Raw genomic sequence first — 72,089 nt, 5'->3', positions numbered from 1 at the left:
GTGGTGGACAGTCAGCAGCGGTAGAGCAGTAGGTGGCTCAGCAAGCGCTTGTGGCGAGTGGGACATGTATTGGATCCAGAGTCTTGGCATCCTGGATAGCAGAGGATTGAGGTTGTATAAGGGTGTGGGGCTTGTGGCACATCAGCTATTGGCAGCTAGGGGTGTTGATAGAGTAAACTATATGTCATTAAATATCTAATATCTAACCAAACCAAATGATTTTCTCATATTAAACTGATCATTTAATATGGGATAATAAACGGGAACAAGGGTTAGAATATAGACATGTGCTTACGAATCTATCTCAACACGGGGCCAATGGTAAAGGGGCCCCAATGAGAGATGGTCTGTCAAAGAGCAAGGTTAACTAATGAAGCTTAAAAGACCTTAGGGTTAGCTTCATTAAAGACCTCCAATGGTTAGTGTTAAAAGTCCTTTGACCTTAAGCAAGCTAGGGCTGTGAGCTTGAGGTGAGAACCCGACCTAAACTTAAGCAAGCTAGGGTTGTGCTTGAGGTGGGAACCCGACCTAAACTTAAGCAAGCTAGGGTTGTGCTTGAGGTGGGAACTCCACCTAAGGTGCTTGTGCTTGAATGCTATTGGTTGGGCTAAAGAGGGGTCCAATGAGCTTCTACTTCCATCTAACAAATATCTAGATATTTTCAAGCTCTCTCTCTCTAAGGGGTAAGGAGGACACTTGTCAAAAGACTACCCATGTGCTTGACTGCATGCGGCATGTGATTGGCTAAGGGAGAGGGGTCCAATGAGCTTGCAACATGAACAAATTGCGCCCAAAGCAAGGAAGGGGGATGCTAGGGGGTATACTCCAAACACAACTCATTTGGAAGGCCATTCTCACTTGGTGAAAGTTGAGGAACACCACCTCCTTCTCCAAGCTTGTGAGAGTGAAAGCCTACACCAACACTCTTAGCTATGGAATGCAAATCCAACCAAGAGCCATGCTTCAATGCTTAAGCTTGCCATCTTCTCCATCTCCATTACTATGTTATTATGTATGCTAGCAAGAAGAATAATGATAAGTGAAGAACTACTTATTTCTCCTATGGAATGTTTCTTCTTCCTCTTCCCTATCCTCATTCCCCGCTAGCTCTCTCCACCTTCGAAGGTGTTTGAGGCCTTGGGACTAAGTCTTGGGATAGTTAATGCTTTCTACAAGTTTATGTTATGCTTGTGATGCATGAAGCTTTCCATCTTCATTGCATCATGTAGGTCACAAGGAACACAAAGCTTGTATTGTACCAAGTCTCTCTTGATAGGAGAAACTATAATACAAGTGCCTACAAGTTTATGTTATGATTGTGATGCATGAAGCTTTGGATCTTCATTGCATCACATAGGTCACAAGGAACACAAAGATTGTATTGTACCAAGTCTCTCTTGATGGGAGAAAATATAATACAAATGCCTATTGAAGGGGGGACCGGCTCCATATGAATCCGGTCCTCAACTATTGTCATGTTCTTTAAACTCTCTCTCTTGCAAAAGTATTGTTCATGCCAAGTTAACGAAGTACCATGTTTATGTTGCTACCATCAATTAAGTTCACCCGCTATGCTCACAAAGTAATCTCTCAAAAGTGCTCCACCTAATTTCCTAATTCCGCTACTCTCAAAGTTCATAGGCCATTTCCATTACATTGGTATCAGAGCATTAGGTTTCTCTTTTCTTGCTTAAGAAGAGAGGTCCTTAAGTATCCTATTAATGGTTGATTTTGTTAATTATATTAGGGTAAGTGGGAGTGGGATCTATTATCGGTTTTGTTGAGCCCACTATGTGGGATATGGTGCACACCTCGGGAGCTTTGGTCTTAATAATGGAGTCTTTTTAGACTTGCCTACGGATTTACCATTATTGAGCCATAAGAAGTTCAAAAGGAGCTATCCCTCGGCAACTTCGCTATGTTAGACTCACTCCACTACTCTCTATAATTAACCAATTCGAGCCATGGGTGTAAATACTTAAGTGCCTATTTTCAAAGGCTAAGAGGAGTAGCAACTAAGGTTTTGAATGGCCAAAGCATACACTAAGTAAACACCTAAGTTTAATTAACATGGCTCACAATAACCAAGAGAGTACAATGAACATTGATAACTTTGATTTTGCACATGAAGGTGTTAATGATGATGCCCCCATGTTTGTTAATTATCTTGGTACTAGGTTGCAACAAGCTATGGGCAACCCCTCTTTGCTAGCCGAAGTTACTCAACAACTTCGTGCTTATGGGATTTTGTTTCCTCTCAAAGAGGAGAGAGAGCTTAGGAGACCTCTTGGTGAGACCCCCAAAGGAAGACTCTCTCCCAAACGAGAGGAGGAATCCAAAGAACAAGAAAGTAATGATTCCCTAGGTTCCTCAAAAGATGTGGCTCCATGAAGATGGCGGTCTAGACGATCGCCAACTCCTCCCAAGAGGAAACGGTTAACGCATAGTCCTTCTCCTCGTCACTCCAAAAGGGAAGAGAGGAAACAAAGGAAGAAAAGGGCAAGAAAGAGGTCACCCTCTTGTCCTTCTTCTTCACCTTCCTCCTCTACGGATGAAAGTTATGGCTATTCTCCTAGAGAATATAAGAGGGGAGGACATCAGAAATCTTACCCTGCATGGTGAAGGTCACAAAAGCTAAAGAAGTTCAAAGAGGGAGGAAAGAGTATCTCTTTTCTCACCTATGATGGCACCTTTAGTGCTATCGACAAAGTATTGACCTTCATCCAACAATTTGATGGGCCTTTGAAGACGAGGGCTTCACGGAGTCCTCCAAGCTACACCATGTAGCTATGCACTTCCAAAATTGGCTTATCAATGGTGGGCTAGCCTTCGTGGCAACAGCGAAGCCCCAAAGACATGGAAAACTCTACAAGTTTCCATCATGAAGCAATTCCTTGCAAGTGATGCAAAGGAAAAAGTGCTTACTAAATGGTGAAGTTTAAAGCTTCTCTCTCATGAGTCTATCTACAAATATGTGGACAAGTTTTGGGATTTACATCTCAAGGCTACTATCTTTTAAAAGATAGACTTTGTCGAGCAAAAGTAACAATTCTGTGCGGGATTACCCAAAGAGATGGCCGAGTATGTCAACTCTCAACGGCCTGGTTCTATCACCAAAGTAATCCACCACACCATGGTTGCTTCGCGCATCAATTTCCAACAAGGGGCTAGACGGAATGTCAAGCCCATGGAAAATAAAGACAAAAAATGATGCCAAGGGGAAAACCAATGCCCAAAATTCTTACAAGGCTATTCCAACAACAACAACAATTGGTCCAACGAGAAGGGAGTTTACAAAGGTAAATATAAACTCTCTCCTAAAGAGCTAGAAGCTTCTAGTAAGGACCACAAATGTTTTAAGTGTAGGGAGCAAGGCCATGGTTATCGCCCTTGTTCTCTTGGAGAAAGATGCAAGAGCATGATGCCTTTATTTTGTTTGACCCTAGTTCAACTCACAACTTCATTTCCATAGAGTTGACCACTAAGCTAGGCATACAATCCCACAAGATGGGAGATGCATTGAAAGCCAATGGAGCTATCAAGGGGCAAGAAGTCTCAGTTGCTTATTTCATTGGAAAATTAAGGCTTCATGTCCAAAGTTATTTTCTCAAACATGAGAATGTTATCGTTGGGGCACCATGGTTTAAGCACATGGCTTCCAACATGAAGTTCCTTGAAAGGAGAATCTACTTCACCTACATGGAAAAGAGCATGTACATATATGCTAATGAGTTGGGAAACACCATATCCCTGCAATAAAGGGAATCAAGAGGAATTAGAGTTGTCTAATTTTCTAAAAGGATTCCAAGATGTTTTCATTGATGACAACCTAGTGAGCTATCTCTAAAATGAGGGATGATGACCATGCAAGAGCTCCTATCAAGAAGCTCACCGCCTAACAAGCCTCCTTATCGAGTTTCACAAGCTCAACAAGAGGAGATCATGAGCAAGTGCATGAATTTGTTTTTTTTTTTTTTAAGGGAATGGTGAGGTCTAGCTCCTCCCCATTTTGTTCACAATTGCTTCTAGTGCAAAAGAAAGACGACACATATCACATGTGTGTCGACTATAAAGCATCACTATCAAAAATAGATTTCCTGTGCCACAGGTTAAAAAAATCTATTTGATAATTTACAAGTTTTGGCCTGACAAATGCTCCAGACGCATTTAAACTCATGATGGACAAAAATCTTCAGGCCATCCAAAATCTCTTGAAGAGTACAAGCAACACCTCCAGGTAACCTTTCAAGTTGTGAGAGAGAACAAGCTTTTCATTAATCAAAAGAAAAGTGATTTTTTTTCTACAAGAGATTCAATACTTAGGTCACATTATCTCTAATGATGGCACCCATATGGATGCAACAAAGTTAGAGGTAATAAAAAGATGGCCTAATCCAAGGAATCTACAAGAGGTACAAAGATTTGTAGGTATGTGTGCCCATTACATGACTTAACAAAAAAAGAACGTTAAGTATTCATGGACTGCAAAAGTGCAAGAAGCTTTTGAGAAACTTATCTCTCAACGTGTGTTCACACTACTAAATCTCTCAAAGCCATTTGAGGTCCAATTTGATGCTTGTGGTGATTGCCTTTGAGCTATTTTGCTTCAAGAAGGGCATGCCATAGCATATGAGAGTCAAAGACTCAACTTCAATAAGTGAGTATTGGGCAAATACAAAAAAAAGCTATTAGCTATTCTATATGCCCTAAACACGTGGAAACACTATCTCTTGGGGACTCCATTCATCTTACGAATGGATCACAAAGCCTCAAGAACTTCATGACGCAAACCAAGCTCCCCGACAAAAAAATGAGGTAGGCAAAATTTCTTTTGCAATTTAAATTTCATATTGCTCACATTGTTGGCAAGCACAATCAAGTGGTCGATGCACTTTCACAACGACCATGGGTCAATGTGGTGTCTATGGAAACTCACAATGATCTATCTTTTATGATAGATGAGTCTGCTATTGATCGAGACTTTAAGTACGTAATTACAGCCTTTGCAATAGGGAAGTAACAAGAACCATTCACCTTGAAGGATGGTTATCTTCCAAATGGCAATAGACTATGTGTTAATCACCCATTCAATAAGAACGTCATGTATGAATCCCATCCATCTCCTTATGCGGGGCAAAGAGAAAATCCATAATCTACTCTTCAAGGAGTAGAAATGTATTTCTGTTGGTCTACCATGAAAAGTAAACATACAAGAGTATGTTTCAAAATGCGTGGTATACAAAAAGTTGAAATTTGATCGAGGGAAGCAACTTGGATTGTTTAAGTCGACAAGCTTAACAAGAAAACACAGTCTATGCCTGTCAAAAAGACTATTGAGGCACATCAAATGGCAACCCTCTTCAGATCTCAAATTTTCAAGCATCATGGATTTCCAACACCCATAGTGTCGGACAAAGATCCTAGAATGACCAGTAATTTCTAGAAGGGTCTCTTTGAGAATCTAGGAAGTAGATTAAATTTCTCTTTCGGCCTATCATCCACAAAGGGATGACCAAAGTGAAATAACTAATCTAACGATTCTTGATCTACTAAAAGCCTATGTCATGGAAGTAAATCAATGTTCTCAAGATAGAAGTACCTACCTCTTATAGAGTATGCGTACAATGATATTGTACATACTTCTATGGGGAAGTACCTTTTGAAGTTAAAGAAGGAAGATCCAAAAGTCCCTTACTACTTAAAGTACATGGGAAGATCTTCGCTGCTCATGAATATAGCCGAGACCTACAAGAATCTTTTTCCAAAGATTAAAGGGGCTATATCCATCTCACAGGAAAGGCAAAAAGGGTTGCTGCTAATAAGCACAGAAGAGTCTTAGACTTTAAGGAAAATGATTGGGTCTTGCTAAAGTTCCTCAAGGCTCATCAGAGGCATACTACAGGCAAGAGTCCTATGGACCACCAAGGATATGATACTAAACTAGCAAAAAGATATTATTGTCCTTTTTAAATTCTTAAGCTAATCAAGGAGATAGCTTATCAATTAAAGTTGCCCAACCATTGGCTCATGCACCATGTTTTCTATGAGAGCCTACGTAAGCCTTACAAAGGAGCGCCATCAAAAGAAGCAAAAGTTGTTGCAAACCCTCCAAAAATCGAAGATCAAGAAGAAGTACATCAATCTAAGTCCATCCTATGACATGAAGACAAGGTATTAAGAAACGGTAAGATTATCTGACGATATCTTATTAAGTTACAGAATTATCCTTTTTAAGATGCTAAATGGTTGCAAGGAACCTAGCTTAAGGATAATATAAACCCCTTGAATGCTTATAATGTTGCACTAGAGTAAGCATATGAAAATGTATTTTGGGTAAGATGCAGCGTTCTAAGTTTCCAAAGGATGGTTCAATTCGGGCCACATACAGGTTGCAGCTTGTGCATAGTGATGTTTGTGGGCCCATGCAAACTCCGTCCTTGGGAAATTACCTGTACTTCGTGACTTTCATTGATGATTACTCCAGGCATGCATGGGTATTTCCGCTTAAAGCGAAGTCCGAAGTCTTTATGTGCTTCAAACAATTTCTGGCTATGGCTAAAAATGTCTCGAAATGTACTATGGTCACCCTCCGTTCAGATCGAGGGGGGGAGTATATGTCTCATGAATTTAATGCATTTCTAGCTTGTCGTGGGATAAAACACCAATGTACAGTGCCTTATACACCTCAGAAAAATGGTGTTGCTGAGAGGAAAAACAGGTCACTGACGGAAATGGCACGATGTATGGTCAAAATTCAAGCTTTACCGCATTCTTTTTGGCTTGAGGCCATCATGTGTGCCACTTATGTACTTAACAGGTGTCCTACGAAAGCTTTGCAGTCTATTTACTTCATATGAAGCATGGCATGATAGAAAACCTTCTATTGAGCACATGCGTGTTTTTGGATGTTTGGCATATGCTTTGGTACCACAAGTGCAGCGCAGAAAATTAAATGATAAGGCTGTCAAATGTATTTTTGTTGGTTATAGTGCTGAAAGCAAAGGTTACAGGTTGTATCATCCGCAAACAAAACGTATTTTGGTTTCTCGGGATGTAGTGTTTGTGGAAGATTCTGTTCAGCCCTTGCTGTCATGTACTAGAGACAGTAATGTAAGCTCACAGGACATTTATGACACTTTGTTGCCTCTTTTCAGTGGTGGAAATACGAATGTAAGTTCCCATGAGGCAAATGTACAGCCTATGGGGGTTTCTAAAAATGTTTTAGATCAGCCTATTACTGATGCAGATATACATGATGTACTTGATGAGGAAAGGGCTGAAAATGAGCAGGCTAGAGGTATGCCAAAATGGCTGGTGCACACTTTGCGTGACAGTACATTGGATGCACCTTTTTCTAGTCGTACTCGTTCAGGCTCTCGCCATGCATCTTATGCATCAGATTGTTATGCTTTGGCTGTGTCTAGTTTACATGATGTTGAGGAGCCTCTGTCTTTTGATGAAGCACAAAATTCAAAAAATTGGATGGCTGCCATGCAATCAGAATATGATGTACTTATAGAAAATGACACGTGGACTTTATGTGATTTGCCTCCTGGCAAAAAGGCCACTGGTACAAAGTGGGTTTACAAGTTGAAACGCAAATCGGATGGTCAGATCGATCGCCATAAGGCTCGACTTGTTGCAAAGGGTTATGCACAGCAAAAAGGCATAGATTATGAAGAGACTTTTGCTCCCACTTGTCGTATGACTACTGTGCGTTTTCTATGTGCATTGGCAGCTCATTTTGGTTGGGATGTACATCAATCAGACATTGTTACTGCTTTCTTGAATGGTGACATATTTGAGGAAGTTTATTAAATGCAGCCTCGCGGTTTTGTCATAAAAGGACAAGAGGACAAAGTGTGCAACTGTAACAAGGCTTTGTATGGGTTGAAGCAATCTCCTCGTGCTTGGTATGAGAAAGCTGACACTCATTTGGTCAAACAAGGCTTTCGTAATAGTCCAACAGAAAGCACATTGTATGTAAAGCGTGAGGGTGATGTATTTCTCATCGCGGTTCTTTATGTTGATGATTTGTTGATCACTGGACCAAATGAGAGACATATTGCTGAATTTAAGGCTGATTTGAATGCTACTTTCAAGATGAAAGATTTGGGCCTGTTGCATCATTATTTGGGTATACAGTTTAAGCAGTGTGATGGTGGTATTGCCTTGTGTCAGAAAAGTTACATAGAGACATTGCTATGTAAGTTTGGACTTGAAGATTGCAAACCTATTGCCACTTCCATGGAAACAGGTTTGAAGTTGAGTCTACATGATGCTGGTGATCCTGCTGATGTCACTCTTTACCAAACTGCTGTTGGCTGCCTCATTTATGTATGCAACACGAGGCCAGATATTCAGTTTGCAGTCTCACAGGTCAGCAGATTTATGCATAGCCCAGGGTCTAAGCATTGGCAGGCTGTCAAGAGGATTTTCCGCTACCTTAGTGGCACTTTACATCTTGGCTTGTTTTATCCCAAGGGGGGATCATTGCCGCCAGACTTACATGCTTTTTCGGACTCAGATTGGGCTGGTTGTTTTGACACGAGAGTGTCCACAAGTGGTTTTTGTTAATGCTTGGCAGTTCATGTATATCATGGTTGAGCAAGAAGCAACCTACCGTGGCCACTTTGAGTTGTGAGGCTGAGTACAGGGCAGTCTTCACAGCTACGGTTGAGTGTGTATGGCTCAGACGCCTTATGGCTGATTTGGGTGTTGGACAAGAAACTGCCAACACTATCTACACTGACAGTCAGAGCACATTGGCAGTTGCGAGGAACCCAGTTTTTCATGCTCACACAAAGAAAACTGAGGTGCATTACCATTATGTCAGGGAGAGGCTCTCAGTAGGAGAGATCAGCTTGGCTCATGTGCCAACATAGGACAACCTTGCAGATCTTTTCACAAAGCCATTGTCTCGTGAGAAGCCTGAAGCTTTCCGCAAAGCTTTGGGCTTACTCCCCTTTGTGGACTGATCAGGTCCTCAGGGCATGGCACTTCCCTTTACTCATGTGCCAGCTCTCGTTCACCGCATCACTCCAGGGGGGATTTGTTACCATATACATGTGGTAGTGATGTGTGTGAACACACTAGGAGCGCCGGGGCATTTTTTCCCTCTTTAGGAGGTTTTTTTCCCCGTGCATTGTATATACGCCCATCACTCTAGGGCTATCTATCTTTCCATTGCACACTAAGTTATACACTCTCTATTGTGTGCCTTGAGCTTCCTTCGTCTTCTCCAAGCTGTGTGTGTTTCTCTGCAATGCTAATTCCAACACTTGGAATGATGTCGTAGGGTTAAAAGGGATCCTCTACCCACTAAGACAAATTGACTAATGACTATGACTTTATCTCTTTTACCTCATAGTCGAGGATGACTATGATTTCAAGAGAGAGGTAATGTCATCAAATATCTAATATCTAACCAACCCAAATGATTTTCTTATATTAAACTGATCATTTAATATGGGATAATAAACGGGAACAAGGGTTATAATATAGACATGTGCTTACGGATCTATCTCAACACGGGGCCAATGGTAAAGGGGCCCAAATGAGAGATGGTTTGTCAAAGAGCAAGGTTAACTAATGAAGCTTAAAAGACCTTAGGGTTAGCTTCATTAAAGACCTCCAATGGTTAGTGTTAAAAGTCTTTTGACCTTAAGCAAGCTATGGCTGAGCTTGAGGTGGGAACCTGACCTAAACTTAAGCAAGCTAGGGTTGTGCTTGAGGTGGGAACCCGACCTAAACTTAAGCAAGCTAGGGTTGTGCTTGAGGTGGGAACTCCATCTAAGGTGCTTGTCATGCTTGATGACTAAGGTACTTGTCACATTTAATGAGGAAGTTTCTTGAGAAGCTTCCTATGCATGGGGGGTAAAATGCGGGTTAATTTTATTTGCGAGTTAATCAATTCATGTTTTTTTGCTACAGGTGATGCTTTTTCGAGTTTATAGAAGCATGGATTTCAGTCATATGTATGCTCTCTAAGGTGGCGTTGTGGTATGTTAAATAAGTACCGAGGGAAGGAGAGAGAAGAAGGATTAGACGGAGAGAGAAAAACATACTTGTGAAATAGAGATAGGATCGGGGTGTGAGAGTACCGACAACGAGAGAGAGAGAGAGAGAGAGAGAGAGAGAGAGAGAGAGAGAGAGAGAGAGCCTGAGAGTGGGAGATGAGGGGGAGAGAGGAAAGATAGGTTCAAAATGAAAAAAGTACGGCTAAAGTTTGGGCAAGAAGGTTCTCAAGCCGGTTCAAATTATTTCATTTAGTAACTTGGTATAGAATTGTTTATGTGTTGGTTTAATGTATATATTTTATAAATATCCTACATTTTAATTGAGATGAAAGTGGAGTTAAGTAAAAGTGGAGTTTTGTTGTGAAGAAGGAGGTTGTGTGCACGTTTTCTACTCACATGTGTGTGTGTGTGTGTGTGTGTGTGTGTGTGTGTGAGAGAGAGAGAGAGAGAGAGAGAGAGAGTGGGAGATGAGGGGGAGAGAGGAAAGATAGGTTCAAAATGAAAAAAGTCCGGCTCAAGTTTGGGCAAGAAGGTTCTCAAGCCGGTTCAAATTATTTTCATTTAGTATCTTGGTATAGAATTGTTTATGTGTTGGTTTAATTTATATATTTTATAAATATCCCACATTTTAAATTGAGATGAAAGTGGAGTTTTGTTGTGAAGAAGGAGGTTGTGTGCACGTTTTCTACTCACGTGTGTGTGTGTGTGTGTGTGTGTGTGTGTGTGTGTGTGAGAGAGAGAGAGAGAGAGAGAGAGAGAGAGTTTTCCTGTTCATATGCGTGTGAAAAGGTTCCAAATCCGGGTCCACAAATAATGTTTTCCGAGCCCTTAGAGAGGCAGTTTGTGGTGGTTACTCATTGCACTATTATATGCCTATAGTATTCATAGAAGAATAATAATCATAGTGTTTTCCGAGCCCTTAGAGAGGCAGTTAGTGTTGTCTACTCATTGCACTTTTAAATGCTTATAAATCTTATAGGGGAATAATAATCGTAGTGACAAATCATGCATATTTTATTGCACACCCCACTTTAAAAGTTAGTGGTGGAGTAGTAGACGGTTATAATATTCATATTGACAAATCATGCATATATTATTGCACGTTCCAATTTAGTAGTTAGCATATGCTGCGTGGAACCCCTCATGTCACTAACACATGCCACTCTTCCATCACTATCAATGCTTTTTGAGAGCATGGTGCTTTAGCCTATATATAAATGTTACAAGGCAAGCACCATATGCTGCACAAGTGAATCGGAGGTGCTAATCAAGAGAGATTTTTTCATTTTCCCTGTACTTATACAATGCCTATAGGATATGCTAGTACTGGTAATGAGGTAGTTGCAAAAATCCATGAAGAGCTTCACAAACTCCCCCCAAACACCCCTTGAAGAAAAAAAGACGTTTACACAAAGAGAGCGTGACACAAACAAGGCGATCCGGATGTTCAACCACCTTAATCGCGCTCGCAGCACCGGAGACCAGGAACTCAATGATGGCTTTGAGACAATGCGAGAAGCTCTGGGCAAGTGGGAGACATGGGGGTACATAGATAGCTCTCGAAGGGCCGTTTTACAGGCGGAGATTGACCATTTGCTTGTCTGCAAACGCACAATCAACCTGGTCGACATCTCTGGCTCTAATGTGGTAGAAGATTGAGGCAAGATTTAAATAATTATGCACTAAATAATATAGTTAAATAAATATGCACTAGCACATGATAAATTGTACTAGTGTGATGCAAGTTGTACTGTGTGTGTGTGTGTGTGCAGGTTTGATTCCCTACGTAATCATGTAAACAACTTATTTTAATTATATGATGCTTATTTTAACTATATGATGGTGTTCCACTCTTCAGTGCCTTGGCGAGAATAATTCATATGTCTCTGTCTGACTTATTATTATTGAAGTAGCTGTGATACTTTTAATCAGCCTGGTCTACTAACACATCTTCAAGATCTGTCATAATTTAGGGTATTGTTGATATCTTGTAGCTAAACTAAATCGTCAAATGTAACTACAAGCTGTTTGAAAGCCAAAAATGTAAAGAAAATCTATGTGAGTTTTTTATATAATGCAAGAAAAAGATGAGCATGTCTTTAGTATTTACCCTACTTTTAGTAGAATATACTTTCCTGTCCATGTAGGTGTTGTTGCAAACAAGGATGAATGCCTAATAAGCCAATTTGAAACTAGGAATCTAAAAAATATTGATGGTTGTACTTGTTTGGGCGAAGACCTCAAAGTAATGAAACACGCATAGACTTTTGCATATAAAATAGTAATTAAGAACACTTTACTGAGTTGAAGATCTGCATACATACATAAACACACACGTATAAATAACTATATATATTGTATAAACAAGTACTTAAAAACACTTTACCGAGTTGAAGATCTCCTTACGTACATAAACACACACATAAAATAAATAAATAAAAAGATATTATATATATAATATAAATATATATATAAAACTATATATATTCTTAGAACCGACAGTGTAAAGAAATACTGACAAGCAAATGAAATTTTGACAGCATAACAATGTGAAAAATAAAAATAAAACCATTCCATACTTGCTTCTGTGAAAGCTTGCTTAACTTTTGTTAAGCTTTCCTATTCTATACTTGCTTCCGTGAAGCTTGCCTAACTTTTGTGTATACATGAAACCATGATTATGTTCTAAACATGAACAAAAAGCATGATTATATTCACAAGCAATCAAAATTTCGACAGCATAACGGCGCGAAAATACAAACAACAAAATTTTCCATTCCATACTTGCTTCCGTGAAGCTTGACTAACTTTTCTGTATACGTGAAATCATGATTATGTTTTCAAACATGAACAAAAAGCATGATGATATTGATAAGCAATCAAAATTTCGGTAGCATAATGGTATGAAAATTCAAACTAAAAAAATTCCCATTCCATACTTGCTTCCGTACAGCAACGAATGCTCACGGGAAGAAGAAATAACATAAGCAAAAAAGCATATGTTGGTATATTACTTTGGTAAATCCAAAGCTCTCAACAAACTTCTATCTAGTATAATAAATATGAAATCATGGCTGAATTGATAAGGACGATCAACACCAACAACATGTCTTCAGTAATACCAAAAAAGTGGCACCCAAACACCATGGTCACACGTCGTTCCATAAAAATCACAAACTAGAAAAAATGATAGATAATACCAATGTTGATGTCAATCAAGGGCAATGTGATCCGGGCTCATATTGTTGCCAATCAGTCTCCTCATCGCTATCTGCATCAACTGCTGAAATAGCACGTACACATGGAGCCTTGAAGCGTGAAAGATGTTGATGGAAGACCTCTGGATCACTATCTATGCAGAGACAGTGTCTAGACAACTCAACGCAAACATTGCCAAACAAGCCCAAGCCACCACATCCAGAAAACATATCAACAATGTAGGTGTGCTCCCGCAGTAAATGTCCGCACAAGCCAGCTAAAAAAACAAAAAATATGCGTATTTTTACTTTATGTAACATAGTCCAATAACGCATAGTAGGAAGCATATATTCTTACCGAAAGAAGTCAAGGCTACGCTCGGGCGGCACCTCTAAGAGAGTGTCCTCCAATGTACTCTCCGTCGACGCGCTCCACCAGTATTCCGGACTTGGCATCGAAAGAGTTGTTGTCCACGCTCTCTCCATCTCGTCGATCGTAGATAGGACGTTGACCCTTACGATAAAACAATCCTAGCAATAGTGTTTCCACCTACAAATTACAACTAGAATGTGATCTAATTGAAGAAAACTACAAGCATGCTTTTCAATCAACAAATAAATTTACTTACTCTCTCAATCTCAATGGTCTTTCGCACATAACCATCGGGGATCAAAATAAGGATGGTGTGCATCATTTTGAATCCCATCTCGATGGCATGGCTAAACACAATGCCAAAGTGATCAGTGGAGCTTAGGGTGATGTACCACCCATTGTCTGCCACATACTTTGAAGCTATTACGGCCACTTTCTTACTTAATTTTCGAGAGAATTGATTCCATGGAGGGACCTGCATAATACGCATTGTTAATTTAATTAAAGTTCCAAAACTATCATAGACTGTCCATTGTGGTTTTGAAGGATGCATACCTCGTTCTCTGAAAAATTTTCAACTTTAAAGTTTGTTGGAAAATCCGCAAACAAAAGAGAGGCCACTTCATTGCTCTTTTCCTATCAACATGGCTGAATGAAGAAAAATCCAAGATCCTGCATACGATCAAATAAATGTATTTCAAACATTCACAACACACACACCACACATAGTTAGTCTTTCTTTCACATGTGTTTACCATTTCTCATCATCGAGAGAAATTTTGTAAAACATCTAGCATGTTCCCAATAACGTTCACATCACAATCTATGGAAGGCACTGCATAATCAAAAAATAAAATATTTTCATCAAGAATTGTTGAGTAGAAAGAAAGTGACAGCTAGATATCTATACAAGCAAGTTTACCTGTGGAGCCTTGAGCACCTTTTGGTTCTTTTTGGGAGACTTATTGGGGCTTCTTGGATCTAACAAAATCCAATCGTTTCTTTATAGAGGAATTGTACTATTGTTTACTCTTTTCGAAGAGGTGGCTTTCTTGGAAGCTGAGCTAATCTCCTCAATACCATTTTCATTTCTTCCAAGAACGTGCTCTAAAGCAACAAAAAATATATTTCTCACCAACATAATCTAAATAGTAAAATGTATGAGCACTTTAAACAATTTGTAGTTTTTTATAAATGCCAAAAATAACCTTTATATAAGTTCCCTTCATCACGTGGGTAGATGCCTCGAGTGTAATCTAGCCACCAAGGGCAATACTCAATTTCCCCAAGCAATCAAACCATAATCTCTCATCCATAGTGGATACATACACTTCTCACAAGAGAGGTCCCTCCTCCAACTTTCAACAGCAATTGGCAACTTCTCCAACAAAGTTTGATCGTAAAGCTGAATTAACCATCTACATAAAATGCAGTTAACTTTATTTGAGCTCCTTTCCTAAGTGACTTATTTATTATACAAACTCTAAGTAAAAAATAGAATGACAACCATAAAGATATCAATTGTATTACCTGAATAATACTCTCCTTGAAGATTCCATAAGCTCTGGAATTTTTTCATCCGACTCTTTTGTGTTGAGCTTACTCCAAAGCTCCACAAAAGCTTTATCAATGTGGTCCCTCAATTGGTGATGAAACCATGCTTCAAAGCCCTCCGGCATTTCTTCAATCATTTTCCTTTGATCCTCAACATTGCTTCAATATACTTCCCCAAAACCACTCTTACACGCAAGTACATTCTAAATATTCATTACACTAATATAACGCTCAGAAGTAACATCATCTACACGGCAGCATGCATCAAAGAGTGCAATATTTTCCTTTTTCCTATAGAGCAAACAATAAACAAACCATAAATGCATTGATTCATTTGATGATTTCATGTGTATTTTTTATCCAAAAATTATTACCTCTCTGGTGATATTTTAGAAGTTGCCAAAGAGTGGACTTTGTCTCTTGTAAAGCCCACTTGATCCTTTTCTCTTATCCAATTGAAGTTAAATAATAAAGAGAAGAACCCTTGGCCATTGCGGGGTTGGCAATGGCCAACATCTATTTACATTAGCACGAGATCAAATCAAATCAATTTTCAATCAAATATATCAAATTCAAATGATATGTCAACTTACAATTTAGTAGAAATTCAAACATAAACGGGGAGAAGAGAAAGTGTTTACCTTATAAGCTCTTTCTTTGAATATTTTTTCTATTCTTCCTCGAGCAACCATTTCGTTTTCTGGCAGTGAAATCGAGGGATCATTGATCTCTTGCATCTCTTTGATAAGAGACAAGTCAAAGTCTTCCTTTTGTAGAGAAAATGAAAAAACAAAGTAAGATTTTACAAAATAATGTCAAGCTTTAGAAATTACATAAAAAGTGTACTTTAAGGCAACAAAATATACCTTCCATATGAGCATTGCTAATAAAAGAGCAGGAGCGTTGTACCAACTCCCTTTAGATGCCTTCTTCTCACAAGCAAGCTCTACCTCTATCCATCGAATCCAATCTTGGGGAAAGTCTTTCATTAAAGAATCTTTGCTTGCCACAGCCAGTTTTTGGAACAAGAAGATCTCCTGCCCAAAATTTGTGCTCACAGTGGTTCTACCAATCCTAAACCACAATATCTTAAATTAAATGGCAGTAGAATGACATCGATAAAGTAATAGCAATAACGTTCAAAACAACAAATGTACTTACTCATTTTGAGAGCGCAAAGCTAGCATAAGCTCCCCCTCTACACTTCTATCAACAAAGACAAATTGACATTTCACAGAACAATGTCTCCACTTTATCATTGAAAATTCTACAACAACAAAAAAGAAAATTAGAAAGCATAGAGTAATACAAGTCAACTTTACATTAAACAAAAAAGAAATCACTTACGTGTTTTTATTAAGCGCATCCAAGTTTTCAAACGGTGATTACCATCCCAAACGATAAATTTTTTTCCCCTTAAGTCTTCCCACTCAAGGGGAAGGGAATTATCAAAATCATCGCTTATTTCTCGTCAAATAGGCCCCCATTCATCTTTGTCTAAGTCGGAAACATAATGTTGATCATGGCCTGGCTTCTTAAATGACACAAGAAATGGAGCTCCAAGCACACTGTATCCAGACATCTCAAACCTTTTCACCAAGCCCTCAGTGCCTGGACCCACCGCTCTAATGGCTTCATTTTCCATCAATCTACAAAGAGGAATTCGAGGAGTTTCCCCACCTCTCTTTACAATAAAACCCTCTACAATCTCCTCTAATATTCGACCATGAACATCCTTTCCAAATACTGTTGGATGATCGGGAGGTTTAGCAACAATTGTTGTTGCTTCAGACACGCCGTGAGCCACCAATTCACCTTGTGTAGCATGAATATCTATGAACACCTCTTCTTCATGCACATCACTCAATATATCCTCTTCTTCATGCACATCACCCAAAATATCTTTATTTCGATGGACATTGGAAGAAGCAATGGAAGATTGTGCATTGGCCCTATGCCCTGTAGTGCCAGACCTTAATGTGTATCCTACTCCTACAAGCAAAAAACAATAAGAACACAAATAGTTTAGTGAGTATGATGAGACAAAAGAAAAGAAAACAAATATCTTAATGTATTTGAACTTACTTTGAGAGATACCTGTCCTGCCACGTTTAGATGGTGTACGAGCCATAATCTATTAACCACAAACAACAAAAATCTTCTTAGCAATGACAATACAAATATAAAATTCTAAATTTCGGCAGCATAACGGCGTAAAATGCAAACTAAAAAAAAAAACCATTCTCAACTTGCTCATGGCAAGGAAAAATACAAATCCACTTTGACATTTGTATACCTCTTCTCTACAACGATCTGTTCTTACATCATTGTAATTGTTACTGTAAGTGTGTATGCAAGTGTGTTAAAGTGTGTGAATGCAAGTGTTTATATGTGCGTGTGTGTGTGTGGATGTATGCATGATTGTGTGTGTGAATGTAAGTGTAATATGTGTGTGTCTTTATGCATGATTGTGTATGTGTTTGTGCTATGTATGCAAGTGTGTTGATGTTGGGAATGCAAGTGTTTATATATGGGTATGCGTGTATGTATGCAAGTGTGTTGATGTTGTGAATGCAAGTGTTTATATATGTGGGTGTATGTATGTATGTATGTGTGTGTATGCAAGTGTGTTGATGTTGTGAATAAAAGTGTTTATATATGTGTATGTGTGTATATGCTTGACAATACAAATATAAAATTCTAAATTTCGGCAGCATAACGGCGTAAAATGCAAATTACAAAAAAAACCATTCTCAACTTGCTCATGGCAAGGAAAAATACAAATCCACTTTGACATTTGTATACCTCTTCTCTACAACGACCTGTTCTTACATCATTGTAATTGTTACTCTAAGTGTGTTTAATATGTGTGTATGCAAGTGTGTTGATGTGTGTGAATGCAAGTGTTTATATGTGTGTGTGTGTGTGTGTGCAAGTGTTTTGATGTGTGTGTGTGTGTGTGTGCTTACCTGGACACGCTCGCCCGATCCACCGGAGGAGGTCCAATGGAAGCTCCATTGGAGCTCCTCCATGCCTTGAAAGGCATGGTGAGAGGGCAGCGCGCTGCTCCTATTGGAGCTCCTCCATGCCTTGAAAGGCATTGGAGCTCCTCCGGTGGATCGGGCGAGCGTGCGCAGGTAAGCACACACACACACACACACACACCATTTGGTAGAAAATCTACACACACACACACACACAGTACCTTGTCTTCTCTTGCTCCTTCTTCTTCACAGCAAAACTCCACTTTCTCTTCACTCCACTTTCATCTCCTTCTTCACAGAAAAACTTCACTTTCACTTCACTCCACTTCAATCTCAATTAAAACTCCATTTAAACTTCACTCCACTTTCATCTCAACTACTATTTTTTTTCACACACACCATATATTACAAAAATGATATTGTGGTATAAACACTCACACACACACATTCATTTATATATATATATATATATATATATATATATATATATATATATATATATATATATATATATATATATATATATATATATATGTATACACACACACAAAGATATACACAAAATGGATTCATATATATAGTTTTACTAAAAAAATACTATGTTTTTTGCACACACACACACACAACCATATATTTAAAAAAATGATTGTATGTGTTTGTGTGTATAAAAAACGTAGCATTCTTAAAGTTAAGTCATGCACACACACACACACACACACACACACAAAATGTAAAAACTATGTGCACAGTTAAATATCTTATGTGCACATACACTCAACTTAAATTTCTTAACTTAAAAAAATGCACATACACTCAACTTAAAAATATCTTAACTTAAACTATGTGCACATACACTTAACTTAAATATCTTAACTTAATAAAATGCTACGTTGTTTACACACACCCACAAAATCATTTATACACACGCACAGTAATGTATATAACTTAACTAAAATAATTATATATACACACTACCAAAAACACACACACATATATATAAAATGGCAAGATGGAATCATATATATAACTTAACTAAAAAAATTCCTACGTTTTTTATACAAAGTCAGTCATATAAAATGTTACGTTTTTTATACACACACTCCCACAATCATATATATATATATATATATATATATATATATATATATATATATATATATATATATATATATATATATATATACACACACACACACACATACACAAAAGATGAAGACACTATTAGACTGCATTAAATGCAGTCCTTGAATCACCATTTAGAAATCAAATGGCCCCTCAAATTTGATGACATATTCCACTGCACATACATTCAGAACCGTCATATATTAAATGCACTTCTTCAATTATGATTTTCATTATTCTTTGAGCCGTCACAAGATCTTACGCAACTGTCTTTTCGTCTTCCTACCAATCTTTCACTTTCATTAACATTCACATCTTTCATTAACTTTCACCAGTTTCATTAACCTTCACTTTATCTTTAACTTTCATTAATCTTCACCACCTTCACTTAATCCACCACAGTTTTCTCGCATCTCCACCCTGTAATCTGTTGCTTGAGAGAATATGTCCAACATGAAAGTAAAAATAACTTGGAAGGTTGGTGGTCAGATAGTCAACCGCGACATTCAGTTGAAGGGAAACTCATTGTTGCTTAGTGCTTACTATTTGCAGAGTTTGCTACCTCCATCTTGCCATTTTCAGTCACTATCTGCTCTTATTGAAAGTGATTGTGGCCTAACAAAAGTCTTGCTGCAACCACAGTGGGATATAGAAGGTCATCAGCATTTCTTAATAGATGGTTCTTTTTCGAGCTTGTTTGAGATGCTTCATTCAGACACATTTATACAGGTATCTGACAATGAGAAAGGAAATGACAAAGAGATATCTGAAGATGTTTTAAGCATTGTGCATCTTGAAAGTAGTGGTGACGATATAGGACAGCTCAAAACTCATTCAATCGTCATTTGGATTCAACAAAATCCAGGGGCAAAAAAATTAAATGATCTGTTAACATTATGTGGAGCTCCTTTTCAAGTTGCTGAACTTCCACAACATTATGATGGAAATTTGTGTTTTGAGTTACCTGCGACTCAGGATAAAACAAAACGAATGACAGGGATGGAACAACGCTTTGATGGTCACTTGTGGACTCGCCCATCTGTGACAACCATGGAAATAGCATGCACAATTCGTCTAAGCCACTGTTTGGGATTCATGCAGTGTAATTATTCAACGTGTCCTCATTATATTAAGGAACAAGAATTCAATAGTAGAGATTTTTATGGATATTTGGACAGACAGGTGAAAAAGGACTACCTTGCAATGGAAGAGAATACAACAATAACTTGTCATTATTGTCAGAAGGTTGTTACTTGTGTTGCTGCTTGTCCCTGCAAAATTTATTATGTTTTGCCTAGAGATGGCACAATGTCGCGACTGGCAATACATGTTGGTAAACATTGTCATAATGTTAAGGCAGGAACCTCTAGGGCTGCTATTTCAAGAGTGCGGAAACTGGTAGGTGCAGTACTAAAAATAGAAAAGGGTGGCCCAAGAAAAATTCAAATGTTGGTGGCTCAACAACTTGTTCTTCACTCCTTGATTGGTGAGGAAGCTGAAGCTACATCCGATGTACAATTCAATGATTTTTTGGAAGAAATGATGCCACTGGTTCAAACCAAAGGGTAAGAAAACTCAATTTGGTTCCTTGAATTTGTTAATTTTTTAACTATTATAAATTTAGCCTTCTTGTGATGCATCGTGTAGGTTTTCTTCAATTGTTTCAAAGGAGAGAAAGAGTCAAGGTGCTGTTATTGGGGATGGATATGATAATGTTTTATTGCTTCAAAAAAAGTGCATGTTTCCTTTTTTTCATGGGAGTAGATTTCCTGGACAGGGTGAAGAGGATGACAAGTGCTTCCTATTTAAAATGTCCACTAAAGGATCAGGTTCTGGGATTGATCTAGTAAATCGGATGAAAAGAACTGAAACTGGTGACTTGAGAAATGCGTGGGTACATTTTGATTTTACCCATAGAATAGATGGATGGGCAACAATGTCATGCTCAGTTTATGATCCAAGGTAATCTTTAAGTATTTAAATATCTCGTATTTTTTTATCATTAAATAAAAGAAGATGTGTGAAAATGTTTATGTTGAATATCTTGCAGCATACGATCACTACAAATAATTGCTATATGTGAAACTAAAGAGGAGGATGCAAAGACTCAAGTTATTTTTTGGGAGAGCCTTAATTCAACAATGGAAAAGTACGGACATGGTGCAGACGACTTTGCAGGTTTTATGTCTGATGAAGCTGGTGCAAATTGGAATGCTATTCGAACAGTCTTCAATGGCGGGCCAGATAATATCATGGAGGGACGTGAACGATCATACCTATTTCATTGGGAGCAGAGTCTCCACAGATATGCTAAAAAGTGGATACCTCAACATCTAACAAATCAACACATTGATATGTGTGAGGACTGGAGAGCTTGTAAGACCATTGTGCTTGCATCTCAAAAGGCACTTTCAATTCAAAAGTGGTGGAGACAACATCTATCTACAGAGAGCATCACAAGAGTGAGCAGATGGTTTAAATGGTGGGAGCAATGAATTTCACACTGGGGAGGAATTGGAACAGATGTAAGTACCTTTATGACAATCTATATTTTTAGAAAAAATTCTTTTCATACATGAAATTTATAATTTTAATTCATGTTTTTTTGCATTTCATAGGGTGGTCTAAGTCCGTGGGAGCGGGCACAAATTCCCAATGTTAATTTATCAGAAACTGTACATGCCAGTTGGTTAGCAGGTGAAGGTGGAAAGGGAAAAATATCCTTGTATGATGCATGTGTAACAGATGTTATAAACTCATATATTCAATGTGCAAAGCGTTTGGGATATACTACTGGGCGTTATATAGGAACGGGTCCCACAATGGAGACCTTGCTTTCTCGAGTTGAATCTCAGCAAACTCCAACTCCAACCAACGTGGCCCATCTATTACACGAGGCTGTTGCAAGGACTCCCATGTATGCGCAACCAATTTTGCATGGAGACAAAGAAACAGTACAACGCAAAAAGAGGGGAAGAACAGGAACAAGTAGCTCCCATCGGCCGGAATATGTCATGGAATCTAAGCAACGAAACCATCGCGGTCGACCAAAAAAAATCAAGTTTGATACCCAAGGACCAGGTATTTCTAACATTCCGCTGCAAATTAGTCACAGTGATGATGATATTGGATCTCAAAAAGAAACAACCACACCTTTGTCATCTAAAACAAACAATGTGTTTGAGAGTGATGTGCCACGCACTCAGTGGGCCCTCAGGAGAATGCCCATTCAAAGTCAAAGAAAATGTTTTGGAACAGTAGGGAGAAAAAATTGTGACAATATCTTGCATAGTCGCTCAATTGGTCTTGTTGCTCCATGTATATGGTCCGAAAGAATGTTCAAGGGTAAAACAATCGAGCAATGGTTATGGTTTTGTAATCATGATATTTTGCATACCCAATCAATCAAAAGACAAGTCAAAGATTTACCTCCTACTCCAAATGTTTGGCCAGTAGCAAGAGGGACAGATATCTCCACACAGGAACTTGCTGCGCTGCATCAGAGTGGATTTCGGACAGAGAATTCAATGGTAAATCCACAACCTCTTGCTGGCGACTGCAAAGAAGGTGGTGGCAGCTCGAGGAAGAAAAAGTGGAGGCATGGAATCTCTAAAGAGGCCATGAAGAAATTGGAAGCATGTAATAGTATGACAATTATATTTTTGGATGAAGTGAAAAGGTCTCAAGAGCATGTAATTTTCCGAGTTCTCACTGAAAATAGTTATGAGATTCATATAAAACAGAGCCCAGCATGCACGTGTCCGGATTTTCAGAAGCGAGAGAATACCAACAAATCCTTTTTGGCATGCAAACATATGTACTATGTGTACACAAAAGTTCTCGGACTAGAACCTAAGGAGCACATGATTATTCATCAGCCAACCCTCTCACCAATGGACATCGCTTTTATTCTTGGACAACCAAGGATGATTTCTCCCTCCATTTAATTACAACTGGTTTGGTATGCTTCTTTCACTCAACTAGAATATTGATCTATGATATGAAAGTGTTTTTCTGTATTTATTTTGGTTTATTATACTTGTGATTATTTATCTTGAAAAAACATTGTTTATGCAGCAAAGGATTTCAAATTTCAAGCAAAAGATATGAAGCATCTTGCAAGCTATTTGGGAGCAAATTACTTGCCTTTTAGAGTGACCATTACATTTATGGCGACTATCCTTTTTTGTACTCTAATTTTGATCTTATCTTATGGTAGTTTTGCGAATGTACTTACATCCTCAAACTTATGTTGTTTCAAAAAGCAATTGCTTGGGAAAAATAGTATTGTCTCTATCTGGCATTATTTTTTACTTCATCACATTTATATATGCTGTGGATTATATTTAACTCTGAAATTAGTGTTGTCTCTATTCTGCATGATTTTTTACTTTATCGCATGTTTATATGCTGTGGATTATTTGACTCTGATCACATGCGTTGCGAGCATATTTGACTCTAATGGCATGAGTTGTGAAATGGTGATTTTATTTGTTTATATTTTTTCCGTCGTTATGTCCTCTCGGTCTCTCTCTCTCTCTCTGCGTAGTGATATACAACTCTATGATTTTACTTTCTCTCTCTAGAAGAGAAGTCACTCTCTCTCTCTCTCTCAAGGATTTATGATCTCTTCTTCCAATGGTAACTCGCATAAATACTATCTCTCTAGAATTTATACTTTCTCTCTCCGTCAACCACACATATATGGAGTTTTATGACGATTGAAAATTACATTAAATAGATACTTTATGCTATGACACATATTTGGTTTAAAAAACTCTAAAGATTGCTAAAATTGTCAAAAAAACTTGAAATGAAAAACTCGCAAATGTTAAATCCCCGTAAAATGCTTGAGTCAAAAAGAGAACCTACACATTTAATGAGGAAGTTGCTTGAGAAACTTCCTATGCATAAAAATCTCAAAGTTAGGGGAATTCTAAAAGAGCACATGGGACATATGTCAGACTCTCACTAAGCTTAACCACATGGTGTGCTTGAATGCTATTGGTTGGGCTAAAGAGGGGTCCAATGAGCTTCTACTTCCATCTAACAAATATCTAGATATTTTCAAGCTCTCTCTCTCTAAGGGGTAAGGAGGACACTTGTCAAATGACTACCCATGTGCTTGACTGCATGCGGCATTTGATTGGCTAAGGGGAGAGGGGTCCAATGAGCTTGCAACATGAACAAATTTTGCCCAAAGCAAGGAAGTGGGGTGCTAGGGGGGTATACTCCACACACAACTCATTTGGAAGGCCATTCTCACTTGGTGAAAGTTGAGGAACACCACCTCCTTCTCCAAGCTTGTGAGAGTGAAAGCCTACACCAACACTCTTAGCTATGGAATGCAAATCCAACCAAGAGCCATGCTTCAATGCTTAAGCTTGCCATCTTCTCCATCTCCATTACTATGCTATTATGTATGCTAGCAAGAAGAGTAATGATAAGTGAGGAGCTACTTCTTTCTCCTATGGAATGTTTCTTCTTCCTCTTCCCTATCCTCATTCCCCGCTAGCTCTCTCCACCTTCGAAGGTGTTTGAGGCCTTGGGACTGAGGCTTGGGATAGTTAATGCTTTCTACAAGTTTATGTTATGCTTGTGATGCATGAAGCTTTCCATCTTCATTGCATCATGTAGGTCACAAGGAACACAAAGCTTGTATTGTACCAAGTCTCTCTTGATAGGAGAAACTATAATACAAGTGCCTACAAGTTTATGTTATGATTGTGATGCATGAAGCTTTGGATCTTCATTGCATCACATAGGTCACAAGGAACACAAAGATTGTATTGTACCAAATCTCTCTTGATGGGAGAAAATATAATACAAATGCCTATTGAAAGGGGGACCGGCTCCATATGAATCCGGTCCTCAACTATTGTCATGTTCTTTAAACTCTCTCTCTTGCAAAAGTATTGTTCATGCCAAGTTAACTAAGTACCATGTTTATGTTGCTACCATCAATTAAGTTCACCTGCTATGCTCACAAAGTAATCTCTCAAAAGTGCTCCACCTAATTTCATAATTCCGCTACTCTCAAAGTTCATAGGCCATTTCCATTATACTACATGAGGCATGTTGTGGCAACATTTGAGAAGTTGTACATGAAGTAAGTGGTGGGTTGTGTTCATGATCGAGTTTGGGGTGTTGGGGGGGGGGGGGGGGGGGGGGGAGCATTCGTTGTCAAGCACCAAGGCCAATCAATGGCACTCTCTCTCTCTTTCAAACAGAAATAGACATATGGCACTGCTCATGAGGACTAAATGGGATTGGCCCTCTCTCTCTTACACACACACACACACAGCTATAACAATACCAAAGTCATCTCTCTCTCTCTCTCTCTCTCTCTCTCTCTCTCTCTCTCTCTCTCTCTCTCACACACACACACACACACACACACACACTCATGAAGACCCGCAACACACACGACGGTGCCGTAGAAAATGAAACCTACTCTCTCTCTCTCTCTCTCTCTCACACACACACACACACACACACACCTGCGATATACCACATCTCTCTCTTTCTCACTCACACACACTCACACGTACGTTTGAGATAGACTAATTTATCGACGTGTGGTACAGCTTGCTACTCATTATTTTTCCAAGCTGCGAAGTAGAGCCATCCTTTACAAAAACAAAAGTAATCACCCTTCAAAATTGAAGGTTGGACTGAAACTCTATGGCCTTGCTAAAGAGTTTAAATAATATAAATATATATATGGTACTAACTATTGTGACTTTTTGACATAACTCCACATAACTCAGAAGTAAAAACTAAGTCTTTTCATTTTCTACCATCAGTGTACTTGCTACTTACCCTTCACTTTTACATTTCAAACCAAATGATTTCTGACTTACCTTTCACTTTTACATTTCAGCACTTTTACATTTCAAACCTAACGTTTCTTAGTAAAAACCAAGTCTTTTCATTTTCTACCATCACTGTACTTCCTACTTACCCTTCACTTTTACATTTCAAACCAAATGATTTATGACTTACCTTCCACTTTTACATTTCAAACCAAATGTTTCTTAAGTTCTTGAAATGAAGGAGAGATGACACATGGATGTCCCCTCTTCCTTGAAAATTTTAAGCTCAATTATATATAGTATAGATATAGATAGATATTGAACTTCTTCGTCTGTCTTTGAATACGAGCCCTTCAATTTTTATTTTTTTGGTTTTGGCCATACGATTGTGTGTTGTAGTAACACAAACAAGTGATAAAATCACAAGGCTTGCCAAATTAAGGAAACAAATAAAGAACATGAAAGTGAAACAAAAAACTACTAGGATGATAATCATATTGATCCATAGAGAAAGTGATTTGCAAATTACATCATAGAAGTTGACCGCGATGAAGGATTGAAGAGTATCAAAGTGGTGTTTTGATAGGATAAAGGCAAACATAATGTATGGAATCATGCCAGGCCTGATAAAAATTTCTTTTTGAGATGCAATTTTTCAAGCCCCCTTTCATATGCTTTGTGTAATGCAATCAACTTATATAATTTTTCATATATAACGTTAACTTAAGATATAAACACAAAAAATGATAGGCAATTTTGAGATTCTAGCATCTCAAATGACATGAGTTTTTTTTAAAGCACTTGTTTTGATAGGCAAAATAGCCCTTGACAGAAAAATGCGTCAATTTTAGGCCTTGATCTGAGGTTAGATCCCACTTTAAAATCTCTACATCTCTAAGCTTTAAAGGAAAAAACATAAGCACAAAAAATTGAATTAAAAAAGCACCTTTAAGCTCTACACCCTAAGCTTTAGATCCCTATGCTCTACAACCCCCTTTAAAAATTCTACATTTTTAAGCTATAGAACCTTTTTTACAAATTAAAATTGTAGATCTCTAAGTTGTAAATCTCACTTTAAAAGCTTTAAAGTTCTAAGTTAGTAAATCATAAAACTCTAGCGTCTCGAGGTGACCCTCCCCCTACCTGTGGATCCATGTAACATTTTCACTTTCTTTAATTCAAAATTTTACCTTCTAATTAAAAAAAACTCTAGTTCCTCATTGGATCATTGAAGAACTTACTTTAAAAGTTCTACATGTTTGAGTTCTAAACTTGGCTTTAAAATCTCAAAAAAAAATCTTTAAAGATTAAAGCTCTAAAGGATAAATTCTTTCCATAAAGTTTTAACTAACAAAAATAACAACTTTAGTTATTACCTTAAGTTTCAACAGGTGAATGAAATTCTCAAAATAAAAAGATGGGTAAAAGAACTTCTCAAATTTCAAAATGAAAAGGTGACTCTTGGGATTTGTGGAGCCTCTAAGGCTTTATCATTTAACATATAAAGCTGTCAACGATTCATGCTTTCTAATGCATTCGGTACCACAAAAAATTTTCCTTGATATATGAGCATTCATTTTATATTTCAAAACTCAAGACATGTCCATCATTAGATTTACACACTCTTCATTTCAATGAGTGCCCACTATCTTATTTATTCCAATCAACATTTTTGACCTATCCAAAAATATAACTCAACCTTTTTCCTATTTTAGTTAGCAAAAAGAGAAGGCAACGCTATAGCCTTTGCCCTTTGGGCAGGCCAAAAAGAATGTACCTAAAATCCCAAGCACAATCATTGCCTTGAAGAGTCAACACATATGGAGCCCTTCAAATCATAACATTGAGCCTAGAGATTATATATGGTGTGTTAAGCACATCATGAGCCTATGTGGAACACCCTCGATAGGCCTCGTGAACTTTTCACTTGTTTTTTCTTTACCTTTTCCTGATGTTTTTCATCGTGTCATTGTTCTTACTATGTATGCATTGAATTTATCTTTTGGAAGATTTAGAGCAAGTATGAATTATGGGTCAACCATCTCGAGCTAACATGAATTGGCTACGTAGGTACACACACACACACCCTCACCCTCACCTTTAAGTACCATGGGGTCCCAACCATTGGATCAAGGGTCCTTGTGCAAAATCAAGGGCGTTCGTAGATCTCGATCGTCGCGGCGTAAAAACTAAACTCGGTGTACGTTGGCATGTTGGTCAAGGCATGTGCTCCTCAAGCTGATGGTGAGGGTTCAAAACCTGGCTGGGGAAGTGAGGGTGTCCCGAGATTAGATCCCTCATAGGTCCATGTGGTTGACCTCCCGAAATTAGTTTTGTAAAATCTAAACTCAGGATCGCAAGTTTAGATTCCGAGTTTAGATTTAGTCGATCAGTGGTCCAGATCGGCCGCCATCTAGGGGAGGTAGTGCATCCTTTGAATGTATGTGGATTTGAAAACTTAAAACTAAACACACACACAACACACAGAACTTTCTTTCCAAGAGCGAGAGTTTTATGGGTCTGTATTGTTCTTGCCCTAACTATTGTCATACTGCATGCATATTGCACTCTTTGAACCTTTTTTGTGCTTCCCCGTTTTGCATCTGCATCCAATCGGCTCTCGTGGTATATTGATAACTAGTGTGTTACCTGTGCGTTGCTGCGGCCAAGAAAAGCATGGTCATCGGGTCACACACATACAACTATATTTGTAGGTGTGTGTGAGTGTGCGTATGTACACAAGTGAAGAGGATGGAACGTAGTACTTGTAATCACTCCAAGAATATGACAATTCTCTCTCTCTCTCTCTCTCTCTCTCTCTCTCTCTCTCTCTCTCTCTCTCCATAACTTGAGATCAAGATTTGTCAAGTAGATATTTGATATCTATTTGGATCAATAAAAATTATCTTCTTCTCCCCCCCCCCTTCCCCCCTTCTCTCTCTCTCTCTCTCTCTCTCACACACACACACACACACACACACACACACACACACACACACACACACACATACACGTGTTGGTGCACAGCCTCTTGACACCCTCTCTATCTCCCTCCGTCAATCTTTCTCTTCTTATGGGAAAATGGAGGCTTGTAAGGAGTTGCAACTTCTCTCTCTTTCTCTCTCTCTCTCTCTCTCTCTCTCTCTCTCTCTCTCTTTCTCTCTGTTAGGGAATTGTAATTGGAAGCATGTCATACAAATCTTCTCTACAAAATGGACATGTAATACAATTCTGGTAGTTGATCCTTCTTTGACAATAATAGAATATCTTCTTTAGTGAAGATATGGTCAGTTGCATGGCCTTCATCTCTTTATGTGGAAGAAATTTTCCAAATAAACAATCCTTCAGGCAATTGATGCCTCTATATGGAAGAAATTTTCAAGAGTTCTTTGTCAAAAAGTAATGTCTTATGTAGCACAAATGCAAGAGCCTCTACCAGAGAAAGTTGAAATCATTATCTGGATATCCAAATTCTCATGGTAATATAATTCTCCACACACCACCTAAGCTCATGAGTCCAAAGATACATTCTGAAATAACACTTCTCATTTCTCTCTAATTCCCCACCCTTTGCTTTATTTTGAACCTCAAAAGTATGACCCCAATAGCCAGTAGGTCCCCAAAACGAGTTTTTTAGAAACCATTAATTAGTTTAGGGGGGGGAAAGAAAGGAAAAGGGAAGGGTGGGGGAAAAAAAGGGAAAGGAGAAGGGGGGGGTATTTGTTTTTTTTTAGTGCTCAAGGGATCCCCTAAGGGCAGCCAAGGCGAATAGCCTAGTGGTTAAGCTTCTCTTTATAGTCTCTACGTGCTGAGGTCAAATCCTAGGCATTAGGAATGCTTTTGAAGCTAATTGGAGATGCTGAAGCATCTTGGGAAGATTCAATGTATTGAAAAGTGAAAGTAGAGCCAATAGTGTAACCATCTCAATCCACCACAAGAGTTTCAACCTCTTTTGGTGTTCACAACCTCCGGTCCTTGAGCTGTAATCAAGACTTTATCAATGTATGTTAGGATACTTCATCTTTGGCTTTCCATAATCTTTCTCTCGCAAAGCTGTCATGTCTACAAACGCTAACACGGACAATCTATTATTTTATGCACTATTTGAAAGCCAATATTGCGAGTGCTAGTTAGATAAAGCATTTCTCATTGAAGAATCCCTAACTCTCATTTTCCTTGAAATGGTATGTAGTTGCTTTTGGAAGGCTACCAAGTTGCGACAGAATAAATCTCTCTCTCTCTCTCTCTCTCTCTCTCTCTCTCTCTCTCTCTCATGGTGTCCCACGTGAGGGTGCAATTTTTTTTGATAGGTGCACCTCTCCTCTTTGTGCATAGCTTGTGCTTGAGGTGGCAAGAGAGTGATTGTGGATATACTAAGCATCAAACTTTTTAGCGCCTCCCGTGTCCTTCCATTTTGGGTCTATTGAAGACGTGCGTTCGCAAAAAAAAAGGAGTTTAGTGTATTTTTAATAGCTAAAATTGTAAAAAATGTGGACTACATTCCAAGCTTTCCTTGAAGAAAATCGATAAATTTTGCAAGTTTTGACAATTCTTCATATTTTGCAAGTTTTAGTGTAAATATTGACGATTATTTATAATTTAATGTAAATTGAAAGAATTTTATTTGTGCCCTTATTTCCTAAATCACTTCAATTAGAAAAAATAGTATAAATAGATAAAGCATTTCTTATCGTAGAATTGACTCCTTTTTTTGAAACAATATGTAATTGCTTTTGGAGGGATGCCAAGTTGTTGGGGAACTCTCTCTCTCTCTCTCTCTCTCTCTCTCTCTCATGCCAGTGTCCCATGCGAGGGTGTAATAGATTTTTGGCAGATGCACCTCCTCTTTGTGCATAGCTTGTGAAAGAGAGTGATCGTGGATATACTGAACATCTAACTTTTTAGGGCCTCTCATGCCCTTCCATTTTGGGTCTATTGGAGACCTGTGTTTACAAAAGAAAATAGGGTTTATTGTATATTTATCCATCTAAAATTGTAAAACCCGGGCTACATTCAAAGCTTTACGTAAAGAAAATTGATAAAACTTAGCAAGTTTTAGTGTAAATATGACAATTCTTCTAAGTAGATGAAGAATTTTATCGTAGAATTGATTCCGTTTTTCTTGAAACAATATATAATTGCTTTTGGATGGCTACCAGGTTGTTGGGGACTCTCTCTCTCTCTCTCTCTCTCTCTCTCTCTCTCTCTCCCCATTCCAGTTTGGGGCTATTCAAAACCTATGTTTGCAAAAAACCAAGGTTTGTATTTTTAACCATCTAAATTTATAAAATCCCAGATTGCAAAACCAAGGTTTATTGTATTTTTGACCACCTAAAATTATAAAACCCTAGATATATTCCAAGCTTACCTTGAAGAAAACCAGTAAAATTTTGCAAGTTATAGTATAAATACCATCAATTCTTCAAATTTTGAGTTAAAAACAGAAAAAGTTTTAGTGTGTCCCTTATTTATTTTAAAATTATTTCAATTAAAAAAAAAGATCTGAAACTCTCTTTGAGCCCCTTCCGCCCCCTCCCCCTCTCTCTCTCTCTCATGCACACACACACACACAAACACACATATCTTTCCATTTTAGGGCTATTTGAGATCGGTGTTTGATACAAACTTGGATTTAATGCATTTTTAAGAGGCTAAAATTGCAAGAACATAGCTAGATTCTAAGTTTTCCTTGAAGTAAACCTATAAAATTTTGCTAGTGTCAATAAGAATAATTTTTTAAAGTCTACCTTTATGAACAACTCCTTAAATTTTTAACTTTTATGGCTATTGGCCTTCAAAAAGAAAAGCTCAACGTCCTTTCAATTGGCATTCAAAAGGAAAGATAAAGCCTGCTTTCAAAAGCAAAAGTATAGTCAATCTTTTTTATTAAATTCAAAGGGTGAAAGTTGCAAATGTTCATAGTTTGCTTTCAAGCTTCACCAAAATGAGACACCTGGAGGGCTTCTTTTGCCTTGAAATTTTTAAGCTGCATTATAAAGAGTATCTATACTATATATTAGGAAAATGGTTTTCCAGTGCCACTTGTTAAAGTTTGTTGCATCTGGTGAGTTCCGATTTATATGAGTGAGGGGGAGAGGGGGAGAGAGAGAGGCCGCCGAAGGCTACCGACAGTACTAGTAGATTATAAAGAGCACAGATATAAATTGACCTTTTTTGTAGACCCAATCATGGGAATTAGTTTTTGCCACGTTGAAAGTAGTTACAAAATTAAGCGTTTTCTAATGTGTCAGGAGTAAGAAACCTTTAATATAAAGTACGTGGCCTCATTCAATGGAATCAAAATGTAAATTAAAACGTGTCGTTTGGAGGAGCGATAGGAAGAGCAAGGGACCTTCAATCGTGATTCCTGCATTCGTTTCATGGAGCTCTGAACAGGCTCTTTTGTGTGTGTGTGTGTGTGTGTGTGTGTGTGTGAGAGAGAGAGAGAGAGAGAGAGAGAGAGAGAGAGAGAGAGCGCTAGCTAGCTATGGACTTCTCCTGCGTCTCGCGTATTCACGAATGCCTGCTTCCGCTGCTGTCCAAGCTCATTGGCTACACCATCATCGCCACTTCTACCGTCTGCAAAGTGCCCCAGGTATTCGCTGTCTGAGTGTATGAGAGAGAGAGAGAGGATTTCGCTGCTTGCATTTGTGGTCATTCTTCTGCGTGTTACTCCTCCCGAGTCTGCAGATCTATCTGATCTTGAAGAACAAAAGCATTGAGGGCCTCAGCATTCCTGCTTTCGAGATGGAGGTTGTCGGTTTTACCATCTCTTTGGCATACTGTGTGTTTAAGCAGCTGGCTTTCTCTGCTTATGGGGAACTGGTATTTCTGGTCTTGCAATGTAAGTGCCGTACTGTGTGCATTTTTTGTGATTAGTATACTGCCAAACATATGTGCTTAGATTGTGGTTTCACTTACCTCCAGCCATTATTCAAGTGGGGTTGATGTACTATTACTCACCGTCGGGGATTAGCACGTGGCTTAAAACTGGACTGTATCCTTTTTGTGTTTTTAAGCTGTCAGATTTTTGTAGCTTAGCTGATCTTGTCCAGAAACATGTTTTAACTATAACATGCTTGCTCTGTAAACGGGAATCAAAATGTAAAAGATAGAGTCTTGATCCTTGACCATCACGATTACATATCTGGTTGGCTACCTCATTGAGAACTCCTTCATAAGTTAAATTATACCCATTTTCTAATGTTTTGCATGAAAGCAGGGTTTCAATATGCTTTTCATGTGAAACTCTTACAAAAATGCTCTCTATAGACTATATTAAATGCATCTCGCTTAAACCTCTTTACTTCGTTGGAGTGTTTATGACTAGATGTCCTTGATCAATGTCACAAATTGATGATGTGGCATGACTATAAAGTTGTTCCAACTTATGGACAACTGCAGAGGGGCCAAAAAGGGACACTAGGCTTTAAAAATAAAGCATAAAATCTGTTGATGTGGCTGTTGTATGGACGGTCTCAAATTACGTTGATTGTACGAACTGCCGCAAAACGCACTGGTTGTTAACGTGGCTTGACCGTACGGAATGCTGCGATTTCCACTGACTGTTTTAGATTGGTGCTCCTGTCGGTATTTCTTTTATATTAATCTTTGAGAAAAGTACAACTGCCTGCAGATGCTTGCTCTCAGACTCTGCCTCCCGATGCTTTGAGAAGCGAGCCCCTTGGGTCCAATATAAAGGTTACAAGGGATGCTAAAAGCAGAGCCCCAAAAGCATGAAACTCAAAAGCAACTTCTCCCAAAAGCTGCCAGCCAAAAACAGTCAGCGGAAATCGCGGAATTTCGTACAGTCCGTACAGTCCATAATTTGCGGCCGTCCGTACAACAGCCACGTTGTCAGGAGTTTTTTGGAGCAAGGGATTGCGCATATGTACATATACATGCATGGTGCATCAAATAAAGGATTGCCGATTTTCCTTAGCCAGGTGGTTATGTGGGGCCCACATGTGTACAGGTAGGACAGCATGTGCATAGTGCAGCGATTTTCACTATTACCAGTACCGGTGTGTTTTTTATACAATAATGAGGAGTTGGTAGCGCGTAAAACTTCTCGAGGAAGCTATCCGCGGGCCGACGACGTGAGGTAAGTAGGTGCGTCAGATGGCATCTAGTGGCGTCAAGAGGGCGAACAAGGTCAATATTTGCATGCAGATGAGGACGGACACAACGTGGGTGTTTTCTGGTGAGAGTTATGCAGAAAGGTCATCATTAGGACCACTTTTTGGGGCCACTTCACGTGGTGGCGAGATGCATTATTGAAAAAAGCTGAGTGCCAGGTGTGCAGATGATGGAAAAAAGGTGACAACTATGCACTGCGAGGTCAGTTTTTGGCCTGTTCGGGGTCCGTTTGAGGTCATCTAAAAGGCCAAGGGTGCCCAACTAATAAATCTAAGTGTGGGAACTGAAAAAACAGAGAGAAGACCGGAAAAAAGGTTGAGAAGAGAGGAGGAACAGCCGCAGCTGTGTTTTTGCTCATTTTGGAGCCTGTTTTGGCCGTAAACTGGTCATCCGAGGTCGGATTTGAGCACTTTGACATTGTAGACTGGGGTTTTGGGCCGTTCCGGACGCGATGGCGTTGTCCATTTTGCCAAATTCCTCACTCTTTTCCTGCTGTTTTTCTGTGTAAGTTTCTCCTATGAGCGAAGTTTCTGCTCTAGTTTGTGATTGTATCTGGTATCTTTTACCCATATTGTGTGAGTTGTTTGCCCCATTGGTGTTGGCCCAAGCTCATTTGTATCTAAACATGAGAAATTCTCCTCTTTTGAGCTGAGTTTTTTTGGGTGTGTGTGTGTGTGTGTGTGTGTGGAGTGGGCAAGTGGATAGTCTCTCTCCTCTCACTCCAGAGGTGTGTTCCCTGTCTCGGCCAGGTGTGTTGTGAAAGCCGAGTGGTGCCTCATAGTGTGTGTGTGTATCTTTCCAAGAGTGTGTGTCGGGTCGTTATAGAGGCGCTGTGTGTGTTTTCATCCCGCTCACATTCTTTTGGCGCCCCCACGGAGGATTCTCTTCGAGTACCTTCTGCTTCGAGCTTCGAGCTTCGGGATTACAGGTTACAGGTTGCAGATTACAGGTTACAAGGACAGGTACAAGTACAGGTGATTCACATAGGTACAGGTAGCTGGAGTACAGTGATATACTAGCAGTGATGTCACTTGCAGTTGTTGTGGGAATGCATCACTTGGCGTCTATTTGAGCGCAATGTCTGCTGGATTGTACGTTACTTGTGGAAACTGCCATTGTACGCATTTGTGGAGCCATACTTGGTTGTATTTGGCAGTCCCAGCCATTTCTGAGACTTGGTCTGGAAGATAGTCATTTCTGAGACTTGACTATATGCGATTTGCATTAGCCTTCGTGTGAGGGTCGATAGCGTGAGGTTTTTATTGAGCTGGGGGATTCTCAAATGTGGAGATCCTTTCGGTGATACAGGTAGCTGGAGCACCCTTTTTGTGACCTCGCCATAGGCTATGTACTAGTGAGTCCTACTTGATGCTCGGGTTCTATTGTTGACAGTTTATGCATACATAGACAGTCTATATTTTGGGTTCCTACTGCTCTACTTCTGGGGAAACTCTGTCGAAATTTTCCCAAGTTATGATGGCTGGTTTTTTGGTATTTTGAGCCATTTATGTTGTTATGCTGCTGAAATTTTGGCAAAATCAGAGGTTGAGTCAGGTGTGCCTTCTTGGGAGCTTCATGGTTGGCTTTAATGGATGATCAAAATGGCCCTCAGTTCGCTCCTTTTCATTTAACTCAAAGAATTCAGATTAATGTTCATGTGTCCAGGAAGATCTTTTTCCAGCAGCGTATAGTCTTTATATTTGGGCCAAGAAGATTGAGAGAGATCCTGGAATGTCCTTTGCCTGTTGTCATTCCGATGATCAACTATGAAAACTCATTTGAGGTGCATGTGTTTGTCCTTATCTAAAGTTGAGCTCCATTGAAGTTTCTGGGGATTGGGTAGTGAAAAGTTTTGGGTTCTTGCACGTGTGTTCAAAGGGGTTCTCAAAGCATCATAATTTGGGTAGCCATGGCTCTCTTATCCGGAGTTTCATGGAAGAAGTGATGAAGATGTGGAAGAATTTTTGGAAAAGATGGAGGTTGCCTGCATTAGCAACCAGATTCATGACCCTACGCAAATGTTACGCCTTCTCCAAATTTGTTTGAAGAGTGATGCACGAGTTTGGTCTAAAGCATTTGAAGAGGAGTTGCGTGTGGCTGATCCACCTGTAAGGTTGAGTTGGGACAATCTACGACATGGGTTGGAAGTGGAGTTTGTGAAGATAGAAGATCCTGACAAGGTGTGGCAAGAAGTACAGGCTTTGGTGCAAAAGGAAGGTGAGCCAGTAGATGCGTACATACGTAAGTTTTCATTGGCATGGGAGCGATTGTGCAAGGCTTTAGCACCACAGGTACCCCGCCTGACATGATGAAGAAGGACAGGTTCTTGGCTGGTCTTTGGGAGAATATACGTTGGAGAGTGGAGCTAAAGAAGCCTAGGACATATGAAGATGCACTAGAGGTAGCAAGGAACAAAGAGTGGAAGCTGAGGAAAATGAGCCAGTTAGGGGTGGAGTCTTTGCCCATGAGGTCTGAATTTCAGCCTATGGACTCTTTACAAGGTCGTATGTCAGGGGTTCATCATGAACCAGTGGTTCCTGTTACTACTCAGGTTATGCCAGCAGTGGTCACTACAGCAGTGCAAGATGATGGCCTAAGGCAAGACATGAGGCAAGTGGTTGATTTGATGAAGAATCTCAGCCTAAACATGCTAGGTCAAGTGGGAAATAATCGAGGTCGAGGGCGGTTTGCAAATCAGCCAGGAGGTGAAGAAAGGCCTAGGAATGGTGTTGGACAAAGCAATGGTAGGTTTTGGAGGCAGACTCCTACATGTTATAATTGTGGAGAGTTGGGTCACATCAGCCCGCAATGTGATAAGCCACCAAGGATGGGGGGAGACATGTATCCATTGCCAAGACAGGTGCTAACTAGGTCAAATGATTATGGCATCGAAATTAAGGGAGACGAAGGAACCAGTGGACTGACCCAGGAGGAAAAGGGAAAGACAAAAGTGCTAAGTGTAATCACCTTGGAGAAGGCATCAAAGCTAGAGGATACATTAGTGATGCCTATTGGGAAGAGGACCACAGAGGAAAAGGAAGGAAGAAGTGCCCCAAGTCCTAGTAAGAAGAAAGGAAAGAGCCATGAAGGCGAGGATGTCAAGGCCAAGAGGAAAAGGAGAGCTCGTCGAAAGTTTCATGTTTCAGATTTTCCACTAGGGGATGGGCAATTAAGCTATGACTTGAAGGAGGATCTGACGAGCAGGAAGGCAGATGTTACTTTTGGGCAGCTTATAGAGATGGTGCCTAAGCTAAAGCGACAGTGGAAGAGGATGGTTAACCCAATGGAGAAAGAGCCAGAGAGAGGTTCAGTAAAGGTGTTGGCAATGGATGAGCTACCAGACATTTGTCCAATAGTAGATGTGTGGCATAAAAGGAAAAATTTGGGACAAGGTTATGTGGATGGCGGAGCCCAAATATGCGTCATAACACACTCATGCGTTGAGAAGATGGGTCTCACAGTGGCTGGGGTGTCAGGTTTTCGGATCAGATTGGCAAACCATCAAAAAGTAAAATGCTTGGGTGTTGTAAAGAGCTTAGAAGTGGAGGCATATGATGCAAAGGCAGTGGTTGATTTTCATTTGATGCCAGCAGGGTTGGGAGCATATCCTATTATACTGGGCAGACCATGGTTACGTGCAGTGGGAGCCGTTCAAGATTGGCGACATGGTACGATTAGCCTCTATGGAAAGACAGGTACCAAGAAGCTTTATAATATGGACACAAGGAAATGATTAGAGGAGCTTTATGAAGATGAGGATGAGTCTAGTGATGAAGACTCTTCCACGGTGACAGATGAGGACAGTGATAGCACTACCAGTAGTGATGAGGATGCTGATGTTGCATTTCTTTTGATGGATAAAGAAATCGAGGAGTGTGGTTTAGTCGCATTTGCGAAGGAAGTTGAAGATGAAAGTGAAGGGCCTTATGAAGTGATTGAAGGGCTGATGCAAACCAAAGTTGAGTTGTCAAAGAAGCAGGAATTAATGACGCAAATGATTAGTGGAGACCTCTCAGCTATGAAGAAGGATATATATTTGCATATGCTGGCTAGTTTTCCTGATTTGTTCATTACTTCATATGAAGAGATCAGAGGGTTCAAGGGTGAAGAGATGCATATAGAGCTGAAAGAAGGTGCTAAGCCAGTGCGGCAAAGGCTAAGAAGGATGGGTCAAGAGCAAATGGAAGCCTTGCGGGTAGAGGTGGACAAGTTATTGAATGCAGGGTTCATAGTTCCAGTGGAGACCACAGAATGGGTGAGTCCAGTTGTAGTCAGTCCAAAGAAGGATGGGAAGTGGAGAATTTGTGTGGATTTTAAACCCTTAAACGCAGCCACTAAGAAGAACCCATATCCTCTTCCATTCATCGATCAGATCTTGGATTCAGTGGCAGGTTATGAGAGGTACAGTGTGTGTGATGGTTTTTCAGGCTATTTTCAATTGAAGATTGCTCTTAAAGACCGCACAAAAACAACTTTTATTACGCCATGGGGCTGCTATTGCTACACAGTATTGCCATTTGGGTTGTCAAATGGACCTTCCTTCTATCAAGAGAGAGCAAATTGGGTGTTGGAACCATTCATTGGTAGTTGTGTTAAAGCTTTTATGGATGACTTCTGTGTCTATAGCAGTAGGGCTGATCACCATGAGAAGCTGCATATGGTATTGGCTCGATATGATGAATGTGGAGGACAACTAAATCCAAAGAAATGTCATCTAGCACAGCCAAGGGTGAAGTTATTGGGCCACATGGTGTCAGAAAATGGCATTGAGGCTGATCCAGACAAGGTGAAGTCTATTATTCTTCTTCCATCACCTATGAGTACGAAGCAATTGGAAACCTTTATACACAAAGTGAAGTACATGGCACGGTTTATTCCATTGTCTTCGCAACTTCTTTATCCATTACAGCAAGTGGCAAAGCATGATCCATTGCAATGGGATGACAAGTGTGAAGAAGTGTTTCAAGAGGTGAAAGAGGTGTTAGGGGGGTTGTCAGCCATGCAGGCTCCTGATTGGGAGAAAGTTTTTTATGTAAATCCATCAGTAGGGGATGATGCCATTGGAGCCATGCTATTGCAAAAGGGGAAGGGCAGCCATTATATGAGGCTAGTGTATTGTACAAGCCGAGTGAAGTTGGTAGCGGAGAGAAAGTTATCGGAAGTAGAGCTAGTGATGGCCAGTGTAATATTTGCTTGTCGACGATTTCGTCATTACTTGCTACCACGGCCTTTTGTTTTCTTGACGAGTTATGCCTTTTTGCCACAGTTAATTAATGGTACTAACATGTCAAATGTGGTGAAGAAATGGGTAATTGAGCTGCAAGAGTTTGAGTTCTCTTTTCTAGTGGAAGATAGTACAAGGGCTACCCTAGCTGATTTGTTGACCTACAAGGAGAATCCCCTTATTGTTAAGGAAGAGGTGGTGAGAAAGGTAGTTGAAGAAGTGCCACAGATCAGCAATGCACATGTGTTGTTCTTTGATGGTTCATACAGAAAGAGCCACGATGCAGCTTCAGGGGGTATAGCACTTTATGATCCAGAGGGGAAGCTAGTATGCAAGAGAGGGTTCAAATTGGATGCGCATAGTAACAATGAGGCTGAATATACTACATTGGAAGCCGGATTACACATTTGTTTGAAGCATGGGGTTCGAAGGTTGAGCATAAAAGGTGATGCCTTGTTAGTGGTGAAGCAAGTGCTGGGTGTGTGGAAGAGCAAGAACACCTCATTGAAGGAAATGTGCTTCAGAATTAAAGGCCTATTAAAAAAGTTCGAAGCATGGAGCATCAGACACATTGAACGTGCTCTAAATGGAGAGGCACATGAAGCAGCTCAAGGCATGATTGGGGAGCTATTTGTGTTGAGGACCACTTTACCTCTTTATCATGGCCGGGAAACTTTGGCTCAAGAAGAGGAATTTTTGCTAACAGGAATCATTCCAAAGGAGATTCAGAAGTCTAAGAAGTATGGCTTTGTGCGTAGAGCATACAGGTACAAATTGATTGGTGATGTCTTATACATGAAAGGGACTGATCTCGTGTTGAGACGTGTACCTTGGCGGGAGGAGCTTTACAGAGTGTTGGAAGAGAATCATGAAGGCGCATGTGGTGGCCATTTTGCTCTAAAGATCACCTTGCATAAGATTTTGCAAGAGGGGTATGTATGGCCTAGTTTGCACAAGGATGTTCACCATTGGTGTAGGTCTTGCAATAGGTGTCAAGCATTTGGGAAGAGAGTGTTGAAGCCAGAGCTACGAAAAACCATTATGGCGTTTGATGTGTTTGAAAAGTGGGGGATTGATGCAATAGGCCCGTTACCTATCACAAGCAGGGGCAAAAGCTATATCTTGACGGCAGTGGACTATCTCTCTAGATGGGCAGAGGCTATAGCAGTAAAACAGATCACTGTAAAAGATGTGGCAAAATTTGTGTATGATGAAATATGTTGCAAGTTTGGGGTGCCATTAGAGCTACTTTCAGATAAGGGGCCAGGATTTAGAGCTAAACTGCTAGACTTCTTATGCACAAAGATGAGGATTAGGCACCAGCATACCACTCCTTATTACCCGCAGTGTAATGGCTTAAATGAAAGATTCAATGGTGAGTTGGTACAAATTCTTTCTAAAGTGACAGAGCACCAAGGAAAGAATTGGGATTTGGAATTGCCTAGTGCATTATGGGCTTACCGTACTTCGGTTAAGACAGGTACAGGGTTTACTCCATTTCATTTGGTGTATGGAAAGGAAGCACTATTGCCTGTGGAGGTAGAGTTGCCTGCGGTCAAGATGTTAGAGAAGTTGCTTGGGCCGCCTAGTGATGCATTCAAAGAGAGGCTCTTGCAGTTACAAGAGGTCCAATTGGATAGGATGAGCGCATTGGAGTATTATGGGCAGATGCAGGATAAGGCTTTGGCAAAGATAAATGAAAAGGTCAAAAGTAAGGGTATCAAGAAGCATGACTTGGTTTTGCGCTACAACAGCAAACTGGACAACACCTTCCAAAAGAAGTTTCAAATTAAGTGGGAAGGCCCTTTCAAGGTAGTGGAGTGTTTCCCGAATGGTACATATCAGTTGGCTAACCTGGATGGGATTTTACATACGTCAAGGGTAAATGGATTGCGTCTTAAGTTGTATCATGCTAGGTTGATGATGGTGGAGCAAGATGAGTTTTCTGAAGAGCGAGTGATGTCTGTGAGGGATGAGGAGACCTGTGATGCGGCGAGTCTCATATCTCTCTTTGCTGCTGCTGATCATGAATGATCTAGCAGGCTAGGGGATGGGCAAATTATGTCAGGAGTTTTTTGGAGCAAGGGATTGCGCATATGTACATATACATGCATGGTGCATCAAATAAAGGATTGCCCATTTTCCTTAGCCAGGTGGTTATGTGGGGCCCACATGTGTACAAGTAGGACAGCATGTACATAGTGCAACGATTTTCACTATTACCAGTACCAGTGTGTTTTTTATACAATAATGAGGAGTTGGTAGCGCGTAAAACTTCTCGAGGAAGCTATCCGCGGGCCGACGACGTGAGGTAAGTAGGTGCGTCAGATGGCATCTAGTGGCGTCAGGAGGGCGAACAAGGTCAATATTTGCATGCAGATGAGGACGGACACAACGTGGGTGTTTTCTGGTGAGAGTTATGCAGAAAGGTCATCATTAGGACCACTTTTTGGGGCCACTTCACGTGGTGGCGAGATGCATTATTGAAAAAAGCTGAGTGCCAGGTGTGCAGATGATGGAAAAAAGGTGACAACTATGCACTGCGAGGTCAGTTTTTGGCCTGTTCGGGGTCCGTTTGAGGTCATCTAAAAGGCCAAGGGTGCCCAACTAATAAATCTAAGTGTGGGAACTGAAAAAACAGAGAGAAGACCGGAAAAAAGGTTGAGAAGAGAGGAGGAACAGCCGCAGCTGTGTTTTTGCTCATTTTGGAGCCTGTTTTGGCCGTAAACTGCTCATCCGAGGTCGGATTTGAGCACTTTGACATTGTAGACTGGGGTTTTGGGCCGTTCCGGACGCGATGGCGTTGTCCATTTTGCCAAATTCCTCACTCTTTTCCTGCTGTTTTTCTGTGTAAGTTTCTCCTATGAGCGAAGTTTCTGCTCTAGTTTGTGATTGTATCTGGTATATTTTACCCATATTGTGTGAGTTGTTTGCCCCATTGGTGTTGGCCCAAGCTCATTTGTATCTAAACATCAGAAATTCTCCTCTTTTGAGCTGAGTTTTTTTGGGTGTGTGTGTGTGTGTGTGTGTGTGTCTGTGTGGAGTGGGCAAGTGGATAGTCGCTCTCCTCTCCTCCAGAGGTGTGTTCCCTGTCTCGGCCAGGTGTGTTGTGAAAGCCGAGTGGTGCCCCATAGTGTGTGTGTGTATCTTTCCAAGAGTGTGTGTCGGGTCGTTATAGAGGCGCTGTGTGTGTTTTCATCCTGCTCACAACGTCAACAGATTCTTCGCTTTATTTATAAAGCCTAGTGTCCCTTTTTGGCCCCTCGGCAGTTGTCCATAAGTTGGAACAACTTTATAGTCATGCCACGTCATTAGTTTGTGACAATAAATGTCAACCACTGTGTAGCAAGTTGTAGCTTTGAACTTCAAAGGGTGGCCACACTTTGGGGCTGATCCAATGGAGGTTTGATCATGGCATTGTCAAGGTTCAATGGTTGCCCGTGTTAGTCTATCCTCACCAGTTGCAAACTTGATCATCATTCGATTCACCTTTTCTGCTGTAGCTTTGACATGGTGTTAGAGACACGGCGATCTCAAGCCAAATTGGTGATTTGTGCGAATTTGATTTTTCATGACAAAGAGGAGCATACACCTGGTTGCTACCTCTCCTGGGGCTGATTTGATGTTGTTTTCGACTGCTTTGGAGAACCTTCTTCATTTCCACTTGTCCTAGCTAATTCACATGCCCAACTTGTCTTCAATATGGACGCGGTTGACGGTTTCCGATGATGGAGCATAGGGCGAAGAGAAGTGGCGAGATTGTTCATAGTTTCACTATGGTGCTGGAATCATCCAATCAAGATTCCTATTGTATCCACATTTCCTACAAATTGGCAATTGAATGGCGAGAAATATACCATTTCGAGAGCGATGATGGTAGCGGTCTTGTCTCATACGAGCGAGGAGGCTTTGTCAATAGCGCCTTTTAGAAGCCGAAGGATACAACGGGAGCAAAGGGGTGGGGAATTTTCAATGCTCATAATCGACTGCTCATTATCCTCAGCAATGCATCACGAGTTATGAATTGCCAGCCACATACGATTGATGAAGGACGCGAAGATAATTTGAAATTGACTTCCCTCTTTATGTGATTGAGCATCTCCGATGAAACGGTAGCTTTAATAACCGGGGAAGAAAGAATACAAGCACATGAATCGGAGGTGGCTTGATACCCACTCTCCGTTCTAAGTCTTGATCTTGATATTGATGGAGCTTGGGAGCATCCTCTCCCTAATCGGATCTTGAGAGCAAAAGCTCTTTACTCAAAAGAATCCACCTCGATCTGAGGGCATGGCACCCCTTAAGAGTTTTTCTTAAGACTCCATATCGGAATCCTTGTAGCAGTGCAAAGCCTTCTATTGCGTGTGTTTTCACATAAGAGAGAGAACTTGCAAAACACAACAAAGGGTGACGCGGAAACATCACCCGACTTTGATTGTGGATTGGAGAATTGGTTGGGCTGCAAAAGCTTTGTTGAGTCTTGCACTTGCTTGGGGTTGAAATTGGGTAGAGCCTTCTCCTGGCACAGGGCACTGAGTGAGGGGCACGATGTCATTTCTTCTCCTTCCAAATAGCACCTTCTTCCAAAAAGTACGTCCTCTAAAACAACTTTTTGAAAAGAGAGCTTTTTCAAAAAGTAGCTTTTGTAAAAGCATTTTCTTATAAAAAGCTTCTTCTTCAACAATCGCTTGGTGTATTTTTCGACCGGATTGCTCTAAGAAGAATAGTCGTCTAAGGTTTGATACCCCTATAATCGGCAAGCATTGCAAAGGTGGTAAAATCGTTGCAACAATCACTGAACTCAATTGAAACAACAAACACTTGACTTGAAAGAGAGAACACCCCACGCTGTGGCGACGTTCCACTCTGAGAAGCATTGGTCCCAAAGTCTGGCACGTCTTTCGGAACTTCTTTTTATATCAAATAATCCACATAGTACAATTGCCGGGGATTCACTTTGCAGATATTCAACCATGTACCGATCTGCCAAAGTTGACCCCAACACACTTTTATAGACACTAAGGATCAAAAGCAAGTGATGCAGCTAGTACTGGCTCAAAAGCAATTGCTAAAATTGCCTAGTGCTCAAAAACTGAGTTCACCCTATGTAGAAATCATGCCACATCATCAGTGTATGGACGACCATAAATTGTGTTGCTTATTATTAAGGCACCACATCAACGCCATACGATCATCCACGTCATCTTTTCCATCTCTATATTGTTCTTCTCTTCTGTCGGCAGGTGTGCTACGACATCACTCTTGTGACACATGGAGGTGGGACATGGTGATTATCAAAGTGGTAAAGGGGAAATTCCACATGATCATTGTGCTCAGTATGTGATCCAACAATTGCTATATTTAAAGGAGCAAGAGAAGCACAATCCAGCAGATGATCTTATTGATCTGGCGGTGCTTCTTACTTACGTAGGATCTCTTTATCTTCTAGCGATTGCCCAACAAAATTTTGGCAATCCCTGTTCTCTTAACCTTAACCCTTCTCATAACCCCCTTGATGCTTCTCCACGGAAGAGTTCTAAAGATGCTTCTCAATTCTTGGAAGGAATCTTCTTCGAGCATATGGCTTCAGGAGAACATGTTTCACTCATGATGTGTAACCACCGTTGCCTTTTGGCCTTCCACCACCACCGCCATCACCTCCATTTGAGGGTCAACATTGTTATTGTTATAAGTATTATCAGGCTGTACATTCTGATCTAGCACCCAAAACTTCCAAAGATGATGGGTCTACAATGAAATTCTTGACCTTTTCGGGTGTTCATGAATTCTAGGAATGCTTTCAAAATCCTTCAATAGTTTGATGTTATCTCATGCAACAACAATTTCACCGAGGAGTCCAAATTGATTTGATATACCTCTGTCCTTAAGTCAGAGTTATTGGGGAACGCCTTGTGAGGATTCTAGGTACTAATCCTCTATTAAGTACTTAAACTCATGATTAAGACTTAAGAAACTGAACTGAACTCAAAGAAAGACTTAAGAAGACTCTGTGTTTGATTGATTGAATGTGTGATACAAGGGCTCCTTATATAGGAGACGAATAGACAAATGAAAAGACACGTCTCTTGGTGAAGAGACATGACTTTAGACGTAAAGACACATCCTTTCGGTGAAGAGCTGCAACCATTGGGCGAAGAGTCGCACCCGTAGAGCGAAGGGGTGTGACTAGTCGTCGAAGGAGTGTGGCTTTTGGCGAAGAGGCATGTCCTTTGAGCGAAGATGTCACGATTGTGACTTGTTACACTCTTCTTGATTCATTACAGATACAGATGCGAAGTGTGACTAACCTAGCAGGACTCCTGTTCTCGAATGGTCACACCCCTTCGCCCAAAAGACATACCTCTTCGCCAAAAGCCACACTCCTTCGACGACTGGTCACACCCCTTCACCGTACGGATGCGACTCTTCACCCAATGGTTGCAGCTCTTCGCCGAAAGGATGTGCCTTTTCGCCTAAAGTCATGTCTCTTCACAAAGAGACATGCCTCTTCAATGATGACTATTCAATTCCTATAAAAGGAACCCTTGTATCAAACTTTCAATCAATCAAACACAGAGTCTTCTAAGTCTTGTTCTAAGTTCAGTTTCAGTTTCTTAAGTCTTAATCATGAGTTTAAGTACTTAATTAAGGATTAGCGACTAGAATCCTTACAGTGGTATCAGAGCAAATTTTTCCCGGGACCCGAAGGTTGTGAGCCTCTCACCCTCGCCGCTACTCTCCCCCTTCCCGTAGTTGTATGGAAGCAGAAGAAAGATGGCCAGGACCCATGTCAGCATGAGGTAATCTTTTCTCAAATACATACATAAAGTTAAGCAGAAGATGGCAGACAGAGTAGGTGTTGCGGCGTACCGGTTGCAATTCCAGACTCTTCGCCAGGACAAGATGAGTTGCACTCTTGCCTTCTTGCGCAAGTGACGCAAGCCTGTGCTTCCAGGCCATCCCTTCACCAGGCAGTGCTTCCAGGCCTTCCCTTCACCAATCACCTCGCAGAGGCAACAACACGCTGGCAGCGCAGGCTGTTTTCGAATAAGCAGCAGCGTTCGGATTTTATGAACACAGCGCAGCGTTTCGATTTAATTGAGCCAGCGCTGATTTAAATTGGGGCCACCTTTTCATTTTAAAAGGCTTATTGGCCGGCCGCCCAACATCATTTTAAAAGTGGGCACCCAACATAAATAAAAAAAAAACAAGGACAACTAATCAGCCAGCGCAATGAACAGTTTACGCCAGCGTGAAGATCATCTCCCGCCTCCTCTTCTGCTAATTCCCAGCTTCACCAATTCTGGCCATCGCCAGACGCGCACGCGGGCTTGTTCAGAGTCATGGAAGACGATGCCCTCGACGTTCCCGTCAATTTTCTCTCGTACATAGACGAGGTGCCCGAAGAAATATTGCCAGAAAATCCTCCTCCGGCTCTTGAAGTGATAATTATACCAGATACTCCCGAACCAGAACCTGTACCCGAACCGGAACCCGCATTCGAACCGGAAGTAATTCTCATTTCGGATTTCCCATCCCCAGTTCCGGTTCCAGAGGAAAGACAGGTTCCCGAATTCATTCCGGCACCCGAGCCTGCTCCTGTACCTGCATTACAGCCAGTAGTGTTGCCACAAAATTACCTGGTTTATGTCACTCATCGGCATGCCTCGCGCTCACAGGGCTGGGTGGTGTGGCATATTATAGTTACGTGCGAGCCTCTTCATTTGCCGCACTACGAGCACATACTGAGCCGATACCCCCACTTGGCCTATTCTCTGACGGAGTGTCGCGTGGATTCAGTAAACGACATCATTTCCGAGCAGCCTTTAGTTCGGGTTCACAGCGAGTTACAGCTTCCGGACTACACGCCTTTGACGCCAAACGACACACCTCCTATCGACGAGGTGGAAGATATCGAGGATTCGGATCTTGGACCAGATTTCTTAGAGGAGTGGGACGCAGCATCAGCAGCAGCTTCACCCTTTTACGGCAACCACATCTCTCCAGCTTCTCCGAGATATTCCCTCTGAGCCGTCAGAATGTCAGAGACAGGCAGTGCTGCACCAGATGATCCGATAGCCATCCTCAGAGAACAGATGTCCGTCCTCCAGGAGGCCCTCTCCACTGGTCTTGCATCGATGACCGCACGTTTGGATGTCCTGCAGGCCTTTTCTTCTTCGAGGACGCAGCCAGCTACCCATTCAGTTTCTTCGGTAGCAGAGTCAGTTCCTGAGCAAGTCGACACTTCGGAACCAGAGATAGACAATCCTGAATTGAAATATCTTTTTAAGATAATAAACACAGCACAAAAAAAGAAAATAGATGCAAAGTTGCTCGAGCCATACAACGGTCGCCGCGATAAGCGCGTGCTGGACCATTGGCTTTTCAAATTGGAGGTTTACTTTTCAAATACTGATCTCATTGAGAGCAAGAAAGTTGCTTTGGCTAGCTCTCTACTAAAGGATACTGCATTCCTTTGGTGGCGTCGCCGCATCAAAGATGGAAAAATCACCGCTACTTGGGACAAATTCCGGCGCGTTCTTTGCAAGGCTTTTGAGCCTGCAAATGCCGATTTCCACGCCCGGTCTTCTCTCCGCCGCCTGAGCCAAACTGGTTCCTTGGCCGCGTACATCTCAGAGTTTCAGAAATTAACTCTTGAGATAGAGACTCTCAGTCCTTCCGACAAACTCCACAGTTTTGTTGACGGACTTGAGCCTTCCCTGCGAGATGACGTCCATAAATTTAACCCTGCCGCACTGGATGCTGCAATCGCTTATGTTGAGCGTCTTGGTGACAATCGGTGCCCATTCAGAAGTTTCCTTTCTGGTGATCGAGTTTCCAATTCTGCAAGCTCTTCACAACGTAATTACCAAGGACAAGGTGGTCAGAATCAACATTCTTTCTCAGCAGCTCACTCTTCGAGACAATACTCTGTTGGACAAACTTCTTTTCGACCCCAATCTTCTGGACAAGCAGCCACTTCCAGAGCCTCCTCTTCGGCAAATAATAAGAATCGACGAAACAATCGTCCCAATCATAGAAGGAATGGTCGTCGTGATTTTCGGCTAAATACGTCCTCTGGACAACAATCCTCTTCATCAGCTCCTTCAACCTCCAACTCCAACCGTACAGGATTATGTACAATTTGTCATGGAGATCACAGGTGGTATGAATGCCCCAAGAAGCCAAATCCTTCAAATCCTCGCCAGAATTCTCACATGGAGACCACAATTTCAGAACCTATCCACTGCCAACCTCCTGTCCCAGACAAAGGCAAACAGGCAGCACGTTGTGTTCGAGTTTCCAAGGTTGTAAGTGCCTTAATGATGAATGCTCGGAATCACGTCACTGCTCCAGTGGATCTTTCGAATCAGGTTCTCAGCCTCCTTGGCTTTGTTGGCAAGCAGGCAATCAATGTTCTTGTGGATAGTGGGTGTTCTACTAATTTCGTCAGCACATCTTTGATTACTAAATTGCGCCTTCAAACTCAACCTAGTGAGGCAGCTTACCAAGTAGAACTTGCTGATGGTTCCTTCCTCGAGTGCAACAAAAGGATTGAAAAGCTGGATTTTCAGATACAAGATTACCAGGATCAGCTTGGTTTTTCTGTTATGCCTTTGTCACATTACGACTTGATCCTTGGCCAGTCTTGGTTATTTCAGTATGATCCAATAATCAGTTTCAGAGACCACTCAATTCGGCTCTTTCACAAGCAACAGGAAATAGAGCTTCGTGGTCTTTTCAGTGCCAAACCCATTATATTGGTTTCTGCTTTACAAGTCAAACGGTTGGTTCGAAAACGTGATTGTGCTACTGCCTTAATCATGTTAAGAGATGTTAAACCCGGTGCAGAAGAAGCAGAAGTTAAATCCTCCTCAAACATTGCCTATTTGCAGCAACCCTTCTTTCAACCACATTTGGACTTGTTTCCCGACGAGCTACCAACAACTTTGCCTCCTCGACGTCCCGTGGATCATCCCATTGATTTGATCCCCAGCCAACCTCCACCAATTCGAGCCCCTTATCGAGTTTTATACTCAGAGTCTCAAGAGATACAGCGGCAGCTAGAAGATTTGTTGGATAAAGGTCATATTCGCCCAAGCAAAAGTCCCTTTGGAGCTCCTGTTCTGTTGGTCAAAAAGAAAGATGGGTCTATGCGTCTTTGCATCGACTATCGTGCTTTGAATAAGTTGACGATCAAAAACAAGTTTCCCTTGCCTCGCATTGACGAGTTATTTGATCAGTTACTGGGAGCAAAGATCTACTCCAAAATTGATCTAAAATCAGGGTATCACCAAATTCGCATTCGCATTGGTGATGAGTACAAGACAGCTTTTCGCACAAAGTATGGTCACTATGAATTTTTGGTATTACCATTCGGGTTAACCAATGCCCCGGCCTCTTTCATGACGCTGATGAACGAAATATTCGGACTATACTTGGACAAGTTCGTATCGTGTATTTGGATGACATTTTAGTTTTCAGTCGAACGATGGCTGATCACAAGGAACATTTGAAGCTTGTCTTCCAAGTTTTGCGAATCAATGTGCTATACATCAATAAGAAGAAAAGTGATTTCTTTAAGAATCAGGTGGAATACCTTGGCCACATTATTTCTACCAATGGCGTTGCAGTCGATCCCCAGAAAATACAGGTCATAGTGGATTGGCCTTTACCGCTCACCATCTCAGATGTGCGCTCCTTTTTGGGACTTGCAAACTTCTATCATACCAAGGTCCACAAATTCTCCGACATTGCAGCTCTTTTGACTGAGCTTACCAAGCAGGATAAACTTCAATGGACTGAAGAAGCAGAACAGTCGTTCAAAGCCCTTAAACATGCCTTGACGACAACTCCAGTTTTGGCTGTTGCAGATCCTACTCAACCTTTTCAGGTCATGACCGATGCGTCAGATCGTGCTTCTGGAGGTGTTCTTATGCAAAATGAGCGTGTCATTGCTTTTGATAGACGCAAATTTTCAGCCATACAAATGAGATACCCAGTTTATGGCAAGGAATTTTTAGCCATTGTTCATGCTTACCGCACTTGGAAACACTATCTTCTTGGCGCAGATTCAGTGGTGCAGACAGATCATCAATCATTGACATACATTTTTACTCAACCTGTGATGAATCCTCGTCAAGGACGATGGGTTGAGTTCTTGGCAAATTTTCATATGATTATTCAATACGTGCCAGGCCTTGCAAATGCAGTTGCAGATGCCTTAAGCCGCCTTCCTCGAGCCATCAACTTTGGCATTTTCGGTGTGCAGATGGAAATACCTGCTTGTTTCAAGCATGAGTATTTGACAGATCGAGATTTTGGGGATGCATTTCAAGCTCTTAAATCCTCTACTCCGACTCCTGCAGAGATGAATATGTTTGCAGCTTACACCATTGTCAATGATTTGCTGTATTACATTGATCGCATTTGTGTTCCACACAATATACCATTGCGGAAAATTTTGATCCAAGAACATCATGAAGTCCCTTTTGCTGCTCATCCGGGCATCAACAAGACATACAGATTGTTATCTGCAACATATTTTTGGCCACAAATGCAGCAAGATGTTATCAAGTTTGTCAAAGCTTGTCATTCCTGTCAAACAATGAAGGCTTCTCGACAACTTCCTCAAGGGTTACTTCATCCTTTGCCCGTACCTCAAGAAAGATGGAAAGTGTCAGCATGGATTTTATCACTACATTGCCTCGTTCTCAAAAAGGCAATGCACAGATTCTTGTAGTGGTGGATCGGTTTTCAAAGATGGCACACTTTATTCCTTGTAAGAAAGCTGCCTCGGCACCAGACATTGCGCAATTGTTTGTGCAACACATTTTCAGATTACATGGATTACCAAAGTCTATTGTTTCAGACAGAGATCCAAAATTCACAAGGCATTTTTGGACATCCCTTTTCAAATCCCTTGGTACAAATTTGTTATTCAGCTCAGCATACCATCCTCAAACTGATGGGCAGACAGAAACAGTGAATCAAATTTTGAAAGAAATGCTTCGACATTACATACAAATTCGATTGGGATCATGGGAAGAGTATTTGCCACTTGTAGAGTTCGCATACAATAACTCTATCCATTCAGTAACTGGCATGACTCCATTCCAAGCAGCTTATGGGCATACTCCTCTTATACCGACAAACTTTGTTCTTCAACACAAAGTAGCTCTAGCAGATCAGTTGGTTCAAGAAATGCAAGATGTACTTATTCAAGTACGTGACAAGTTGGTTCATGTCCAACAAAAGTACTAGAAGCAAGCCAATAAACATCGACGACATGCAGATTTCCGAGAGGGAGATTTGGTTTTATTATATGTAGCACCTCATCGCTACAAAACTGTGAAATCAGTCTTTCCAAAGTTGCGCCCTTGCTTCTATGGACCTTTCAAAATAATCAAGAAGTACTCAGTTGTTAGTTACAAGTTGGAACTTCCACTCTCATGGGGAAAACTTCATCCAACTTTCCACATTTCTTGGCTCAAACAATACATACAAGGAGATTCACCAATTCCAGATTTATCTTCTTATGTGCCAGAAATTGAAGATGAACACATAATTCTTGTTCCAGAAAAGATTCTTGATGTTAGACAAAAAGAAACAAGACAAAAGATCACAACAGAATTTCTTGTCAAGTGGATGGATCTTGATGAGTCAGACTCAACTTGGCAGACGGATGAAGATATGCAGCAGTACCCAAACCTCCTTCAAGAATTTTTTGAAAAGCGGAAGACTTCATCTAAACACGGGGTTTTAATGTAAATGGGAGGGAATGTCACGATTGTGACTTGTTACACTCTTCTTGATTCATTACAGATACAGATGCGAAGTGTGGCTAACCCAAGAGGACTCCTGTTCTTGAATGGTCACATCCCTTCGCCCAAAAGACATACCTCTTCGCCAAAAGCCACACTCCTTCGACGACTGGTCACACCCCTTCACCGTACGGATGCGACTCTTCACCCAATGGTTGCAGCTCTTCGCCGAAAGGATGTGTCTTTTCGCCTAAAGTCATGTCTCTTCACAAAGAGACATGCCTCTTCAATGATGACTATTCAATTCCTATAAAAGGAACCCTTGTATCACACTTTCAATAAATCAAACACAGAGTCTTCTAAGTCTTGTTCTAAGTTCAGTTTCAGTTTCTTAAGTCTTAATCATGAGTTTAAGTACTTAATTAAGGATTAGCGACTAGAATCCTTATAGAAGAGTCGCAACCATCCAAGCGTAGGGGTCCTCCTTGGCATGGCACTTCGCGTATTTGCATCAACGAGTAAGTATTGTAATGTAGTTAAGTCACAAACGTGACACGCCTATTTAGAGGGAGGAAACCCCGGAATGGCGTTCCGTGCAGTGGGTATACTTTGGAACGTCTTGGAATGTTAAGACGTCTCAGATAGGATGGCCAAAATGATACGCCAAAATGGCAGGGAACGGTCGGAATGGTAGCGGAATGGTCGGAACGGCTCGGTTGGAGGGCCAGATGTCCTGACTCTGTTCAACGGTCATACTTTCGGCTCTTAAGTCTACAAGGCGTAATCTCTCTTCCTCTCCCTCTCTCTCTCTCTCTCTCTCTCTCTCTCTCTCTCTCTCTCTCTCTCTCTCTCTCTCTCTCTCTCTCTCGCGCGCGCGCATCATTTATGGCCTCTTCTTCTCGTACAACCCCCCTCCGTCCATGCATGCAACACTCAAAAGTTGAAGGAATGGTCGTGGTGGGATAAGTGCCTCTCTCTCTCTCTCTCAAGCCTACATGACGCACATTTACCATTGAAGCTCTCAAGTATATGGCTCAAGATCTCTCTCTCTCTCTCTCTCTCTCTCTCTCTCTCTCTCTCTCTCTCTCGTATCATCCATGGCCTCTTCTTCTCATACAACCCCCTTCGTCCATGCAGGCAACACCCAAAAGCCGAAGCAATGGTCGTGGCGGGATGAAGTGACATTGGAGGGCACCTTGTTTGCAGCGGGAGGTGCTCGCATGTTGCTAAATTGGCTTTATCTGACAGGAAAATAATTCTAAATGAATTATTGGATTTATAAGTGAGAAGGGTTTTTTCGCTTGGAACACCAAAAAAAGTAAATCTAAATGAATTATTGGAATTTTAAACGAGAGGGGTTTTCTCACTGGAGACATCCGAGTACAGAGAATTCCTAGTACGTCATTTAGAGTAATGACGGGAGCACTGTGAAAGGGAATATCTGTAAGGCCACCAGAAACGGGTACTTCTGATGCATCACATTGGATGGGTGACAGGGAGCATCGGGAAGAAGTATCCGACCGTCCGGGAACGGACATCTCTGATGTGTCATAGGATGGGTGACATAGAGCATCGCGAAGGAGATTGTATCGTAAGTTCGGTAGGAAATGACTCACTATGTCTGCCGCAGGAAGATTCACATGTGCTTAATGCTCTCGACATGCCCTATGCGGGAGGACACAAGAGGTTTAATATCCTCCTCAGGACTAATAGCGCAAGGTTATGCGCAAGGACATAGATCTAGATTGGTTTTTAGGAGGTTATTCTTCTCGGGATTGAGAAGGTGGAATTGAGTTAACAGATTCTCGAAAAGACGCGAATGACGAGCTCTTACATGGCTCGTAAGTTTGATGAATGATAAAGGATATCCTCGAGGTACTAGAGGAAGGACATGAACTGGTAAGGTAAGTATTGAATTATGAAATTTTTGTTTAATTTACTTTTTAAGAAGTGACTACCATGGGTCTATACCTTGCACTTTCCTTTAAGGGTGAGTCTGGGCTTATCCTGGATTTATCTAGGTATATTACTTTTTAAGTTCTCTACTGTGAAAGGAAGAGCTCAACTCACCATTGAGCAAGATTTTGGAATTTTTCCGGTTTCTCCCTAGGAGTTCAGTTGGACCTCTACAGTTGAGCACAACTGTTTATAAGTGAGAGGGATGTTGCTAAATTGGCTTTATTTGACAGGAAAATAATTCTAAATGAATTATTAGATTTATTAGTGAGAAGGGTCTTCTTGCTTGGAACACCAAGAAAAATAATTATAAATGAATCATTTGAATTTTAAGTGAGAGGGGTTTTCTCACTGGAGACATCCGAGTACAGAGAATTCCTAGTGCGCCATTCAGAGTAACTGTGAAAGGGAATATCCGTCAGGCCACCAGGAACGGGTACTTCTGATGCGTCACGTCGGATGGGTGACAGGGAGCATCGGGAAGAAGTATCCGACCATCCGGGAATGGACATCTCTGATGCGTCATAGGATGGGTGACATAGAGCATCGCGAAGGAGATTGTACCGTAAGTTCGGTAGGAAAGGACTAGGTGATGGGTATTCCTGATGCGTCACAAGGTGGGTGACGGGTGCGTTGGAAAGGGGATATCCATAGTCAGGAGGAAATTCCGAATTGTGTTAGAATTGTGCACAAGGAAAAGCAAGCACTTGAATGAAGATGGGTCCAGAGGAAACTTTGAGGAAAAAGAGATGCTTTTTGAGAAAGCGGGATTGCCTTTCGGGAAAGCAGATGCTTTCCCGCGAGGAAGTCTATGTCTGCATTGCAACTGTGCATGTGATTGCATCCAGGGACGCATGCGAAGTGCTATGAAAGCATTGTTTTTAAATTATAAGGTTTTATTGAGTTTTTTAGGCAGATTCAGATTATTTTTAAAATACGCCTGCTGCCCACTTAATAAGTGGGCAAGGTTTTATTGAGTTTTTGGGCAGATTCTGACTATTTTTAAAATACACCAGCCGCCCACTTAATAAGTGGGCAGCCATCTGATAAATAAGGCAACAGATCAGCCAGCGTTTTCTCTCTCTCATTTTCTAGCAGAACAACGCAAAAAAAAAACGGCCACGATCTCTACGCGAGCAGCTATTCGTGCCCGTGGCGAGGAGTTATAAAAGCATCACATGCCCTCACTCAGATGGGAGAGATCAGTTTTTGGAAGAAGAAGATGCTGCAGATTTCAGCCGCAAAGAAGACGTTGGTGGTGATGCCCATGGCTGCCCCAAGTGTACCAGATGTCGCCAAGACCCAGTGCGCGAGTTCCCTTGCGAAGAGGTGCCGACGGAGCGTGTTTCCATCGCGACATGCTACTGTTTTTCTCTGTTTTCAGTCCATAAACGTCGTAGACGGGGCTGATTTACAAGAAGGAACCCGAGAACACACCTCTTTTGTGTGTAGGATTGGAAGAGAGGATTTTCTACGTAGAGATCTCTTCCGGGGAATTGCTTTTTGAAAACCAAGTTGCGTTTCGAGCATCGAGACTTTGAAGGTAACGATTTTCATGTTATGATATCTAAGTATTTGTTTGTAGGTGTACTTCCTCTTAGTGAGGGAGTAGGAGCAGAGGAAGGCATGAGCCTCTGCAGGAGAAAGCGCTCTGAGGAATTAGAGCCAGATCGGCCCAAGGGTTTCGTACCCAAGTTTGGGAAGTAGATCCACGGATCGGAGAGTGGTAGTCTCTCGAGTTGTGATCCGGAAGTTGAGATTCCCAAGTAAGGACTTCGCGTCTGGGAAAGCAGAGTTGTTCTGCAAGAAGAGGACTCTGGAAACATAGTTAAAAAAAGAGTTGCAGGGATGCCATGCCGCGAGTCTGGAAGGTGAGATCCAGAGGCGAGAACCTTGATTCTCGAGGATTTGGAATAAGGAACGGAAGTTTCTTGGAATAGGGTTTGCCCTAAGAATAGGAAGCCGAGGCTTCCAGGAACCATCAAGTCTTATTCTAGAATGAATGTGGTAATACGTTCGGTTCAAGTGCTTGTATAGACTTCTCCTCAGTAATAAAGATACTATTACGGGGGGGGGACCAGCCCATCTTTTGATCCCCAGTAGTGTGTCGATTCTCTCACTCTCTATCTATTTCTCTCTATATCCTCTGGCTTCAGTATTAAGTGATAAATTCTATTTATCCGAGTATATTCTATATTGTTATGTGCTCCTGTTTGTGACGGTGGTATCAGAGCATGCAAAGCAGATCAACCCCGGCGTCGTCAAGACACAGCAGATCAGCCTAGCGTTTTGCATTTGCAAAACAATCGGCGACAGCAGCAGATTTTCAGCCCTAGCATTTTTGGTTTGCAGATCAACCTCAACGTTTTTGCAGATCATTGCGACAGAATCAGCCACAAGACCAGCGTTTTCAGTTTTCAGCAGTTAGACATCGCAGAACAAGTCCCGAACCTCGTAGATCTCACCTTCCCGCAGCAGTTCCTCGCCGCACGGTCAGTTTCCGCAAGGTTTACAGCTTCAGCCCGGAAAACGCAGATTTCAGCATCTGCGTTTTCAGCGCGTCGTCGTCGCATCGTTGTCATCGACATTGTCACCGACATAGAGTCAGAATTCAGCAGATAGAAGATTAGCAGATTTCAGCCCATAGCGTTTTTGGACAGCAGTAGAAAGATTGCAGATTTCAGCCCTTAGGTCGACTTTGTCATCACCGTCGTCATTGTCGACATAGCCTAGACTTGCATCAGTCTCATGCATACCATTTGTCCCAGATTGTGCAATCATAAGTAGACCACTCTCGCCGACAAGAGTGGGGCCTTTGGAGGAGGGTTTTACGACGTCTCTGGTGTCGTATCTCTCTTCTCTCTCTATCTCTCAGTCTCATACACTTGTACGCACAGTGTCCATTCACTTGTTTGTGATCATAGCATTCTCTCACTAAAGGAACGGAAGGCTCTACCTTCCATAAGAACAAAAGGAACCTTGAGCACAGTTCGGAGCACTCATCTTGAGCAAAGCGCAAACAATCTTTCCACTGCACCTAACATTGGTATCAGAGCTTTGGCAGTGTTCTGTATCAGTCAAGGAAAGAACCACAACAATTTTTTTGCTTGTTGAGGTCGCACGAACCCAAGTTCGCTTGGGCGTGTCGATTCCTAATCGTGTTTTGTTGAAGAGTGACAGGAATCCCAAGAAAGAAGGGCTTGTCCAGCCTCCCCTTGTGTCTCTTTTCACTCATTGAGAGCGGACCGTGCACTTAGCGGCCGGCCAATCGACGTGAGGTGGGAAAAAGAAACCTTGGTGTGAGCGCAAGGCCGCCAAAGGGTGCGCTTGCGGAAAAGAGTAGAACTCGGGTGAAGAGAAGATCCTTCTCACACACGATTTGCAAGCGAAAGAAAACCTCAAGAACCTCAAGAACCTCAAGATCCTCAAGAACCCAAGGACCCAAGAACCAAGACCCTTAAGAACCCAAGTTCCTCGTGAACTTAAGAACCAAAGATCATAGTGCATGGTCGTCACCCGAAGTGGAATGGATACTTCGCATACAGGTGATGAGCATAAGAGAGGCGGCGAAGATTTTTCCCCACCAGGAGACTTTTTCGACCCTCCTCCTTCGCCATCTACACCACGAGTTGTACTAACTCCTATGGAGATGATGGCAAGTCGATGTTGGACATGATGGCACAACAACAAGAAACGAATCGAGTTGCGTTGGCACAACTCACAAGCAAAGCAGAACAACAAGAAGCTAAGGACCGTGAGCAAGTAGCTAAGGACCGCGAGCGCGACGAAAGAGACGCAAGATTTGCTGCACAACAAGAAGACAATCGCCTTGCTTTAGAACGCGAACGCAACACACGAAAAGAAAGAAAAGAACTAAGAAAAGAGGAAGCGGCAGCACGAAAGCGCGGCCTTGGAGACCGAGCGTGAAGCTCAACGAGAACTACGAACTTAAGAATTGGTTTGACAGGTACTTGCCTGGAAGACCGAACCAGCCAAAGATCGTGGGAGTTTATCAAGTGGCGCAAGCCACGACGCGGATTCCAACCATCCAGTCACAGAGAAGTTGACTTTTAGTAAGTATGACGGTAAGATGGATGCTACGGTTATTCATTCTTGGTTGCATCAATTTAATGCTTATTTTGCGACAACTAAGAAGACAGGAAATAGCAAAGTTTTGATGGCAGCTATGTATCTTGCTGGTGATGCCATCAATTGGTACCACGCATGGCAAGAGGCACAGCTAGCCGCGCACCTAGAGGAAGCCGACGGATTCACGTCCCTTTCCTTCAATTGGGCTGATTTCCAAGACAAGCTCAAGGCGTGGTTTATGCCACCTCAATACCTCGCACGTTTGAAGGACGATTGGCGCTCTCTCAAGCAAAATGGTATGCCAGTCATGTCTTTTTCTAATTGTGTTTTGCAGCTAGGCACTCAATTACGAAAATCGGATGATGAGCGCAAAGAGGTTTTTCTCTTTGGATTGGACGAGTATATCAAGTACGATGTCGAGGTACTCAATCCAATCGATCTCAACAAGGCGGTAGCGATTGCTCTCGCACAAGAGATGAAGCACAACAAGGGAAAGCCTAAGGAGAACAAGACTTCCATAGGTACCTCGCAGACTTCTCAGAACCCTTAGAACGGTAAGAACGGTAAGAATGGTAAGAATGATAACTCTTCTAACCAATCTTTCAAGAGTCTCTCAGCAAAGAATTCTTCCAATGAATCTAAGGGTAAGGCTAACACAATTGCTAAACCTAAGCTTACTCCATATGAAAAGGTAGCACAAGGAATTGTAGGAGGATACATCACGTCGGAAGAATAAAGCACTTATTCTAAGGAAGGTCGTTGTTTTCATTGTCACATTAAAGGTCACATAAAAAGAACATGTCCTAAGCTTGAATCGAATGAATCTAAAGAATCCACAGAACCCACTTCCTCTGTCAATGCAGTTAAGGATAACACGAGTGTGCCCCAAGTTTCTCATGACCCTCCCATTGATGATTCTCTCATTAAATGTTATGGTCGTACGTTGGGGCACTGTTTTGTCGTATTGTTTGACCCAGGTAGTATGCATGATGTGATCAGTTCCTCTCTTGTTGAGAGAGCCCGCCTCGAAGTTAGTCCAAGATCTCCTATCGAGGTCTCTGGCTTTCGTCCCGGTATGGACGCTCTCATCACGGAGGAGTGCCTTGATGTGTTGTTTGCAATTCAACAGACTGCCTTCACTAGAAGATTTATTGTTTCTCCTCTCTCAGGATGTGATATGATTTTGGGCATTCGATGGTTTCGTAATAATGACGCTCTCATGGATTTTATGACTAACACTATAACTCACAATGCCACAAGTGGTTCTCCTATTGTCATTCATGGAGAGGACATTGCTCATTCTCCATCTCTCATTGCTAATATGCAAGACAAGATTGAAAGGATTCAGGAAAAGGAGACTCTCTCAGTCTCTTTATCTCCACAGCATGATACACAGGATTTGCATGATTATGAGAAGCATGATGATTTGAATAATAATGTTTGCATGATGGTTTGGATGATAAAGACAAGCATGATGATTTACATGATCAAGATGTGATTTCTCACAAGCATGATGAGTTGCATGAAGAAGATGTGATTGTTCACAAGAATGGAGTGTTAGTTGATGCTTTTTCTAGCGAAGCTAACCTTGTTGCAGATTCGATCAATCACGAAGGATCGATCTTGGCTCTAGAGCCTAGGTCCAAGGAACCCTCACAGGAAGTATTATGTGTTCGCATGATTGATACGCACGCATTGTTCGAGTGTTTCATTCGTGACCGTTTTCTGTATTTTAGTCAGCATCTTTATGTGATCCCTTTTCCTAGGCATGACATATTGTATGTTGAACACGTTTCTCTCATGAATGCGCACGAATGTATGCGGAGTTTTCGTGAAAAGTTGAAAAGTATGCATTCAAGGAAGTCACATTGCATATCTCTTCCTTGGCATGACACATTCGTGAACGAGCACATGACAGTATGAGCACCAAGCATGGGCATTTCCGTTGTGAATTGCCACAGTTGATTGCTTTAGATCAAAAGAGAGATTCGATCTCATTGTTTGCGTGTGTGTGGTGAACGGGTTGTCACTCCGTCTCTATGTTCATCTACATTGCATACACAGTCTTTAGAGAAGACAAGATTTTTTCCCTTCATTTTACATGGAATGGGTATGTTCATGGTTTTGTGTTGGACATGGTTCCAGAAATTTTCAGCCATGCAGATTCTTGAAGAAGAAAGAAGCATGACTAAAGACGAAGTTGATGCATCAAAGGAGCCACAAAAGACTTTGTGTCGCTTTCGGCGCGGCCCAAAGAAGCAAGCGTTGCAGACCTTTATGAAGTTCAAGTACTGCACGACCCACACATCAGAGGGGCCGGCGAAGAATCCCTTCCAGGATTCCGGATGCTATTGGCGATCTCCCTCGACGCCATACAGTTCAGTACCAGTACCTCACTTTGAAAAGGAGGGGATGTCACGTGACACATCCAAACCCTATGTGTCCGTGGACAAGCTACAGCATGATCAGGGTTCAGTCAGTCTAGTCAGTTTAGATTAGAAGTGATCTGGCACTTTTGTGAGTCTATTCGTAGACCGTGCATGCCCAGTCACTTAGTATAGATGCATATCCTCTGGTTGCACACAGCATGATCTTCAGTATTCCCATCAGAATCCATCCATCAGATTCAATCAGGGGAATTTTCCAGTGCATTTAGCCTATTTTTCTTATTTTTGGTATTTTTCACTTATTAATTTAAGTGACTTCCCAACAAAAGTAGGTAGGGCAATTTTGCTAAGTTTGTATATAAGCAAACTAGAGCTAGCACTGTTTGGCAGAAGAGGCAGCAGGAGCACCTTGCTCAACAGGCAACTTCTCAGCAAGACCAACCCCCGCGACTACTCTGGCGTTTTCTCCACCAGAAGACCTAGCGTTTTTGCATCAGATCAGCCTTGGCGATTTGTGCACAACAGATCAACCCCGGCGTCGTCAAGACACAGCAGATCAGCCTAGCGTTTTGCATTTGCAAAACAACCGGCGACAGCAACAGATTTTCAGCCGTAGCGTTTTTGGTTTGCATATCAACCTCAGTGTTTTTGCAGATCATCGCGACAGAATCAGCCACAAGACCAGCGTTTTCAGTTTTCAGCAGTTAGACATCGCAGAACAAGTCCCGAACCTCGCAGATCTCACCTTCCCGCAGCAGTTCCTCGCCGCACGGTCAGTTTCCGCAAGGTTTACAGTTTCAGCCCGGAAAACGCAGATTTCAGCATCTGCGTTTTTCATCGTCGTCATCGACATCGTCACTGACATAGAGTCAGAATTCAGCAGATAGAAGATTAGCAGATTTCAGCCCATAGCGTTTTTGGACAGCAATCGAAAGATTGCAGATTTCAGCCCTTAGGTCGACTTCGTCAACCGTCGTCATTGTCGACATAGCCTAGACTTGCATCAGTCTCATGCATACCATTTGTACCAGATTGTGCAATCATAAGTAGACCACTCTCGCCGACTAGAGTGGGGCCTTTGGAGGAGGGTTTTATGTCTTTGGTGTCGTATCTCTCTTCTCTCTCTATCTTTCAGTCTCATACACTTGCACGCACAGTGTCCATTCACTTGTTTGTGATCATAGCATTCTCTCACTAAAGGAACGGAAGGCTCTACCTTCCATAAGAACAAAAGGAACCTTGAGCACAGTTCGGAGCACTCATCTTGAGCAAAGCGCAAACAATCGTTCTGCTGCATCTAACAAGTTCTGCTGCATCTAACAAGTTCGCAGTTCACAATTGATCTGACACGGCCTGGTGGAGTTCCGTGCCTAGAGATATTGGCCCCAAAGACTGGAGCTCCTTTTGGTATTTCTTTGTATTAATCTGTGCTCAAAGTACAAGAGAGTGGGAGGTGTCTTCACTCTCAGACTATGCGTCCAGATGCTCTGAGGAGTGGGAGCCCAACCACTTATTTAAAGGTTTACAAGGGATGCCAAAAGCAGAGCCCCAAAAGCTACCAGTAAAAAGCCTTTCAAGAAAATAAAGCAATTTATCTCTCAAGCCTTGCTTGAAAATTAAAGCAATGTGCTCCAAAAAGCAAATCAGTGCAAATTCCGTACACAACCGCTTTTTACGACGCAAATTGCGGAAACTAATGTACGGTCCTACCACGTCCACATTTTTTGCTATGTCAGCACTTGTTGCGTATTTTCCGGGCCTGTTGCTCTGGGAGTGTGTTGCCACGTCACTAGTTTGTGACATACCCCTCCTCTTGAAAGCATTGTAATCGCCCTCGATTACGCCTGCAAAACAGATAGAGGCCATAAACTGTCTTAGTAGACCGAAATGTGATTTGTCATGTGATGTCCTGTGATGTCAATTGATGTCCTGCGATGTACTGTCAACTGGTACATGTGCTAGATGTGTGTTCCTAGTGCGTCTCGGTACTAACAGTCAGTGTCTACTAAGACAGTTTATGGCCTCTGTTTGTTTTGCAAGCGTAATCGAGGGCGATTACAATGCTTTCAAGAGGGGGGTATGTCACAAACTAGTGACGTGGCAACACACTCCTAAAGCAGCAGGCCCGGAAAATGCGCAACAAGTGTTGATGTGGTAGAAAATTCCGCAAGCTGCTGACGTGGCAAGACCGTACAACAGTTTTCGCAATTTGCGCCGTAAAAAGCGGCTTTGTACGGAATTTGTGCTGCTTTTTGGAGCACATTGCTTTAATTTTCAAGCAAGGCTTGAGAGATAAATTGCTTTATTTTTTGGAAGGCTTTTTAATGGCAGCTTTTGGGACTCTGTTTTTGGCATCCCTAGTGAACCTTTAAATAAGTGGTTGGGCTCATACTCCTCAAAGCATCTGGAAGCAGAGTCTGAGAGTGAGACCCCTCGTACTCCCTTGTACTTTGAGCACATGCTACAGATTAATAAAAAAAGAAATATCGAAAGGGGCGCCAGTCTTTGGGGCCAATATCTCTACGCACGGAACTCCGCCGGGCCGTGTCGAATCAATTGTGAACTATGAACTGTTTTGAAGTGAATCTTTGCTGTGTCGCGGTAGAATCTTGACTTGGAGTGTCCAAGTTTGTTACAGCTGCCATCTTTGAAAGCTTTCCAAACCACTTTGCTTGATCTAGAGAAGGCGGTTGTGGAGTAAGCAGTGCTCATCATACAAGAACTTTGGGCAAAACATGGGTTTACCCTCATTGCCGACGGGTGGAGCAATACAAGGAGGAGATTCATTCATGGCTTCGTCGCATATTCGAGTGGAGAGATGTACTTTGTGCACTCTCATGATGCCACCGAGAGTGGCAAGTTGGCGGATGTCCTCGCCGCTGAGTGTATAACAGTCATAGAGACAATTGGACAACAACATGTGATAGCTTCGTCACAGATGGGGAGGCACAAATAGGGAGGCACAAGTAGGGTAGCAAGAGCTATTGAAGAGGGCCACTTTCCGCATGTCACAATGTGCTCTTGCATGGTGCATTGCTTGAACAACCTTTTGAAAGACATCGCCAACCTAGAATAGATCGTACCAGCCATTCAAATGAAGATTGTGACCTTCATGAGTACCTCGAGAGGTAGGGTGGCAAGGTGCTCTTCAAGTATTCAGACACCCCCTTTGCGTTCAACTTTCTCCTCGTGCGTAGGTTATCCGAATGTCAAAATGCGGTTTGAGAGGTTTTCATTAGTGATGCGTTCACCACCTCCTCCTCTCTAAGGATTGTTGCAGAAATTGAGTGCAAGGAGAAGGGAGAGGATTTAGAGTTTCTGAAGAAGAAGCTCAAGAATCTTCATTTGATTCGTGTGGTGGATGGCATGGAGCCTTGCATTGGCAAGGTTTATGAGGCCGTGGACCATAGGATCGAGGAGCTTGCTCGGCTTGAGCCGGATGTAGAGTGATATTTAGAGATCCACGTGCTTTGCAAGAAGAGGTAGAATTCATAAGCATACATGGTGGATCCAGAGTTCTAATGTGCAAGGCAAGAGACAAATAAAGAAGTCATGAATCTGTTTACAGAGATGTTAAACAATATGGTCCTAGACAGAGATATTTCTAGGGATCAGTTGAAACAATACAAAGAGACGCGGGATCATTTGGCACTCCAAATGCTCAGATTGATCGCAAGAAGATAGGTTGTCACGTGCACATGGATTTGTGTGCCACGTGGACATGCTTTATCGACTGCCATAGCCAATTTTGCACCTATCCTTAGATAGGAGTGTCTATAATCCTAGGAGGATTAGTACCGGCAATTTTGTGAGCATATTTGCAGGACTCGCATGTCCGCACGAGTCCATTAGATTAGGTTTTCTAGTTTTGGAGCCCTCTTGCATAAATGGTTTGTACACGCGTTTTGACAGATGTTGTTACACTACGGTGGGCATCTGGCATGACGTGCATATAGTTTTAGGTTAGAGAAATCCAGGGGGCCCTTCCCCACGTCAATTAGATTTCCGGATGGTTGATATGCGACGGTTTCACCTAGAAACTTTACCTAGACAAGTTTATTAATAAATTATTTCAAGTCATTTATTTTTAAACTTTGTCTGCCAAGTTTGCCTTACCTAAGTCCTAAAAAGTTCATAAACAATATTTTGCCCTATAAAGGGAGCAGATCAACCAACGTTTTAACTTTTGGGTCATTCTCAACTAGCGTCAGAGATCAGTCCTAGTGTCGGTCGAGTCAGTAGAGTCTACATTAAGGTATTGCATGTGTGTACATTTCATTGACGCAATCAAAAGAAAATACCATATTGACAACGGTGTGGGGGGCTCTTGAGAGGGTTGGTTGGGAATCTCTCTCTCTCTCTCTCTCTCTCTCTCTCTCTCTCTCTCTCTCTCCCACATCTCTACCTTTCTCTCTCATTCTCTCTGTACAAGGAAATAAAAGGAACCATCATATGTGCTAAGTAACAGAGATTCAAGCAAGGAAAGAAGTAAAAATTTGTGAAGTGTAGAGTCTAGCTCTTCTCACTATTTCAAAATTCCGTTGCACTTGACATAGGTTCAGTGCTATGGTGGGAGGACTATGGCTATGATGGCCCTAAGCTTTAGAGGCTGGCGATCCGTGTTCTTAGACAATGAGTTTGTACCTCATGCTTGGAGCAATTGTGAAGTACCTTTAGCCACATTGCTTCTAAGAAGAGGAATGGCTTGGAGTAGAGAAGACAAATGATCTTGTCTTTGTTAGCGCAAACTTGAAAATGCTTTGCAAGAGTGCGACTAGATAGATAGATCCTTTTACGCACTGGGAGATGAAGCCATAGTCTTGTTAGGCAGGTGGAGATACAGAGGCGTAGACACCAGGTACTTGCTCCATGGCCAAGCCACTAAAGCTTGATGATGAGGCATGGGAGGATGTGCATAACGTGCAGCCGACTACTACTAATTGGGAGGCTACTCAAGTCTCAAGCTAGTGGCTCTTGTAACTTTAGCCTTTAGGACTTCCATACCTTTTTGTATTGCCCCCTTTGTAGTCTCTTTATGATATAAGCCACCTTTGGTTTTTTTGTATTGCAGTACATTAGAATTTAGTCTTTTGGGCCTTGGTACTCTAGACTTCTCTAGTCTCGTTAGTTTTCTCTCTTTTGTAGCGCCTTGGCGGGCCTTGTTCGCCAAAATTAATGGAAAACTAAATTTTGCTCAATGTTATGGCTAAGTCTTATCTCTCAACTTCTACTCTTGCAATTATTTGAGAACTCTATCTGTTAGTAAGGTTGAATGGTCTTCAAATCGAGTTTTTTGCGAGTATTAGAGTCGAAGGACTCTAATACTACTTGTATTCAATAACATAGAGCTAAAAATTGCACTGTTTCGGTGTTTTTTATGCCTCCCATTCCGCGGGGATCCCATTGCCGTTCCCGTTCCGCATTCCCGGTAACTCTGCCTCAAGGACAAAGCTATGTAATGGTGGAATGTGCTATCGCCTAAAGTGGAGCCCATTTCACATTCGACATGTGGAAGGAATCAAGGGAGAACCTCAGGTCCATATGAGCCTTGAAGGCAATATGACAATTTGGGAGGGAATCTTCGAACCCAATGTGTCGGCGGTTGTCTTTTACGGATCGGGACAGCTTGAGCCTTGAGATGCCGTGGTCATGATGAGTTTGTTTGGTGGATGCTCGGTTGTGATGGCCTTCTATCATTTAGGAGGCACCTTCTTTGCGAGGATGTGTTTTTCCGCAGAACAATGCATGTTGTAACTTGTATGTGAAATAGCAGATGAAGGAATGCAAGAGTTCAAAAAAGTAAAATTTTAAACACTCTGGTTGTGGTTCTAACATTAATTGCCTATTGTGGTCGCAGTGATAGATAGTTTGCGTACTGGTTAACAATTACATTCTCCGGAAAGTATCAGATATCTGCTTAGTGCTCGGTTGGACGATGGTAGCTTTTGCTTTGATCAAGTCCTCAGCTATGTCCCCTATAAGCTGTAGAGGGGGTATGAAAATTACGCTGCCATGTGAACACCCACTTTACTGGACAGGTATTTTCAGGGATTAAGTTCCTAGATATGTGTCGTTTAGGTTGGGATGGAAAGTCACTAGTGAAGTATTTAGTTTTTCTTCGTTATTCTTTTTCTTGTGTGCCTTGCCTTCATGTTTTTGTGAGTCTTTTAGCCTCTCTTATAATTGGAAGTTCAGAAATTGAAGATATACCTATGGCTGTCAGTTTTGTGCCATCCAGCCAGATATACTGTTGCAATGTCAAACTTTGTTTGCCGAACTCTGTTTAAGGATGGCCACTTTAATAGAATGGAGTTCTTTGAGGCCTTCATTTCTATGCCCACTTTATTTGCTACTCTTTTGAAGAACAGTTTCAAGATCAGCATTTTCCGACAGGAAAAGAAGATGCAACCTGAAATTACTTTGTTTGACTCAAAACTGCATGGCTCTAGCCTTGTACAATTTGATATTTGCAGCAACTTTTTGTATCAGATGCTTTTTGGCCTAGGGCCTTTAAATATGTGCCTTGGGAGCATAGCAGCTATGTTACGGGATGGGACGTATAATACAGCGTATATTACGCGTATTCGACGTTCTTTTCACGGATAAAAATTAAATACGTTGGTATTTTTAAAATATATCTTCTTAAAGATATTAAGTATAGGTAGCCCACTTGAAGATCTAGTTTTGCAAATAATTATTTGATTAAAATTTGAAATGTATAAAGATTAAAGTACACTTGATGCTCAAGACCTCTCATCAAGAGGATTTTGCTTGTATTTCAAGACTGCTCAGATTTGTCAAGGAAACGCTGAAAGCTGGGCCTGGTTTTTAGTGGAAAGCTCATCTTTGGTTGTACAAGTTCAATTCGATTGACAATTGTGCTTGAGAATATTCATAATCCGCTTATACGGCGGAAGACATCATGTCAATGTATGCATGTCTTATGTGTAGACAGTACCTTAAATGCTCCTTGACAGCTCCTTAGTTATTGTGCCATTGCCCCTGTTCTAATGGCGGGTCATCTGGATCCAATGCTATTTGAGGCTTTGTATGTAAGTTATTCTTGCCTTCAAATGTTTAACAGATTTCATTTCCTTCAACCAGCTGGAGTATGTCTTTTCAATTTTGACTCCTCATGCCATGTCTCTACAGGCTTCACAGCATGCCATCTTTCTGATTGCCAAAATCCCACAAATTAAAGAGAATTTCCAGGTATGGAAGTGAGATTTTGTTTCTCCGAATCGCTTTTTACTGTCTGATGTGTGTGTGTTAATATTCAATTGCAACTAATACAGAATAAGAGCACCGGTCAGCTAAGCTTCGTCACAAATTTTCTCAACTTTGGAGGGGTCTTTGGTGAGTGTATCTCTTTTCTCCTTTCCCTCTTTTACCTCGTTGCTTCAGCCTTGAAAGATTTTATGTGACTTATCATGGTTGGATGTGTAGCACGACTCTTCACAAGTTTGCAGGAAAAAGCACCAGTGAGCAGTATCCTTTGATCTTGTTTTTGAATCGTTATGGTATTTGCTTCTGATTATTATTAGTAGTTAAGCATCAAACCCTATTTGGATGCGGGTAACTGTTGGGTGTGTGTGTGTGTGTGTGTGTGTGTGAGCGCCATGAGGTTGGGGATCGAAAACTCACAAGCTCAATCCCAGCGGCATCAATAAATGCATTATTCAGAAAATGTTGGTGCCTTAACAAAGCGACAGTTGTTGTGGGTTGTCTTCTCGGAATAATCACCAACGCCATTATAATGTTGCAGTTTCTGATCTACAGAGGGAGTCAACCAAAGAAGCTGAAGAAAGTAGAATGAGATAATAGTCCGTATTTTGCATTTGGCAATTTGAACGTGTATCTTGGCTTTTACCATTTTTGCCCTGGTGCCACATTCTATTTAAGATTATCTGCCCTCATTGTAGAGAATGTGGATGGGGTGCCATTTTCTCCATTTAATTATCACCTTTGTCAGATATGCTCTCATTGAAAATTGCATTGTAAGGCTTTGCCAGCTTGCCTTGGATTTGTTTCTGAAAAGATCCATTTTGATTTGTTGAATGTGTCATGTGCCGTCTTGTTCTGGCAAAGAATACTTAAATGTATTCCTCTTCTTAAAAATACTCCCAAAGATGTTAAAGCTTACGTTTACATTACGACCCTTAGCGAAGATGAAATATGACGCCAAGTATTATGGGCAATCAGCATGTATGTTGAGTCCTCTTTTAAGCGCCTTCCCATAAACCTGTTCACTCCTAGTTTAGTCCACTTTATCATCCTAAACCTTAAAAAAACTTGCAATGGAGGAGGAAGTAAACTCTGAGCATCCTACGTCTTGGTCTACTTTCTTTCCATTCCCCCACATTTAGATCCGCCCTCCAAATGCCTACCCTCTCCTTCCCTTCCTTCCGCTTGAAGATAGAAAGTGATCTAAATAGTGGCATCCCCTCACCAATGCACACCTTTTTAAAATTCTCATCCCAGAGAAACAACGTGGTTTTTTCCTAGAGCATAATATTATCGAACACAAATTAGCCTACCACCTACCGTTCTCTTTCCCCTTCATAGAGGAAACATGTTGGTTAACTACATCCCTCCCTCTCCTCCATTGCAACCCTCTTTGATTCTAAGAGCTTACTCTAATCTAAAGAGAAGTTTATAACTTGCATTTCTTTTCAAAAATTCTCTTCCTTACTATTTTCCCCTTCTCACCCCCTTGTGAAACCCACATACACCCTCCCTGACTCTTAACCAAAAACCTTCCATCTCTCTTCCCTCTTAACTAGCGTTCTCAAACATGTAGCCTTTGGATGGTCTACAAGGGTTGGCTTTTGGATTTGGGCAAAATGAAGAAAGGGAAAGGTTTGAGTTTAGAGTAATTAAGGGAGAGGATAAAGTTTCTTTTGTTGGAAAGAAAGAGGAATTAAATGAAAATAAATGGTAAGAGGAGAGGTGGAGATAAGATTTGGGTGTACGTGAGAGGATCCGAGAGTTGGCGAAGGGCTCTTTTATTGTACCAACATTTTGAAAGGATGAGAGCCCAATGGTTCTTGTCCTCAGCGGGCTCGATCACAATGTTACGGTCACTTTTCAAGGAGGAAATAGACCAAATCACAAAAGGTTTAGGAAGGGACGATGAAAAAAAAAAAGCCCAATGTTTGAGAAAGGTGTGTTTCAGTTTAGCTTTCCCTTGGATAGAAATTTATGGAAGTCGGTTGAAAGAAAATTGAGAAGGAGAAATATTGCTTGTGATTGGCTTGAAGCGATAAGCCTTTCTTAGAACACTACTTTGGCGCTTTGGCTTTGGGAAGCCCATTTTGGCCTTCAATCATCAAATTTTTTTGGTAAAACCTCGGACTCATAACACATTTAGAAGGGCCATTTATTAGGGCACTTAGAACAAGAAAGAGATTAGGGATCACCAACATAAAGAGGAAAAGCTTAGACCTTCTCTAAGAAGAGAGTGAAAGGCATGAATGAAGGGATTAAGGGTAATTAGAAGAAGCGCGGAAGCAAATTTCATGAATTCTTTAGTCTTGATGATTTGATCTATATACCACTATCTTTTATCTTAAAGTGCAGTGAATGTTTTTGGGTCTTTTGTTCGGTTTTTATATTGTACATCGAACCAACTTTTCTCTCTAAATCGTGTAGCCAGAGGCACCAGGGCTAAAGTAACACATTCTTCTTCACAAGCAAGGTTTGTTTCGACATGACAACGTATCTAAATGGCTACACATGAAACTCTACCCCATACTTTTGTCTAAATCCCAACACCTTGTATTTTAGTTATCACCATTGTTAGATAGGATCTCATTGAAAATACAATGTAAGAATTTTCTAGCTTCCCTGGGTATTGGGTATCTGAAAAGATTCATTTTGATTTGTTGAGTTTGTGTCATGTGATGCTTGTTTTGCCAAAGTACTTAGAAGTATTCCTCCTCTCTAAAGTACTCCCAAAAATGTTAAAGCTTAGACTAATATGATGACCCTTAGCAAATATGGAGACATGAAACCAAGTATTATGGCTACCCTTAGCCCTCAAATTTGAAGTGTGACTCTTATTTTTCTTCTTAAAGGCCTTAAAGAAACTCGCCTTTCTTTCGGCTCAAATTAAAAGGGTATATAATTTTTTTAGCAAATTTCTTACCATTCTTTTGAAGGATAGTATATTCCTAGCCCTTTTCTAGAAGGATAAAACCCCCTTGGAAGTGTGTTGTAGCCTTCTAATTTGAGGGATGGCAACCATCATTCATGATGAGCCTTCCTTTGAGTGAAACATCCAATTTATAGATGTTTTTCTCAAAATATTATGACATTGCCTTTTATTTTAAGTTTCAAAGACATGGGACATTGTTATTAGTATGTAGTAAGTAGATGCATAGAGCATAATATTGAGTCGAATACATTTCTTTAAAATTAAAGTAGCATGAGCATCCGAGGATTGGGTGGAACACACTGATAATATATGGGCATATCGAGTCAGTGGCAAGGAAAGTTGTCCTTTAATGTCGGTTGTTGGGCATTGCTGAGTTTATGGGCTCTTCACCTACATGCACATTAAGAGTAATTAGGCACCATTGAATTTTTCACAATCTTTTCTATCTTGTGTAATTTCTTGGTGTTTTATTAGTTTGTGGCTATCTCTTTTTGTGACTTGAATAGTTTTGTGCCTTGTTAATCTTGTGCTTTCGCTAGCCCTCTCCTCTCATGCATGAGTCGAGAGCTATAGTTGCACAAACAAAGGGACTTGCTTGTGATTGCTATTGAGTGCATTTTGACAATGAAGTATCACAAGGAACTTTTATGGCAAGCCTAATGCCAAAATGTGTTCAAGAAAATTCATTCCCCTCTCCATATACACTTTCTTTCTTTCTAGGATTATCAAGAACACTTTTGTTTGGAAACAATAAGAGATCGCTTCTTGTTTGATTCTCATTATTGAAACTAGTAATACCAAAGTCATGTGTTGAAACCAAACAAGTTTGGTAGTACATTATTGCATTATTCTGAGCCGATGACAAACACAAGGCTCAAAAAAACAATATTGAAGTTTAGCAAACATTTCATTGATGCCTCATAAAAGGCTAAAACATATATATCTCAATGAACTCATCCTCAACTCCATTTGATAGATTGACAAATTTGAAAAAGAAATTTAATTATAGTCAGGTAGAAAAATTATTGCTCAAATAAACTAATGTAATGATCATAATAGGACTAAAAAATTAATCATTCATTGCATGGAACATCACGTGTCAAGCGAATGATTTTTTTGGTTAGATTAAGTTTTTGAGAAAAACATCTAGGTAGCTCAATAAAAAACAAAAAGTTTGATAATAAACTTTTTGTCAATTTGCATACTTGGCACCAACTGCTCTTACATACTTTTAGCTCAAAAGTCAATGAGTAGATTAGTATTATGAACATGAAGCGACAAGCTTTGCAAACAAGGACAAGACCATAAAC

The 72,089-nt window shown here is 41.2% G+C and overlaps 2 protein-coding genes across 2 annotated transcripts; both read left to right on the top strand.

Moving 5' to 3' along the window:
- The first annotated feature begins 32,377 nt into the window (after positions 1–32,377).
- LOC147431104 (mannose-P-dolichol utilization defect 1 protein homolog 2-like) lies at positions 32,378–68,681 on the top strand. The gene is made up of 8 exons (XM_086493752.1): positions 32,378–32,659; positions 32,755–32,908; positions 32,992–33,061; positions 67,609–67,675; positions 67,776–67,835; positions 67,919–67,979; positions 68,070–68,111; positions 68,336–68,681. The coding sequence occupies exons 1-8, from the start codon at positions 32,552–32,554 to the stop codon at positions 68,437–68,439; spliced, it is 666 nt and encodes a 221-aa protein (XP_086349878.1). The 5' UTR covers positions 32,378–32,551; the 3' UTR covers positions 68,440–68,681.
- Positions 46,147–47,457, top strand: LOC147431105 (uncharacterized). The gene has a single exon (XM_086493751.1). The coding sequence runs from the start codon at positions 46,771–46,773 to the stop codon at positions 47,455–47,457; it is 687 nt and encodes a 228-aa protein (XP_086349877.1). The 5' UTR covers positions 46,147–46,770.
- Positions 68,682–72,089: the final 3,408 nt, after the last annotated feature.

Source organism: Adiantum capillus-veneris, chromosome 21, assembly GCF_014529385.1.
Source record: "Adiantum capillus-veneris isolate H3 chromosome 21, ASM1452938v2, whole genome shotgun sequence".
NCBI classification, from domain to species: domain Eukaryota; kingdom Viridiplantae; phylum Streptophyta; class Polypodiopsida; order Polypodiales; family Pteridaceae; genus Adiantum; species Adiantum capillus-veneris.
The sequence above is the reverse complement of the archived record's forward strand: the minus strand, read 5'-3'. Positions and strand labels throughout refer to the sequence as shown.

What these genes read in the sequence shown, in the direction of transcription:
- LOC147431104 (XM_086493752.1), top strand. Translation starts at nt 32,552, where the DNA reads ATGGACTTCTCCTGCGTCTCGCGTATTCACGAATGCCTGCTTCCGCTG. An exon ending in AAATTAAAGAGAATTTCCAG is followed by an intron (nt 67,836 to 67,918) that starts GTATGGAAGTGA and finishes CAACTAATACAG; the next exon opens with AATAAGAGCACCGGTCAGCT. An exon ending in CAACTTTGGAGGGGTCTTTG is followed by an intron (nt 67,980 to 68,069) that starts GTGAGTGTATCT and finishes TTGGATGTGTAG; the next exon opens with CACGACTCTTCACAAGTTTG.
- LOC147431105 (XM_086493751.1), top strand. Translation starts at nt 46,771, where the DNA reads ATGGAAGACGATGCCCTCGACGTTCCCGTCAATTTTCTCTCGTACATA.